This window comes from Pagrus major, chromosome 13 (genome assembly GCF_040436345.1).
Source record: "Pagrus major chromosome 13, Pma_NU_1.0".
In the NCBI taxonomy this organism is placed as follows: domain Eukaryota; kingdom Metazoa; phylum Chordata; class Actinopteri; order Spariformes; family Sparidae; genus Pagrus; species Pagrus major.
The window spans coordinates 19,992,487-20,053,434 of record NC_133227.1 but is presented as its reverse complement, the minus strand read 5'-3'; the positions used below and the strand labels follow the sequence as shown (position 1 = coordinate 20,053,434).

Here is a 60,948-nt window from a genome sequence, read left to right as displayed (position 1 = left end):
TCTCCTGTAGCCTCCCTACGCCATACATTCCCCTAATACGCCGTATACTGTACCATGCTCTGCTCTGTCCCTAGCACAACCCTGGGTTTGATTACAAAAATAAGGAGGTGATGAAGCAAGTGAGTACAAAACTGTGCCAGTCACATCACACTCTGCCTGTTGCATCACTTCCCTTTGATTATACTTCTAAGGAAAGGAGAACACCAGCGGGTGACAATGTTTTCTTTCTTGCTTTCTTTCTTTTTTTTTTTTTTAACTGTATTCGGCACATTAGCAGCTGAGTTTGAGGTATTAGTTTTTGCATGTCAAAATGGAGATCAAAACCCAAATATGTGTGTTGCTATAATTTCGTCGTGGTTTTTCAAGTAACATCAAAATATTTGTATGATCTTGGAAATCATAAAAAGGAAAGGTTCAAACATTTTGATCTGGGAGGGAAAAGTATCCATGTCGTTCTGCAGTGGGCCCTCTCTGTTCTTTAAAGTTAATTAAGATTCAGCTTTGGTTAACTACTAAGGGTCTCATATACTGGATCTGCACTCTTTAAATTGGAAATAAGTGCACTCTTCTTTAGCAACACCTTTTTCAATTCACATTTGCTCTGGAGCCTCTTGTGTCAATAGATTACTCGAATCGCAGCTCTCAAAAAAACAAATAGCCAATCGTAACTTGTTTGCTCTGGAGACTCGGTACAACACAAAACGCAATAGCTCTGCTACAAAAGAAAGTCAATCAAATGTCAAATGAAGTGTATTTGTTTTGGGGGGTCTCGCATCGAAGTTAAAATTAAATACATTGTTTGGAAAAAATATGCCAATTGAATAGCAGAGTACCATATCACACCTCAAACGTTCTAATATATGTATTTTTTGAGAACTCATAAAAATATTTCAAAAATCAAACGCATAAATAAAATTATGTTACACATCTTTTTCCTTGCTGGACATATTTGGATATAATTCCAGTTTTCTTTTCTATCTTCAAAATATAGATATATATTAACTTAGAAAAAAAAAATGAGAAAAAGGTTCAGTGAAATTAGAGCAAAAAGGAACCAGCAACAGAAAAGTGCATTTATTTGTACAATGATTTGCGACTCCTGCACTACCTGCCCTCCTGCTCCCCTGTTGCCTCTCCCTCTCCGTCCTCCGCTCAGTTCCAGCGGAAGGAGATGTGACGGGGTCGGTCGCCTCCCTCCTTCACCAGGGGTTTGTGAAACTCTCGTCCGGCGCGCGAGTGGATGGCCGCCCAGCAGTACTCGCAGTAGTACTGCAGACAGGTGACGTTGGCGCAGAAGAACGGTGCAAACTTCCCGCCGCAGCGAGTTCCCTGGCACTCATCGCACAGCTGGTCATCCAGCACGTATGGCTTCACTTCCACCTGCAATCAGAGATGGGAGTCATTTGAATTTGATTCGATTTTTCCTTTACAACTTTGTTTCTGTATACTAAAGATTCTTAAAACTTGCTTGAAACTTGATACAGTTCATGGTCTGCTTATCTGCGATAGTCAATGTATATATGTTCTGTAATCTCTTTTCTAAAATAGTTGTTTTTCATTGTTGTCAGACTTTGCCATTCCTTCCCTGGATTCAGACCGCACAGGATTCACAGGAAATAGTGCATGCCTGTAATACAGCTTGCTGTTACTGCTTTTAATCTTATCTTACTTTATCAGTCTCAGGGTTAACTGTTCACTCTCCTAACACCGTATCAAACCTTGGCCTGCCACTAACAATACTTTTCGTTATCAATTAATCCGCAGATTATTTTCAAAATCAATCAAGTCATCATTAAGTCTGTAAAATGTTAAAAATTGTAAAAAAAAAAAAAAAAAAAAAATGCTATAATATAATGCTATGCTATATAACTATAAGTAATCGAGCAAATGTGTCATTTTGTTTTCTTGAAATCGACTCATCGATTAACTGACTAATTTTTGCAGCTCCAGTAAGAGCAAGTTGATGCAAGTTCAGCATTTCCTTATGTTGATAGGTCATTAAAAGGTGCAAAATGTAAGACGTTTTTGTTTGAAACATGTCAGTTAACAAAAATTGTCAGCAGAACGCAAAGAAATAACAGTTTTGACGTTATGACAAAGACACCTCTGTATTGTGTAGCAGAGATATCTGGTTGGGACTGCTAGCTGCATGGCTAAGCTAACTTGTGAATTGCATTTCCAGTTAATGGTTACTCTGGAGATATGCTGCACCGCTACCTGTTCAGAGTATGAATTTGACAGGTGGCCAATTCTAACATACTGCACCCTTTAAAGATTTCAACCAGGGAACGCCGGATGACTCTTATTATGAAGCAGTCACATGAAATGCGTCAGCAAAACAAAACATGGCAGTTTTTGCCAGCAGACTGGTTTGAAATATTGCAGAGAGTAGTGGAACAAAGACCAGCCACAGTGAGCTGTTACATGAAGAAGAATTGCATGTGACTGGCTCCAAATGTTGAAATTTGTGGATCTGAAACTCCCTTTCCAGACCATACTGTACACCACTCGCTGTCTTTTCCGACTGCTCAGTGATGAGGGACTGTGCTATTAGCAAGTGAATGTCACTGAGGCACTCTCTCTAAAATCTACACACCAATTATGCAAATGAGAAAGCAGCGTACTATTATTTCAGCATTTTATATTATGATGTTAACTCGATGTTTCTGCTCTATCTTGTTCACTCACCTCTACTGTGCAAATGTGAATAACATTGGAGTCAATTACAGGTCGCCTTAAGCTGTGATACTGTAATTCCTCCGCTGCTGGAAACAGTCAATGATAGCAAATCTAAACACTTAGACCTCTCTCTTACTTCAACACTGTGCTCAATAGCTGGCCTCCACCTGCCTGTAACTGATAGAGCTGAATCTGCACTTTATCACTCTATTCTACTAATGACTGTTCCTGTTCTTTTACTTCCTACTGTAACTGTCTTTTTGATGCTCTCACTCGATGGTAGACATTTTGAGTCCAGTTTGAATTTGAGAAAAATTCTCTTCTTGATGTTTGAAGTCAGGACAAGCACAAAGGAGCTTAAACTAAAGTTTGTTTTGCGACCAGGTTTGAAGAAATTAACTTTGTAACCTAGTAAACAAATTCTGTATAAAGTACGAAATGTTTCACTCCTAAAAAAAACAAACAAGAGCTTCCGTCTTTTAGCACAACTCAGAAATGGGGCAAAGGTGAGGAAAGTTAGAGAGAAACACGACAGGAAGTGAGACGTGGGGGTGACAAATGAAGAAAGAAGGGGGCCGAGAGGGGAGGACGAAAAACACTGAGCTCTCTTTTCTTTCCACTCACCCGTTTATCGATTTCTCCATGCTGCAGCTGTACAAAGCGAGCACTGATAGCAGCAATGTAGCTCTGCTGATTAGAGAAGGCGACCCGCCCCGCTCCCTTGGGGTACTTCAGCTCAGGGTCTGTGTCGATGCCAGCGTAGCAAACGCCGCCGTACAGGCGGTCCATGATCATGGCCAGCTCCACTGCAAGACACATAGAACTATCTGAGCAAAGTATTCACCGAGACAAGTTTCACGCACAGAAGCAAAAGACATAAACATATAAAAGAAACTTCATACGATGACAATGCGCACACACAGGATTAAAGGTGCAATATGTAGTTTTGGGGAAGGAATTTTACTCGGAAGATCTTCATTGACTCATTTCTTTTGTCTAAACAAACTCAATAAACAAACTCTTTGTTTTTATGACTGAATAAACTGAATAAGCAAACTGACACAATTTCATACTGTTTTACTTTGTTTATATTTGGCGGACCCTGCCACATTTCTACCTTCAAACAGTATTCTGGGGACCTTACTTTCCTCTGAGAACAGCTTGTTTATTCAGTTACGGAAAAAATAAATCATTCTCAGTTTGTATTATCACCTCATTAATATTGTAAATGTTAAAATTCTGAGTTTGAATTTCTTCCCAAAACTACATAGTGCCCCTTTAATAGATGAAGCCAGTGAACGCAATCACTGAGAGTTGTTGATCTGGCAGCTTAAAGCCGTCGGCACAGGATGGATTTAAGTTCAGCAGTGTTTGATGGGGCCAATATGAGAGGAGTGTCAGCTTCTAAAATGGCTGCAATAAATAGATTAAAGTTATTTAAAATCTGTATCGTGTTTTTCTTAATAGCAGTTAACAAATATGCAAATTGGGGGGAGATAGCCCTGCAAATTTACGATGCAGCTTTACTTGTTAAAACATGAAAAAAGTCAAATGGCAGTTTTTTCAATATGCAGATTTTGCACATGTAAATTTAGACACAGTCTCATAAAACATTTAATGCACTGCAGGGTCCTGTGACCTTGGTCATTACCACAACTACGATGCGGTGCAGACAACATGAACACACAGCACAAATAACATTGCTATCAGGATAAAAAGGAATTTAATATTCTGCACAGCACAGCGTGCCACAGAGACTACTTCCTGATGGGACCAGTGTAGGTCAAAGCCGATTTTCACTGGCACAGTGCTTCTTTTAGCTCTGCCCTCTAGCAAGTCTAATGTTTATTATGAACACAAGCTGATCACGTTGCAGTGTCTCACAGAAAGGAGAATTTTGCTAAAAGCTGGTACTTCAAAGATTGGGATGAAGCATGAGAAGCATGGTAAGTGAAGGACTAGTACTTAGAGTTGTTTATTTGTGATGAACAGTATAAACATTTGCAAAAGAGTTACATACTGATTTACTGAAAAGATAAGAACAACAAAAACATCGACACTGAGAAGTCCTTTAACAAATGAATAAATAATAAATAAATAAAATAAGGGAATGACACAATAATAAACACGCAGGATTCAACCCACATGCGTAGTTTACTCTCTAAATGTTAGTTTTTTCATCGCAAACTCTCATTTGTTGTTAATTTACTTAAGTAGATAGAAAGATAAACATAAAAATGAGGGATACCTGCACGGAGCGGACGAGGGACACCTCCCACAAAGATGGTTTTCCTCGGGTCCAGAGGCTGAGATCCATCCATCACAAAATCACTGTCGTTCAGGTTCCACGGGCGGATCTGGACCTGTCACACACAAAACCAACAGGTTTCAGCTCTAGAAATAAACTGCACTGCGCACAGTAACAAACTTTACTTGTAAAGTCAAGTAAAAGTCATAACAAAATAGTTCCACTGAGCTCAGAGGACACAGCCAGAGCAGATGGGTGCGTTTGTGTGTGTTCCCACTGACCGGCTTGTCTTTGATGGTGGGGCTGGACACACAGAGGTACAGCTTGCCGTCCTCTTCAATGCAGGCATCGATCAAAGCCTGCACTGAGCTCTCATCCTGGAACAGCAGGAAGGCGTAGCCTATACAGAATACAGCGGGGTTATTCATGCTGCAGGGGACGCAATGTAATGACAAAGAGTCACATTGGAATTTAGTGCAGTGATTACTGCGACTGTCAGTCTGATCACAACACACTGCATTCACCACAGGAGGGTATAAACAGGAAAAGGGTCCAAACACGGTCACAAAATGCTTCACGTAAAAAGCAAAAGACTGCACAGATGCACACGTATTAACAGTGGAAGTATACTGATACAAGGCTAACACACAGTGCTGTAACAACGACTCAGACTTCAATCTTTTGTAGTAAAAAATTAAACGGTAAGCAATGACAAGAGAAAGCAGCACAGACTGAAGATGCAGACATCTTAACATACCTTTAGGGGGAAAATAAGATTTGCTCTCCGCTTTGTGAGGCCAGTCCACAAACAGATGTCCAAAACGCCGGAAACTGGCTGTAATCTCATCTGAAATAAAGCAGACAGAACGCATACTCACCGTCAGTCCTCAGGTGTAATTATCTGATGGCATCTTATGGTATAACTTTCCCTCAAGTTACATCTATTTTCAACCACCAGAGATGAAAGAATCAGTTTAGATCTTAATGCGACTGCTTTACCTTCATCTATGTCCGGGGGCAGTCCTCCCACAAAGACCTTGCGCGAGTAGCGCTCGACGCGCTCTCCGTTCTGGTGCGGGAAGCAGTGTGGCGAGCCGAGGCCGGCGAGACCCTGATCGCCACGCTCGTCGTCAGGGAAACCATCCTCCATTGGGAAGAGAGAGGAGTGGCCTGAGAGAGAGAAGAGCAGGAAAGGTTTATTTCCTGGAGAGAGAACTACAAGGAAAGGTTGTCATGGTGACAACACTGAGGTAGTGATGACAACTGTAGGTTAGCAGGTTTATCTCATAAGGCTGCTCATTCACTTTTGACCACAAAGAGTCATCCACCTGTCTTTCATTTTTCTTGACCTGACATCACTTGCCACATCATCAAGACATGTAATGCACCTTATTAGGGATGCATTCAAACATATTTCTATTTCCTTGGACAATATGTGGCTTTAATACTCTCTGGTGAGCTGAACCTCTTTCCAGACCCTTTAAAATATTTAATGGGGCACTATGTAGTTCGGGAGAAGAAACTCAAGCTCAGAATTTTACAATATTAATGAGGTGATAATACAAACTTTGATTTTTCCATAACTGAATAAACAAGCTGTTCTCAGAGGAAAATAAAGTCCCCAGAACACTGTTTAAAGCTAGACAGGTGGCAGGGTCCGCCAAAAATTAATTAAAACAATTAAAACAGTATGAAATGGTGTTTTCCTTCAAGGTCAGTTTGTTTATTCAGTCAGGAAAACAAATGAAGATCTTTCTTTCTTCCCCAAAACTACACAGACTAATTACATAAAAAAAAACTGCTGTCTGACAGAAAAAACACCAGTAGGAGTGAAGCGTAACATGCAGAATACAAACGTTAAAAGGGTATCGTAATCTAAAAATCATAATAATACTGTCTATTTAAAATTAGGAGAAAAAATGAAGACACAATCAAGAAAGTCAAGTGGTTATGAGCATGGAGATATTGCAAAAAATCCGGACTGAACGATAAACTAAAAATAAGAAATGGACAGACTGTCATGCGCACACACAGCCAGCAACTGTGATGTCAATAGAGGACTGAACATGCATGCAGGTTGTCTCAAATAAGCACAGTAGTCCTCTCAGTAAGCAAGTCTAAATAGTGGACTGTGCATGTTTGTGCAAGTGTGTGTGTGTGTGTGTGTGTGTGTGTGTGTGTGTGTGTGTGTGTGTGTGTGTGTGTGTGTGTGTGTGTGTGTGTGTGTGTGTGTGTGTGTGTGTGTGTGTGTGTGTGTGTGTGTGTGTGTGTGTGTGTGTGTGTGTGTGTGTGTGTGTGTGTGTGTAGAGGTTAAGCCCTCCCTAACCTATCCCTGCTCCTATACAGCATGCCCTGAGCTGCTTTATACAGATTTATGCAAGGGAGTTAGCCTGAGCTTACAGTATGTACTGTGTGCGAGGTACTATGTGTGTGCGAGTGTGTCCGACCAAGTGCCTGACCGTGCACTGAGGTTTTTGTAGCAGTGTGTGTGTGTGTTTTTTGCAGCTATTGTGAGATGTAAGAATCTTGCAAAGTGTGTGTGGAAAGAAAGGCAGCAAAGCAAGAAAAACACACAATAAAAGGATGAAAGATGCAGAAAATCACGTCACAAGCTCATGGCAAGGCTCGACACTGAAGACAATCATGCAGACAAACATCTCACTGTTTGCACAGGCAACAACCAACGCCCCATAACCAATAAAATCATTAAAGAACGGCTTCACATCGCAAAATACGTCAAAATATTGAGACCTGCAGTTGAACTTCAACTGGAAAAGGGACATAATATATCCATGATTATATTTTACCTCGTCTCCTGCTATAATTCCTGGCTGCATGTGGAATAAGGACAAATCAAAGAGAGGGTGATTATAAATGATGCATAATACACTGTACCAATAAATGTGCCAGGTGGTTCATGAAAATAGAGCGATGATTCATTGTCTTCCTGCCTCTGTTTTATAAACCATCTGTGAATCATAGCCAGCCAGTGAAAACTTCACCACACTACTTCATCGATACAAGTTTACACCCAGTTTACATTTTATTTATAGTTTAAAGGTCTGTGGAAACTGGCTAAACAGTAGTGCAACTTCTCCAGTTCAGCTTAAATGAAGGTCAACTGTATAATATCATGTGCAACAGCAGAGTAAGATATCCTGCCCTTTAATTATGACCCAGAGTCATATAAAAGCCAAAACGAAAGGGGAGAGATAAAATTGTCCAAGAAGTGGACCCTGAGGCACGCCACAGTTAATCAGGAATAGCGTAAGATAGTGAGATAGTGGAGTACACACACTGCTTCAGTCAGTAAACCAAGACACAAATCCACTCAAAGACTTCATTACACTCAAGCAGCACTAACATATTCATTAGTATTGAAAAGATTGATAAATCACAGGGTTCATACTGATATTATGAGTAAAAATTCATCACTTCAGACTCTTGAAGCTTTTATCATCACTACTAAACTGTCAGAGTAAATGCAACTGCAAAAAAGTTTACAGAATTCCTTTATAACTACAGCAAACAATTCATAATGTCATTTGTATATTTTACCAGGTATTCATATTAACGTTGATGTTTGTATGTTTGGATCAGGAAGATTTAATGCTCAACAATTTGGACAAACGTATATGACAACAGAACCGTTATATTTTAAATAATACAACATTTTTACATAAGTGATTGTGAAGCACAATTATGCTGAAAATCAAGCTTTTTTCGCTGAGTATATATGAATTTAACCTTGAAAACATAATGGTTAAAATTAAGCACTTTGAAGACTTTGTACAAATCCTGAAAACAGCAGATTGAGTGTGCTCTCACTGACTGAAACAAGACTGAAATTCAACACTATGATGTAAGCTTTCCCAGTGGCAGCAGTTTCGTTTGTTTGTTTGCTCCTGTTGCTGATACCAGAGCAGAATAGGCACTACTGTGGTTAACTATAGGGGGGTGAACTGTCTTACACAAAAACGAAATAAGGCTACAAGAGGTAATTGCAAAGCAGTTACCAAGTGTTTCATGCTCTCCTACGATCATGCTTTAGACCTTTCAAACAAAGCGCATCTATGACAGCGAGCGGTTACCGTTGCGACCTCTATTGTTTCCAATATAAACACGATAGCAGCACTGCGGTCAAGGAAGGCAGCCTTCCACTCTTACGAACATAGGTAGACACGAGGCCATCTGCCTTTGTTGAACTCTTCCAGGTAGCCACTATGTGCTCGCTGTGTAAACGTGGCAGGAGGCACACCGAAGTAAACAAAGCCTCTTTTCACTATTTGAAAGCAAAGTAGTATCTTCTAAAATCTGATAGTGTTCAATCTAAGAGCGATTGAGAGAGTGATGTTTCACCTTTTTAATAATTCTGTTGAGAAGGTATGAAGATGGTCTTACAAACCTCTACATCACCTTCCAATTTTTGTGAATGTGAAATTACCCTGATGAGCAGCACACTCATTTCTTTTTGTTTAATTCATTCCACGGAAATCTAATTTCCTGTTCTGCCATAAAACATGTCTGTAACCCATCTAACAGGTTCATCAGCCCACAATGCAGTTCACGGTCACATGTGTACACAAGACGATGCTCTTTTCACTCATTCCATTTAATACGCTCACTGGGAAATAATGTTTCTTTGCGCAGAGCTGTAGTGAAACAAATTAAAATGTGGACACTGGGGAGATTGAAGCAACGACCCCGTCTAAAACTGTAAGAACACGGAGAGGATGAAGAAGTGGCCAGAACACACAAGCAATAATCCTCAGCTCCCTCAGTGGACTTTCCAACCCAGATGGACATTAACTCTGGAGGGGGGGGGGGCGGGGGGTCAGAGAGAAGTAGAAAGGGAGAGGGAGAGGGAGAGGGAGAGGGAGAGGGAGAGGGAGAGGGAGAGGGAGAGAGAGAGAGAGAGAGAGAGAGAGACAGAGAGAGAGAAACAGAGAACAGGAAAGCAGATTGAAAGAGAGCGGAGAGTGCTATAAAAAGAAATGTGTGTGAGAGAAAAATAGATTGGAAGAGATGGAGAAACAAGCAGATAAAAAAGCTGTGTGGGGGTGAGAGAAAATGAGAGTGAGCGCGAGCGATCAAGAGAATGAGGAATGCAATCTGTGTACGCTTAGGAGAGAGAGAGACAGACAGACAGAGAGAGACAGACAGAGAGAGAGAGAGAGAGAGAGAGAGAGAGAGATGGTGAGCAACCTCTGAATCCTGCCTATCCGCTGGCACCATCTGTCTCAGGGCTTGATGACAGCTCCTGATCATGTGATCTCACCATGTGACCTAGCGATCTTGTGAAAGGACTACTGGCCCTCTCCCGTTTTACATGCTGGCCCCAGGATCAGAAGGCAAAAGCCACAACTACACGATTATAAGGGAGTGAGGCAAAGTAGAGGTAGTGCAGTATTAAACTGCTGTTGTGGAAACTGCAGCATGTTTGAGAGATTCACCAGATTTTTATTTAGTCATCTGAGAGAGGAACTGTCATCTGATACAGGCTTTCCATCTTGTGTGTACCAGGAACATATGAGGAACTTGAAATTAATTTTACTATACATATATTCATAGTAGTTTTTAGAAACACAAGCAACACAGGAAGAATATATTATAGAGTCAAAAACAAAAAGCTACAAAAGTGCCTCATTTTTTAAATCAAAAAACCCTTATGTCAGTGGCGTCATGGCGTCCTATACTGACCTTAGAAGAATACCACATAATGGCAACATCCCTGTTTTGAATCCTTTGTTGCATGTCACCAACCAACTATTTATTGTCTGTGTATCTAACAAATAATAATAATAACCTTTAGCTCCTGTCTATTTAATATATATATACACAATATGTAAATATAAAACACTGAAGGAAAAGAAATAAAGGAAAAAGCATAAGAGTAATCCACCAAACATAAAGCCATATACTCAGAAAGAACAATAGCACTAATAATACTAGTTGAGCTAAGTTACATAGCTATTCCGATCCTAATGTCATTTTTTTTCTCATTCACATTCATCCATATCTCATTCTATCCCTCTATGTGTCCATTAGTTTTCACTGGTGTCAGAAACCTCTCCATCCACTCATTCCCCTCCTCATCCATCTATTCATTTGAGGGACCGTTGTGAAAGGTCATCAACAGAAATGCTTGTTTGGTTAAAACTGCTTTTAAGAGAACAAACGTGGAAATGTCAATGTTTATTTCATGGTGGCATTTACGAAGCAGAAGGGTGCTGGGGAGACACACAACGTTTTGGTTGGATTCAATCCCGGGCGGGCTTGAGCACACAAAGCTCCGAAGTCACCAGACACAAACAATCAAGGTTAACTCATACCGTCCAGCTATCTGTGAATTGTACTTAATATATGTCCACTTAACTGGGGAAAAACTGGCATAGTACACCTGAGGGAGCATGTTTTTAGTACAGGGTAGTTTTTGTTTGGTAATTTTAAAAATGAATGAGCGATTTTAATTTAGATTCAAGGAAAACACAATTTTAAAAAGGGTTATCTGCTCAAATAAAGATTGACATTTAATTCAACTATGTTTTTAAGGATATCCAATCATTTTTTCATTTGACAAGATAATCATCTATTAAATTTTGCACACAAGCTCCTTATAATTTGATGTTAGTGGGCCATGGAAAACCTGAGTAGGTTGCTGTACGTACCATTAAGAGGCAGAGGGTTGTCCCCTCCTGGATGGGGGAACCCCAGACGACCTGCATAGGGAGACACAGAACAGAAATATTTAACATTTTGACACACAGAGGGAGAGTTTTTACATTATTTTAAAATCCAGCCGATATACCTTTCTGTCTGAATATATCAAACCAATGTTTTATGCTGGGATTCGTTATTCTAAACCAAAATCTGTATGTTTCAAGAGGAATGAGAAGATGAAAATATTATGGGATTTTGCAGACAATACCCCCCCTCTCCATATGGCTTTGTGAATGAATGTGGTGATAGTAATTACATTTTCATTTCAGCCTCATTTTTAGATTTAACAGAAATGGCAACCACAGAAATTATAGATTAAAAATGTGGAGAACGATGGCACTATTATCAGTTACGCTTTTCGTGGTTTGTCAAGAGGCTTCGACCATGACGATGGTCTTGATTACTGCCAAGCTCACATTAAGGTTTTGGTTTGAAAAAGCTGATTTGTACAGAAGTGTATATTATTATTAAAGGGTAATTCGACCAATTTTACGTATCAAAGTGTGTTTACATGTCTTGGGGAGTACTACTGTGAGAAAAAAAATAGTATAAAGCCTTTTGTGGCTCCAGAGGAAGCTGCATGTGTTTTTCAGGTTTTAACTTTCTTTTCAAAACCTGGTGCCTATGTTACCCACAATGCAATTTAGCCATGAGTGGCGGCAATTTATCAGATTATATGCAGATTCCCCTTGAGCCACCAAATACTTTATACTACTTTTTTCCACACATGCAGTAGTACTCCCTGTAAACATGTGTAATATTGGTGGAGCTACCCTTTAAGTGCATCATCAGTGTACACAGAGGCTGCGTCTATAACAGGTATGAGCAAACCCGAGTGTTGCTTCCACATCAATCTTATTAGAGCCTACATCTCTGGGACATTAACCATCTCTCTTCCTCCCATCGACCTCCATTTCCCAATGTGTGCCTCTTTCTCTGAGCCTCATATCATACATTTTACATTGAGCCACTTGCCAGGCCTCATCTCGCTCGCACACGCGCACACACACACACACACGTACACACACACCCGCACCCACACAAATACATGTTATGATGCCAAACAAGCTTCAAAGTTATTCAAGGCCCGCTCGCTGCAGAGGGGATAATGAGATGAAAGAGCTGAAATAGTACAACCATTGTTGTACGGGTACGGACCGCCCTGTGATTGGTGCATTCCGATGCCTCGGTCACATGGAAATCTGCTGGCCCCTCCCCCACACCCCGCCTATTGAGCCCCACAGTGCTCGGTAGATGTGGTGCATAAAACTAGACCACAGAAACCAGGACGGACCACCCGTGGCTTCGTGAACTACTATAGCACACTGTGCTGTAGGTTTCCATACAATCAAGCCCGTTTATCACAGTGTGGACGTTATTGGCATCAAAGTTCACTCTGTTACTAAAACACTCTTAATTAATTAAAATAAAATCAGAGGTGCCAACAAAAAACAGGTCACACAGTCGAGCTCATTTTATCTAGGCTGTACTGCAGAATCAACAGTTTAACTCCCTCTGTAATTTCACTTTGTAATACATGAGCCGGTAGGCGCACCACCCAAAATCAAAGTCCATCTGAGCACAACCCATCATATTGGATTTTAAGAGCCTTTAATAGTCTCTGAGGAGCAAGTGTGCAAGCACGTAATCACGCCACATCCCTGTGTGTCTGCGGGCTCGTGTGTGCCCGCTCTGTGAACCTTATTTGCAATCTGCTGGCTGCCTACATGTACATCACAGTAGCAGTTAAAGCACATGCATGCACGAGCACACACAAGGCAGTGCTGTGTGTGTGAGTTTGACTGTGTGTGTTGTGGCTGAACAGAGAGATCCTTTCTGTCAGTCAGGACAATGCTGGAAGCGATTCAAAGCCACTTCTACAGTAGACATTTTGCCTCGCCTGTTCTCTGGCTTCATGGCTTGCACTTTGTTCAATATCTTCTGCCGCAATGAGGAATTTGCGCTCCGATTACGTGCATCTAAATGTGCTTGTGCACGCAAGCTGTCTGTGTTTATTAGATTTGTGTGTACATGTGCATGTATGTGGGTGACAGGGAGCAGGAGGGAGCAAGAGACAGTTGGCCTGGAGAGGAGTCAGCGCTCGAGGAAAATCTGCTGTAATTATGTTTTTTTCTTTTTACTTTGCTGCGAGGAGAAAGGAAGGGACTCGCTTTAGTCCCTGCTACACTTGGCACGATGCTGTACAAGCCTAAAATATAATTATGAAAACAAGGAATAAATAGAATAATATTTAGCAGCATGCCAAGGGATACAAGACAAAAAAAGATAAGGGATATGGTGTGATGCATCATGTGAAAACAGTAAAGAATGGGGTACTGTAATGTGAAGGGAATGGCTGAGAAAAGATGGAGAAAAATGAGGTCAAATTAAAGACGTGAGAGGAAAGACAAACATGCTTTGATATGGAACTGGACAAAGAGAAGAATGATTTGCGAATATAGGACATTCATTTGCTGTATCACATATAAACACTGCCAGACAGGCGAAGATAAACAGCTGTAACAGGAAGTTGGTGCCAAAATACTTCTGCAAAACTTGTTCAATTCGAACATAATTTCAAAACCCTACATGGTTTGATTTCTAATGAAGCAGAAGCTTGTGGTCTTCAATTTAGAAGAAGAACCTGTTTTGTTGCTGGTGCCAAGCTCCTGGATCTAACAGACGCAGGAATGTGTGCCAGCATGGCTGCTTCTAAGACACCAAAACGTGGCTAATGAGCTAACCTTTCAGACTTATTCTCTTAATATTGAGGGAAGATTTACTTTGGCTTGACAGCAGAACATTAGATCACAGCTGGATGTGGCTGAGCACTGTGGGTGTGAGGCAGAAATAAATACGAGGTGATGGTGAAGTGTCTGCAGCTCAGAGTTTTCACTCACCTTGTTATTCTGGTAGTGAAATTGTGCGTTTTGTGTTGAACACAACAGGATATACCGTATGTATCCATATGATTAAATCAGGAATAAACAGAAATGCAGCGACTATGGTTGATTTTCATTTTTTGCATTGTAAGAAATGTAACAGCTAAAACTGTAGTCTATGACCCATCAATCAGGGTTCCTTTCAAACGGTGATCACTACCTGCACCACTCCTACAAGCTATTCCCCCCTTGACCAATAGCCAATATTGGCCACAGTCCTTTTTGTTAACTTAGCTCTCCCTATCTATAATTACTGTCAGTTACTCCCCCCAAAACAGTAAACAACACTGGCTACCTGCTGTATTCAACAACCTATGTCTGGGTTACCATTGACCAATGTTACCTAACAACATTCAGCCAATGACGGACATTGAGTAGTCTCTATTAATCAATAACGAAAGTCAGTTAGAGTCCAGTTTCCAATGCATGATTTTGTTTTTTAGCTAATACAAGTGTTCCCCCAGAGGGATTGACCTATATGAATTTTCAGGGCTGATACACATTTTGTTCCACAAGATAATCTTCATAGACGAACACCACTTTAATGTTTTTTGCAGCGTAAATTCAATCACCAGAAATAAAAAGTTAATGTTGGGCTATAAACAAACTACATCCAGTTGCATGACTTCAGTGTCACCCCCACTAAGCTTCTTACTAAACTATACTTTATACACTTTGACATATTTTATGTCGTAGAACAACCGTGAAAATATCTTAAGCATGTGTTAACCACAGACCTTAATTCAGGCATCTAACTGAGAACCGAGTGTAATACATGGTAAAATGCAGAGCATCCGGGCTGACAGTCGGCCAGGCCAACAATTGATCGATCTCTCGAGGATAGGTTAAATACACCGGTCAATAGAACACAATATGTACCAAAAATCAACATTATAACCTTCATGAAGGAAGGATTATTTGAAGGGCTGTTGTATTAGACTGCGTTAGTTTTAGCGAGGTGAACCTAATAAATGGGCAACTGAGCTCATACACGTGAGCAACCGCAATTATCAAATCAGTGGAGAGGTTTAAAGAGCAGGAATACTGCTGTACCACTGTCAATATCTCTTGAAAAATGTTCATTCTGATTTGTCTTGATCTGAACAGATAAGCAACAGAAACCTCACACTACTGACAACAGCAACTTGTATTTGTGTTGACAGAAACAACCTTGCGTCATCGTGTTGTGAAAAATTGTCATCATCCTTTAGAATGGGAGGCTCCATAGCCGTGATTATTAGAAACGAACAATGGCCAACAACCTCACTTCAGATCAGTGGGAGTCCTTCCCTCTCTCTCAAATCCCCTCTTAAACACAGAGCCTAAGCTTCTATCAGACGCGTACTCTCTTTGCGTCTCCTCTTCAAAATGCACAAGAAAGAGGTCATACTCACAGCACCGCACTCAGGCACATAAAAAAAAAACTCTTTTGTTTCTAATTCAAAGTGGGAAGAAGAGAGAAGGAGGAGGAAGAGAGGTGTGAGCTGACTGCTACGCAGGCTAACCTTTCTTATTATTGTTCATCATAACACCAAAAGAAGACACAATGTCTCGTTGTCTGACCTGTGGAGGAAGTGAAACTTCTCCGCTAAGAATTGAGGCGTTAAATTGTGAATAAGTGTGAGTGTGTATCAGCTCTACCTTCAAGTGTAACGCTGCCTTTGGCTGCTTGGCCAATGAGATACAGTCATGTTACACACTTATCTTTATCACGTAGGTTTGATGTGAATTTATGAAAGAGTAGTGTCTGTTTACTTTTAATTCTATTATGGTCTATATGTTGTCATTACATAGATGGTTTTTGGAGGCTTGATTGTTATTTTGCAGATTTCAAATTACATTTTGAAAACAGGGCTGTGTGGTGTGGCCTAATTCTCACATCCTATTATAGGTCCTTTCATATCAAGATAGCTACAATATAGCACATTTTCTGTCAATTCGGTGGCTAAATAGTTTTTATAGAAGGACCACACGAAAAGGCCTTTCACATTTTGACTTGTATACACTAAAAATAAAAGGTATTTACTTCAATTTAATTATTTGTTTCCTTTGATTTTGAATATTTCTGCAAGTTCTCAATTAGGTATGTGACAGAATGGAAAAATATTAATGTATAAACTCTAAAAAGGTGCCACTGGCAAAAGCCTCTTGCAACGTCTGGTTTGTTTTGGGCACTCGACTGCACTCTTGTGGCTCTCATCCATAGACTCTCTCAGTACCGTTTGACATAATTCTTGCGTAGCCTCATATCATTTTCTGTCCCTCCTGTGTGTTGATTGAGGGTGCTTCAGTGTGTGTGTGACGATTATTGTTTTTGTTCACTGCTGGCTGAAAAACGAATTGGCCCTGGGAGATAACAAAGTTTATCTTATCTTATTTGAAAGAGATTAGTAGGTTCGAGTCTTTTGTGGGGACCAGTCTGCAAGATAATTTACAAAGTACTATTTTCTCAATCCAAGTCCAACCGGGAGTAGTCGCCCTTTAAGGTTCAGAATTACCCCGTTTTGTGTCATGTTCACGCTCCTCCACATCCATTTGTCTTGCCTTCATGCTAGTGTCAGGCAGAAGAACATAAAGCTTTGTCCAAATGACAAAAGATATTGTTGTAAAGAGTACAAAATGAAATATACGATAGAATATTGTTGTCAAATATATTGATGATTTTAAACATATTGATTTTGAATATTTGAAACTGTTTCAATACTTGATTTCTGCAGCATCGATACACTCTCTTCTCTCCGACAACGATTTGACTCACTCACACTATTTTTATAGAGAAAAAAAATAAATGCTTCCATAAAAAAAAAACCTGTTCTATCAAATGTTCACTACAGTCATCCTGCTGTTCTCTTCTGCAAGCCAAGAAAAGAAGAGTCGCAACTTAATGTCATTTTAGAGACTCGTTATATTTATCTTTTGAAAAGATCTCAAGTTGTATGCCCTCAATGTTGTGTCAATTTCTCTGTGTGGTCCCGAAAATGGTATTGAATATCAGTTTTTCAAGGTAATGTATCATAGTTACAAATTCCACTATCAATTCCAGAGCATGCTTTGAAACAAGAGACGATTTTCTATAATCATATGATGTATATCGTCATATTGCACAGGCCTATTCTGAACTCATTTTAAGTGAGCTGACGCATACTATGGATGAAGACTGGGCGCTAAACAATAAGTGCACCCTTAGTGTTAATAATCATGCATTACTCATGTATGGGAATATGTCATAACTTTAAGCATGCGAGTGGTGACAATTACTTCCACCTGTGCATCCCACCTGTGCTAAAAATACCCTGTAACAGAGTGTAAAATGATAACGGCAGCACTTCTACTTGTCTGGTGAGTGTTTTGTGTGATTGAGTGACAGGTGACATCATCACCTTTCAGGGTGTCCTGCTCAGCCCTCATGATGTCGATCAGGGAGCTCTCCAGCGTGTTCATGTTGAAGCTGTCGAATGACCTGGTGCGTTCCTAAAGAGAGGAGAAAAAACAAGAGAAACACTGTTTACTTCTCTTCACCTCCTCCGAGCCTCTTTGAACAGTTGACCAGCAGGTCCACAGGAGCAAAAGGAGCAATTAGATTTATCTACATCTTTTAATGTAGCATTGCCTCAATTAACCTAAGATGGCCAAAGAGCACGAGCACACACACACACACACACACACACACACACACACACACACACGAGGAGGAGACAGCATTGAAGTTCATTTACACAAGAAAATATACTGCTTTGCAATTCTGGCTGCTACACACTCTACTAAACATAGCCTGAACATTCAGCAGATGAATAAAGGAGGAGCAGATACTTTCTCTGTTATTTATGATGGATTTCTCTTCATTCTCTTCTTTTCAGAGAAAAATACAAAAGACATGACAGGTCACTTCATTTGTATCAATAGGTGAAATACTTTCTTCCTTGCTTCCATAAAAGGGGATATAAATGCAGGCTGGTCTCCTACTTTAAGATTCTGACACTTCTGGCATTGGCCTAAATAGCAGCAGTGACAAACAAAACAAATTAGAAGAGGGCCCTAGTTTCCCATAAGCATCACTGGAATCTCAAGTGATTCGCTAATATATTCTCCAAGCAAATACTGAGATAAAAAGGAAGTTGGATCAACCTTATTAAAAAGATTTTATTTCAGGGCCAGTGTTTGTTTTTCAGTCTCCTGTTTTGGTTTTCTAGCCACCAAACAGGAGCTCAAACAACCCTCTCAATGGCACAGGTGTTTGAAATGTTAGAGTAACACAAGGATTTTTTATAAGACAAACTCTTGTTATTTAAATCTCATTTTTGTTGTCAGCATACATTTCTCTTTCTCTTAGAGCCTCGACTCCAGTTTGTTTAGGCATTAAAAAAAAAAAATCAGTCTATGAGGATCTTTCTCTTCTGATTAAATTTCTTTCCCAAAACTACATAGTGCACCTTTAAACGACTAACTAACTAAGCTGTAAACTCTCAGCAAAATAGAAGACAACAATACAACAAGCAGTAGATCTGAGCAGGGGCCGAGCCTTTTCTTGACAGACAGCTTTGTTGCCTAAAACAAGAGCGTCCTTGGCATACCAGCCATACTGGAAATATTTCTATGTGTGTAAACACCCATAAATTGTGTACACAAAAAATATGCGCACACATCAGAAAAACACGTGCCCACGCAAACACACACTCACACACACACACCAAGTGTCATGCTGATAAGGCTTCTGTCTCGACTCCACCTCAACCAAACAAAATATGCAGCCGCTGACAACAACTTGTTGACAAACTGATCAACTCTTCTGGGTCTCTTCTATGCAAAATAACCACAAGACAACGCTGCTGAAGAACACAATATGAAATCCGTCTTGTTTACTTTTCAAAGTTGGCACTGAAGGTCTCATGTGCCCCTAACATCACGGGATTGTCTCATTCCTTCCTCTGTCTCTTCCCCATTTTTCCCAGTCAGAACTCCATATGCGTGCCACCTTAAAAGCAGAAATACCTTAAAAAAAGATTTCTATTCCTCTTTTATGCGTCAGCGATCTCACACCACACAGAGCCGGTGACTCTTCTGGCTACAAGTTGTTGTCCAGTACGGTGTGCATCATGACTAAAATGTTTAGTCACGATGCGTTCTTTTTTTTGTCTGGTCACGACTCAAATAAAGTTTTTTTTCCTTTGTGCATCATATTTATTGTATCAACCGCTACAGCTGTAACAAAAAAGAAAAAAGACAAAACAATGAAATATCAAGTGTAGAAACCATTGCTTGACTATTTGCAGAGATACTGTCAAAACAGAACTCTAAGCAGCAATTTTTTTAAACACAAACAAGCAATTTAACACCAGTAAAAACCTCCCTATCGAGAAAGAGAGCTAGCTGAAGTATCAGAACATCTCTTCAGGCTCAGTTCTTGCGATCAGATTTAAGTCTGAAAATCACCCCCTTTAGAGTTGACTGAGCATGACTTGACGCCGACCGACCAATCAGGAAGGCTTTAGTTGGTGACATGGCACACAACCTCTTGAAGCTTACTAATCTTGTGAACAATAGGGTGTTAAAAAGCTGCAACAGCTTCTAACCTTTATTTAGCAACTTAATTGGGTGCATGTGAAGAGCTGCCATGTTTATACAAGTTTGAAAACCAGAAGCAAAAACCGGCGTCAGCCAAGCCAGTGGTGCGTTCATCCAGTCACGTGTGGTAACAGCTGACAATGAGGTCTGATTGATAAAGAGTTGTAATTTGTCTATTGGGCAGACTTGAAGTCACTAATCCTCAAGCAAAAATAAAGTGAAAGGTGACAATTGTGGGCTGATGTTGCCGGGTTAAAAATGACACATTTACATTAAACAATTGGAATAAAGTGCTGATGATGAATGTGCCATTTTTATGTTGAATTCACCTCTCCTGAAAAGCCTGAAAAACCTCCTGACACCAACAGCGTGTGAGCAGCTCTGGCCTCAGCTTGACTGATAATGAGCCGGCCTTGCACAACAAGAATTAGCCAATGTGTCTGTCAACCTGTAAGTAACCTATTTGTACAGCCATTCACCACTTTGTCCTCCAAACAAATGCAGCCATGCCTTACCTTTCCAGTATTTATCCACTAACCAGGTCAAACTGCGGGCTAATGTCTGCGGAGAACAGTCTGAAAGAAAAACCTCCTGAGGGGAAGAGAAGCTTATAGTATACTACATTACACCATGAACTCCGCAGGGGTCAAATGCTAACGGGTTCAGAAAAACAGACATGCCGCGTCAGTGAGGCACATGACCAAGGGTCGGTCGGACGGGAAACTCACTTTTCTATCTACTGTCTGGTGTCTGCTGTGGCTCCCAAAAATCCAATAGCTACTTTTACTATCTGATCAGCCAAAGAGCCTGGTTGGACGTCAGCCACACTGGCTGGTGGTAACAGCCAAACTTCCCAGCTGTAGCCAAAATCTTACCAGCAATCCTGGCTGGTGCAGATTTCCCACACTGACTGAAGGAGCATGCTAAAACAGACATGACATGGTAAGAAGAACACACCCAGTGCACACGCTCTCCCTCAAAACAAATATCAACACAGGGATGGAGGCCAGACTGTGTCGGCTATTTTCTCATATCCGCCTCAGTATCTTATGTGGACTTAGGGTATTGCTTTAGGTCAGTTAAACCAAACATTCAAAGACAAGAAAGCGGGACAAAGTGAAGGACTGGTTACTGTGGGAAGTATACACCACTGGTGAGTATATCCTAGCATAGGCAAGCACACAAACAAATATAGGTAGCAGAAAGGTGCAGTATTTTTACTGTATCATCTCCTTGTTTTATTTTAGCAGCTGTGGTATCGCATTGTAATCCTATTAAATTGTTTCAAGAGAATGGGAGTTCATTTTGTGGCTGAGATGGACATGACGCCTGGTCGGTGCTCTGCAGTTGCTAAGCATTAGCCAGGAGCGGTGCAGGCGGTGATTAATCATCAGATTCGTGCGTCCTCTCTCAACAACTGGCCAGCTGACCAGCAAAGTACTCATCCCTGACAGATTGTGGGGCGTGCACAGATAAACGCTGATACACACAGACACACACACACACACACACACACACACACACACACACACACACACACAGTGTCACGGTTGCTTGTCACCTCCAGAGACAGAGACACACACACACACACACACACACACACACACACACACACACACACACACACACTAGCTGCAGGCGAGACACACACAATTTATAGTGCAGTCCACATCCTGTGTATCTATGAAAGCTTGCCCACGCTGACCCAAGGCCAGAGGTATAAACATAGAAGACACAGCACGACACTATTATTTGCAGGCAACAGTGAAGTGTAGCTCAGTGTATAAACAGTTAAAATATAATAAGCACGATGCAGTCTGGTTAAAACTAAAAGGATTTAAAAAGCGAGACACACCCCTTTTCTATCATGACCGTCGATACCAGCATGATGGATTGATCCGTTCTACCGAGGCTTGTCGCCATTTCTGAACTTTTGACTCTGAATAAACAAATGTGTACTGAACTGACCTACATGTACCAGGATTTTGCTGGTAGTGTGAAAGCATCATCAAATTTGAAATCATCAAAAGGACACGTGCGCTCACGGGATCAGAGGCTGTGCACACATCAAATAAATCAGATGATGGAATCATCCCCATTGCTGTTGTTGAAGGCGTGGAACTCCGATTTGGGCACATTAGATTAGATAAGCATGGCCTGTAAATTCATTTAGTTTTGTTTCTTGGAATTGTTTCTCCTTATGAGGGGAATGACCTTTAGCATAGTTTCTTAGCATGGTTTATCAGCTGATGTCGATACTGAGCAAAAACCGCTGTGAATAACCAGCAGAATTTCATTGTCATAGAAGCATAAGAATCTGAAATTAGTAGAGCTGCAACGATTAATTGATTAATCGATTAGCAGTCAACTATTAAAATAATCAACAACGAAAGGTGTGATTCCAGCTTCTTAATTGTGAATATTTCCCTGTTTCTTTACTCTCCCATGGCAGGGAACTCTTTTGGTAAGACATTTGAGGATTGTCATCTTTGGCGTTGGACATTTTATAGACCAAACAACTAATCTATTAATCTAGAAAATACATAACAGATTAATCAACGATGAAATAATCCAATAAACCTGATTTGTTTATTTCACATAACCAACATTCCCAAAATTAAACCTTTGAGGGCTGCATCTGATTAACTGTTAAGTGAAAAGGCTGAAATAACAAAATGGACTAGATTGTTTGCAACAGCCTCTTAACTCTAAACAGGGTTGAATCTAAAGCATCACACACCAGACCAGGCAGGGCAACCTCCTTCATATTTTGATGGCATGTATGGATGTAAAGAATGATTAAATACAGCATGCTGTGGGTGATTAATTCAAACATTAATCTTCCATGTCACCTGCCCCTTAATGAAAATTGGAAGTTGAGGGAGGGTGAAAGAGAGGAGAAAGTGACAGGGTGGTAAGAAAGGTAAAGATCTATACAGTAGGTGCAAGGTTTCTTTTTACAGATTGGAGATTATTTCGACATCAACCTCCGACTCATTGGTGGGATTGTTGCCGTTCTTTCCTGATTTTGTGTGCCTCTAATCACATCTGCGAGACATCAGGCAGAGAGAGGAAGCTCAGAGCAAAGAAGGGAAGGGGAAAATGGCAGATGAAAGACGGGGGGGATGATGGAGAGTGGGAAGGCGAACTCGCAGTGAGGTAAGGCGAAATACAAAAAGAAGAAAGGAGGACAGGAAAGGGAAGCAGGTTGAGCTTTTGATGCTTGCGATTATGTTTCTTCCTGGTCAAAATATTTCAAAGACCTGCTATGACATTAAATACCCCCTACTGTCAAAAACAACCTATTACCCAGTGTTGGCTGAATGGTGTGTGTATGTGTGCATTTGGGGCGTAACAGGAGTGACAGAGGCAGGGGTTCCGGACAGTATTTGCACTGCTTAGGGGATTAGACTGCACCGACTCCTTTATTGCATGCAATGAGCTAGACTAAATACAATATGACACTTCCACATAGACTCTGCTTTGTCTTCTTCCTTTGTTAAGACACATGTGCAGAAGACACAGTCCAGGGACTAATTAGGGCTCGTGCACACATGGGTATGTGCACATACACACACATGCACGCAAGCTCTCTTTCTTCCTGTTTCAGAGCGTCTGTCAAGGGTGTGAGAAGGGCACAATGAGGCTGTATGAGCAGCAGAGTTATGTGCTTGCCAGCGCAGCTCAGGCCACTCATTAGTCTAAAAAAACCTTTCTCTCATTTAACACCAGTGTCACAAGGACCAGGGGTAATGGCTGAAACGTCAGGCTTTATGGGCTTAAGGGCTCAGAGTGTTTGTTTGTAGACATTCATGCACACATCATGAATATGGGGAGGAAAGCTACCTGAAAAGAACAAGGCTTGCTCACTATGGAAGTCTCCTGCCAAACCATGCACCATAACTGTATCAATCCTTAAGTTTTCCAGAGCCAAAATACTCAAGTATGACAACAGGTGCTCAACATTTGTTTCCACTGAAGGTGGTTTAATAACCTACCTTCATATAACAGCACTGTTATAGGCTCCAGCGTATCTAAGCTACACAAACAGTAAGGAGGGAGCTGTGACCAACAGTTACCCAAGTAGCTTACTGAGACAATATCCTGTCCTGGCTTACCCGCCTACAGGTCCTGCAGGTTCACTGGCCAAATTTACCAATCCCAAGCTGCCCAGTACACCTGACACAACAGCAGGCCTCTGACCTTGGATTTCACAGTCAAGGAATTAGAGAACAAGGAAAAGGTTTCCTCCCACAGTCCAAAGAAGTACAGGTTAGGTTTAACTGGCAACTCTAAATTAGCTGAACAGTTGGTGTGACTGTAAGCATGAAATGGTGTCTGCCTCTCTGATTGACTGTCAACATATTTATGGTGTTTGCCTCTCAGCTGGGATAGAGAGGCAAAATCCCTCCCCTTCCAATGGACAACCATGGGACCTTATTTCAGAGAAATATGTATGGTACTGAATGGTGAGAGACACATCATTTTTTATTTGATTTTAATTGTTCCATGATTTACACACATGATGTTTGTCAATTTAAAAGACAATTTTAAATGTTGAGAAAGTCGCAGTTGTCATAAAATTTGTTGAGGAATAAGACTTTAGAAATATGTAATAAGAAAGACTATACATCCAGCAGTCATGTATGTGACGTCGTACATAAATACGTTGTAGAGCCAGTTTTGTATACTAGCTAGCTGAAAAACCGGCTAACTCACCTTTCAGCTAACTGCAGCAGCAGCCAGATTTGTTGTGATTGTTCATACTTTTTCTGCGCCAATGTGACAGTCATGTTGGTGTTGGTGACGTATATTATGCAAGATGATGTGTTCACTAGCGGTGTCACAGAAAACTAAATACTCGCCATCTTTACAACAAACTGGCCTTCTTGACTTTCATTCTTGACATCATATATGTAATTGTGTACTGCGTAATGAGTGCATGGGCTCAAAAAATCATGTATCTCTCGACATTAACCACCATACATATCTTTGCCAAAATAAGGTACCACGAAGGACACCGGAAGGGCAGGGACTGCATCTCTCTACTGGGGGCAGTCCCCCCCACAATCCTCCATTTCAAGTTTGTGTAGCTAATCGGTGGAAGGATAGAAAGAATGAAAAGGGGATGTATTTTCTGGCATCTCAGTAAAAATTTCTGGTTACTAGCTTGCCAGTGTACTACGTAGCAGTTAGCAGCAGTGCGCCTGGCCTGAAGCCCATCCCCAATACTAAAGCTGCTCTTATACAGCAGTGCCCCTGCCTGCTGCAGCAACAGCCAAAGTACTGGAACATTTTCTCCCTCTGTGTGCCATGCTGCTGTACACCACTTTGAATAGAATATCCAGCAAATGGCACGCAACCTTGTTCTTAAATTGTATCTCCACATTTGCTCATGTACACACAAATGAACGCGATGGCCTGAGGCGATCACAAGACCACGACGTCCATGTAAATGGGCAGAAAAGTGTGTTCCTATCCGCCGAAGAGCATCTAACTGCAAATGTTATACACGTGCTACTTTATGGGAGTCAACTACTCGTCTATGTAGAGTCATGTGGTACAATCACATCTCATCCAAAAGGATACAAAGAAAGTAACAGTGTGACGAACTAACTGATTGTACAAGAACAATGGGAGGGCGAGAGCAAAAGCCACTGATCCTTCATCTGTTGTGTCAGTGTTAAAATGTAAACTATGTGAGGCAGCTGGAGTAGGCTCAGAGTGAAACATTGTGACAACAGTTCCTCATGGGGTATGTTTAGTTCAGAGTTACAGGAGCTACAGTATTGCACTTACCAAACCTGGGGGCGCCTTGTGTAAGTCAGCATGTGTCATCAGTCATCTGAACAGTGCATGATCTCGACAAGCACCTTTTTTGAGTTTTTCTTTAAGCCATTGTTCTATTGGTTTTGGCTACAGCAATTCTTCAGCAAAGTCAATAAAATGGGACTGAATGAAAAGACAACAACCTAACAGCCAACAGATCTTAAAGATTGAACTACACTGAGTCGATCTCTGACGAGTAAACTTGACACTTGGTTGGCTGTGTAATAATTCAACAGCGGTTTCTACAGTGACAGCTCCGACGCTGCAACGTGATCTATATGCTCGCACCAAAATGACACATTTTCCAATTCAATTACAGAGGGTGGAACAATACTGTCAGCTTGCAGTTCAGAAAAACAAAGATATATGGTTCATAAGCAGGAAACAAACACCTTAGTTAGGTCAAACCCTAGTTTCCAAAGCAAACAGACTAAATGCTTCCTGGAAGTTGCTTTATACATGAAGCAATATTTAGAAGCCAAATTAATTCAGATGTCATTGGAACTTGTGAAAATGGGCAAAACGATGCAGATCCACATTTAGCAGCTCGAAGTGAGGCAAAAAAGGAATCTGCTTAAGCAAACATTTGCATTCACGCCAAGTCTCACTTCTCCCTACATGCATAGATTCGGGAGCAGAGAGCAGATATTCTAGAGGAGAAGCAGAGGTCTTAGTAGAGATATTTGCTGTGACAACAAGTATTGTATGGTTTAAAAACCTACTGATAGTCGGGGAGCTCATCCAGCAGTTCTAAAAATATCAATTACAAGTCAAATAGTTTAAGGGTTAACTGTCAACGTAGGCTACATCTTAATTTCTTAACAGCCATCTTAACATTTTTTCTAATCTAGGCCTTTATAACCAAGTCATTGTTCTTTGTAAATGGTTTATACGTAGATAATCAGTCTCACACACACACACACACACACACACACACAGTAAGGCCATTCTGCGCCCATCCTCCATCTGCCCTTGCAGTATCAAGAGGGCAGGAGGACAATGCTACTTTGGCTGATCTGGCAACATACAGCAGCTACAGTAATGCTAGCTTTAGCTTAAATCTGTAACAGAAGGGCCTCTCTACTGCTCAAAATGGACGCAGAGTCACAATTCAGATGAAAGAGACTGCGCTAACAGAGCTAAGTGCTAGTTTCATCTACAGCCTTTTTATTTATCTGTACCCATTCACTGTTGCTAAGTAAGTTGGGCAGTTTTAATGATATATGCTGCTCGTAGGGGTTGATTTGACCACAATACGACTCCAAAATATTAACAAGTTTGAGGCCTTAATCATTTAGAACAGGTCTGATATGAACCTGATCCCACGACTATCAACAGCAATTAGGCTCTTAGCTAATGATAAATAGCTGCTCAGAGCTAAGCTTTGCTACTTACTCAGCAAAAAAATGCTCAAGACATGTCAGGACATGTCAGAACAACGTCCTTACTGTGTGGTACTGTTTGGCCTGTGGTGCAATGCGAGTCATTAATTGCACGTGCAGATAAGGAAATACCTGAAAAGGTCAGGGCAAGCATCACTTTCTAACTTTGAAATTGGGGTAATTTGCTCTTTTGGAGGAAGCAAATGCGTTAAGGAAAATAGAGATGATGACTTTGACTCGCCCCATGGATGGGCATGGCCAGGCAATGAAGTAGCCCCTCACTCAGTGGTGGTCTCTAAGGCCGATTAGTAATGCTGTTAGGCTATTGACAGACTGCTGAAACTACAAAGGCGAGCAATCACTCAGACAATTTAATACTATCTGCTGCTCCATTGAAGATGACATTGGGAACCGATGGTAACCAAGTACTTACTGTATGACTGACCAGGAGTTGATTTAACAGAGCAGAAGGAACACTGTCCACAGGTAAGAGGGCTAAGGATATGCACAGCACTTAAAGAAACCTTTCATCAGATCATCAGGACTAGCTGGGCCTCTAGTAACCTTCCTCTCTTCAACCGAACGACTATCAATCAAGAGCCAGATCAATAAAATGAATTTATCTCCATGCTCCCTTTAGCTCTTTCCATCAATCCTATCGGCTGTTTCCTACGTGTGATAATGCAATTATTTGAGCTATCTTCATTGTGTGTGGACTCAAAATTAGACTACAAATAGGTTGGCATTTTGAAAACGAGTTGCTAGGCTATGGCAGCCATGACCTGGGTGATTAATAAAGCCGTAATCCTGAAAAATCATTAGGCATTAGGCCCGGGCCATCAATCTACAGTACTACCTCTGTTGGTTCTTTTGGTTTGTTTCTGGCCAGAGTAAAAATAAATCTCATGGTGATGTCTTCTTGATCACCAGTGAATCAACATTTTTCTTTACGTCTCAGACTGTCAATCTCAGTCGCTCATTCCCGCGATCGCTTTCCCCATTTATAACCTCCGTCTCCGATTACCATATCCTTCGCCCCGTCTTTTTCTCTCCATCCACGATGCCTCCCCCACTCCTCCCTCCAGCACCCCCAGCCCATATATGTGGCACACACCACTGCAGTGACAGAGCCACATTAGTCATCATCAGGGACATACAGCTGTGGAAATACAGCACCCAACGACTGATTTCTAAGTTAATACGGTAATAAATGCATCATGTAAATCCATGCCCTTCCCCCCGTCTAAAAATAGCAGATATAAAACATACTGTAATAAAATTAACAGCTAACATAAATGAACCACAGATGTTTAATCATTCAGACAGCATATGTCCACACAAATGTGCATATAGAATAAACAGCACAATGTGTTAATAAAAGGAATAGTATTCCAGCATAATTGCTAAATCATACAGTGAGACTATAATAGGCAAACTGACCTGAAAGGGGAAGATGTTATCACTGCGGCCGACTCCATCATCCATCCAGGATTTGGGGTTGAAGCCTGCAGGACTGTTTCGAGGGTACTTCTGGGATGCCACGTGGTTGTTAGGGAAGGTCTTCTTCAATGGAGAAATAGAGTTGATGGGGGTCATCCCGCCGTTCAGCCCTCGGCGATAATCTCTGCCCTGAGACCCTCCCCAGCCACCGCCACCACTACCATAGCCTCCTCCGGGACTCCAGGAGGTGGAGGAGCCGGGGGAGGGAGAGGGGCTCTGGTAGCTGGCTGGACCCCAGGGGGACGGGGGCTTGTTCAGGCTATTAGACAAATGCGGCAACTGGCTGAAAGCCGGATTCCTGTGCGGAAAGGGCGGCGGAGGGTGTGGAGAGGCCGGTGAGCGTCGATGCTGCTGGTGTTGGTTGTGGGGGTGTTGGAAGTGGGGGTGTGGCGGGGGAGCGGGGTGGTGCTGGGACAAGGCTGCCGCTGGTCCAATCTGGGGAGAGAAGTTCCCACCAAAACCTGGACTGACGTGGTGTGAGAAGTTCTGGAACAGCAGGGGCCCATTGTTGGCAGACGCCGGGTTGAAGAAGCTGACGTCCTCATTGATGATGGTTGATGGCGCCGGCGGGATGGCAGCTGACCAGTTGTTGAAGCCAGTAAGCGATGACGAGGTTGTACTGGACTGGACTGGGCCAGTCCCACCAAGACCAGATGTCTCCTGGTAATCAAAGCCTGTCAGGACAGGAGACTCAAGACGTAGCTGCTTCTCCTTTCCGTTACTTCCTTCTGACACGCTGCTGTCTGTCTTGGCTTCCTCTGACCGGGCTTTTTCCAGTTCTGAAATGATCCCACCACCACCTCCACCCTCCTGGTGACTCCCAGGGGACAACTGCTGCTGCTTTTCTTGCGTTTCTTGCATTTCCTGTTGCTGCTGTGCTTTGGGCTTCTCTGGGCCCCCCAGGATTTCGTCTTGCACGCTGTTGTGGGTGGCAGAGGCAGGGAAGAGCCAGGGAGAGCCTCCCGTGGTGCCATTCCCTGCGGCTGTGGTGCTGTTTATGAAAGCAGCAGGGCTCTGCGACACATTTTGGTGGTGGTGTGGGGGCTGCAGATGCGGGTGGATTCGGACCGGGAATGCAGACTTGTTGCCAGTGTTGTTTTGAACTAGGACTCCAAACCCGTAATCCCCCATTTGTTTTCTCCCCCCACACACAAATGCTATCCCGTGATCGTTTGGTCCTATTGAGAGAAGAGCACACAGGATGGCATGCACTGAGTTAGCAGTCAGCCTCTCTCATTCCAATATAGATCAAGGGATTTAGAAACAACTAGGTGATGGCTATTGACATTTTCTAATGACAGAACAGATCTTGCTTTTCTGCTGGGTCTGTTTCACTCTTAGACATATAATATTCACATGAAATTGTCACGAATGAGCTCATTCTTCCACTGAAAAATGTACCCTTATAAGTCTGGACAGTTGAGAAAAGCCAACCAGTTAACGTTACATCTTTAGCTAATTATAACCCCGTGACGTTGCCAGCTTGTAAGTCTACAGCTGAGCTGCTGGCAGTCACCAATATAGCTGGAAACACTGCTGTGTCGAGCCGACACATTCTCCATTTGGAGACAGTTTCCTAACGCAGACCAACTGACAGACAATTAATCACCCGTAGTGTAACCTTAAAGACAACACAGCAGCACGAAACACTAATGAGTGTTGAGTATATTAACAATAAACCAACATAATGTTCAGAAGAAAAACCCTCGACCTTCTTTGACAGCTGTCAGGAGTCTATAGAGAGTCCAACCTCCAAATTTATCAGATATAAGTCAAACACTTACTCACTTTGGTCGAAGAGTATCACACATTATTGTTCATTATTACACTTGAGCTAACAGTCGACAGCCGAGCGGTTTAAATCGTTAGCTGGCCAGCTAACATTTCTCATCCGTTGCTAACGTTAGCTAGCTAGCTAGCTATTTAACCGTTAGCAGAAATGCTAGCTAGCTGGACAGCTTGAACACAGGCGAGTAAAATTTCTTTTCACCTTCTGATCACCACCTTCGACCTCGGCGATGTCTTTGTCGAGATCCTTCCCTCGGGTTGAGAACAAGGTGGTGTCCTTGAAGAAAAATATAGTACGTCAGGCAAAGCTTTTCAGCGGCGATTTGATAGCTGACTCGTACAGTGCAGTCGGTCAGCTTTTTTTTTTTTCTCTCTCTCTCTCTCCCTTCTCCTGACGTGTCCTGCCTGCTCAATGACACAGCTCTCTATCCCGCTGCCTCTAATCTGGACCGTATAATCAAAGAGCTTTGTTAACGTGGCAATGTGTGAAATACACTCGGCCGCGGTTCTTTCACAAGCCTTATTCGATCGGTTTCATTGTTCGTTTGACTTCAGTATATTTTTCCTTCGCTAACTGTCTTTCCTACAGAGCCAGCCGATTCCTGTGTGCTTCTTGGCTGCCCCTCTCTCCTGTAAACCGACCGTGGCCGAATGACAGCGAGAGATCAGCCGAGACACACTTCCGCTTCTAGCGCCGCCCCCTGCGCCGCGGCCACGCCCCTCGGAGCCACACCTCGGTTTGCGATTGGTCGGCTGACCGGCAGCCTCGCTGAATTTCTACAACAGTGAGCGGCCATGCACCAATAACACACCCATGCCGTCGTTAAGCACGGCCCACTGAGGTCGGGGATGATGGAAAAAATAAAAAAAGAGAAATCCTCCCAGCACGGTCCTGTCCTTTCACGATGCAGCCGGTATCAGGTCGTGAGAAAACTGAGATACCCAACCCCCCTCCCCCTCCTCCTCCTCCTCCTCCTCCCTAGAAAGGATGGGAATGCATCAGAAAAAGAGCATCCTCGGCCTAAGCTCTTTGATCACATGCTCCTCCATTGTAAAAGTGGAAGTGAAACAGGAAGGGATGGTATCATTTCAATATTTTGTTCTTGGTATTCCTATAATTTAGGTCAACCCTATTTCTATATATAGGCCGTATGGATTCCCTGTGCCATCAGTTCTATTTTTATGCCTATAATGTTATTCAAATTATATTTATTAGCATTGCGGACATAGTGATTGTGTTGTACTGGACGGCATTAGTCAGTAAAACACAACCTGTCCTTTAACGTTACTGATATCAATAATAAACATATAAATTAACACATTTCCAACACTGTCAATAACAAAAAATAGCCTACATATACATTCAGTATTTACTAGGGCTGGGCGGTAAGGCCTGAAAATAATATCACAGTATTTTTAGGCGGTATCGCAAGACACAATGTATACCTCAAAATTTTTAAATGTCCTCAAAAGCACCTCATAAATGCTAGGATTAAGTGTCAAGTCACGATATTTATGACCAAATACCTCAAAGTCTGGGGCGGGTCATGAGGTACAATTGGTTGTCCAGTAATTGGAAGGTCGCTGGTTCGATTCCCCGGTTCCCCCGGCTGCACGTAGAAGCATCCTGATGAGCAGGCGGGCACCTTGCATGGCAGCCTCTACCATCAGTGTATGAATGTGTGTGTGATTGGATGAATGTGACAAGTGTTGTGTTGTTGGTCAGTAGACTGGAAAAGCGCTATGGAAATGCAAGCCCATTTACCATATTAATAGTGTGACAATATCGCATGGACGACCATTAGTACTCTCACAAAACATTCGCACATAAATAATCATCAGTCATGTGGATAAAATGACTCCGACAAGGGTAAAGACAAGTATTAGAACAAGTACAACAGGCTGTTAAGTTCAGAAAATTACACCACTTTACTGTAATGCCGCCTTTAAAACCAGGAAAAGACAGCACCTATTCCATATCGTGATATAACAGTATCCATAATCTCAGACAGTATATAGTCTCTTATCACGATTGCAATATATATTGTATATATTGCCCAGCCCCAGTATATATACAGTATCTTATATATTATAAATTACATAGATTATGTGTTAAATAATGTATTCCTGTTTTTTTCCCTAAAATATACACATAACCTACACAAATATATATACACGTATGCTGTGTATGTATATAGTAGTGTAGGCCATATTGCTGAAAGTTTCTGTACAAAAAAAGCACAATTGTTCAATTATATATTTATATATGTTTGATTATATACAGTATGTGAAAAATGTGAAAACTTCATTATATCATGTAAATTTATCACATTCCTATGTGTAGTTTTTTTTTTTTTCATATTTTGGACAGCCTAGAGCCGGGCTAGCTGTTTCACATTATGCTAAGCTAACTGCCTACTGGTTGTAGCTTCATATTCAACTGACAGATATGAGACCTCTCATCTAACATCCTGCAAGAAAGCAATAAACAAATTTCCCAAAATGTCGAACTGTTCCTTTAAATAATCCTCCTCTTTTATTTCAAACCTATAAGCAATGCCACAGTTCCCTGCACGCACAGCATTCTGTCTGACATAATAGTTTTAATCTCTTCCGGTTTCTGTAGAGTATATCACACTATTTTCAGCTATAACCAATTTAAGAGTCTGTAGCTCTCTACTATCAGATGTCTGAACGTCCAACCATCTTTGCTTCACCCGCCCACACCATTCCCCATGTCTCTTTATCTCCCCCTCTGTCCTCCTCTGTGTCCTTCTCTCTGGTACGGTCATTATCACCTCGAGGTCATCAAACAGCTTTGACTCTGTCAGTCTCACCGACCCTCAACTGGCAGCATTACATGCAGCCCGCAAATGGCTATCTAATAAATCTGTCACTTCAAGTCCAGCTGGGAGAGAGTGATAAATTAGGGAATGCGTTGTGCTCTGAATTATTAAGTGTGTACAGACAGGATGAACAGGCGATGGGGAGGTGGATGGCAGGTATTGGCAGGGTTAGGGAGCGACCGGCTTAAAGTAATCCGATTTAAAAAAAAATAGATTACAGATGTCTGATAGGAACACTATTCACATTTAGCCTGCAAAATGGAGCGAGCTGTGCAAATACCCTCACATGTGATAGAATTTGGAGGCCTCCACAGTGGATTTGAGCCATTTAGTTTAAATTTTGATGCTTTAAATAAATGCAAGCTCTCCATACCTTATTTTCACTGTTCCCCTTAAAGTTTGGGTGAGTAAAACTGTAGAATCCAGCAAGAGAAAACAGCATTTCTAATGCATCCAACTGAAAAAAATCCCATCGCCTCCGCCCAAATCACGTGAACTGACAACACGGACTGCCTCGTAGGCCAGCTGTGAGACAGATATGGCCCCGTGTCCCTCCAGATTTCCACCATCTTTTCAGTTGCTTGTCAATCAGGAAGTGGTAAAATGCTAACAATTTGTCAGATTCTCTATACAAAGTGCAAGCTAGAAAACAGCAGCTAACACTATCCAAGCATTCGAGCTTCCCACTCTGTCAGAGCAATACAGCCACCGTGTGAATATGGACTATTGTTAGTTCTCACCACTCCCAAAGCAAGTATGTTAGTTGTGGGAAATACTGGCTGCATTTTCTCTTCCATTCTCGTGCAACTAGCTCGCTAATAGCTTTAGCTATATATATCCGCCTAGCCTTGTGGAACACTCCAGTCATGCACAATGAGTATAACTTACCGACCCTGGCTTTAACCACGGTGCTGTTAACTGTAAGAAATTCCAACCTCTGTACATCTTTCCACCACAGTAGGGAACAAAACTGATTTTTTTATTGGAGATTAATCCCATTTTTAGAATGGAACAGAGCTAAAGTTCAATCATTTCCAGATAAAACAAAAGACTTCCAGATAGCCGAAATTTGTCAGTTCCCTTTAAATGTAACATGAGGCACTTGTCATTAACGTCATAAAACATGACTCTGTCTGAATTTAGAGTGGCCTCGATCCTCTCTGGAATAATATGATCAGTCTTTTAATTGTCTAATGACAATGATGTAGCCTAATAATGCAAGTCATTTTATCTGCATTGCTTTTTAATCACTGTAATAGGCGCTACGGCGGCAGCAGCAGCAGCTCCAGCCTAACGCTTTCTGTGTTGCGATTTCTGTTTGTGACCTCCATTTCCTTTTTCCCTCGTTTACTGATATACTCTGTTCCGCAAACATAAGTGTTCAAGTGAAATCTTAATCATACACCTGAGGGCGAGAATCAGCAGGAGGAAGGAGTCATGTTTGATAGTCCGGGTGTGTTCCAGCTTTACGGTATCTCCTCCTGCGTAGGACAGAGTATTCCTCTCACAGTGGGGTGGATGATTAGGCAGAGTGCTCCGTACAGTAAATGGATTTCTAGGACAGAATAACCGGTCTTACTGGCCTCACTCAGGAGACAACACCCTCTCGTCCTCTTGTCCCTTTCTCTGTCTGTCTTTCACTCTCTGTCACTGTCTGACACACACAAAGGTCTTATCGAATCCCTCATGTCCAAAGCACAGAGCAGAGGGGAAATGGCACACATACTTATTAAATAATTAATGGCATCTATATGTGTACAGTTTCAGCGCTCAGAGCTACTGAGATGTATTATTCGTCTACTGTATGAAACAGCTAATAGCCACTTTTACCATGTGTTCTCTTTCTGGCAACGGTTTTGTGTGTACTCTGCCGTATCCAAGACTCGATAGGTGCTATGAATAAAACATTGAATCCATTAAAAAATTAATCGCCTTTTTACCTTAGGCATAATTATGGTGCAATTCCTCCCAGAGTGAATGTGTGTGTGTGTGTGTGTGAGTGTGTGAGTGCGAGTGTGCATTTGTGTCCGTGCTCAGAGGGTGCCTAAGTGCATATGTGCACATGCTAAGCTCATAACTCCAATATTGATGATTTGTATGTTAAAACCTCAACATTTTGAACATTTTTCCCTGCTGCTCCGTTGGTAGAGAAAAACGCCACAGCTTTTTGGCTCGGCTCACTCGCCTGATTGGACGAGCTCAAAAGAGCGTCGTGATCCATCAAAAAACATGGCTGTTTTCCAAGTTGACATTCAGCAAATACGAGGTTTTGACCTGATAGCGATCGTATTTGTGTAAATTATGTAGATGTTTGCATGCATGGTGTCTGAGAGAAAGATGGACGGGTTTGAACGATGTAACAAAGCGTCACATTGTGCTGTTGTGGGGTCGTGTTTGTGTCCCATGAAATATTCAGAGAGTGTACATGTTGCAAACAAAACGGTGTGGATGCACTCGTGGGTGAATTAGATGATGCAAAAAGCAAATATGACAGAGGAAGATAAAAGAACTGCGGTAGATAAGGAACAGGGATAGATGCAAAAACAAATAACCATGTACGTGTGTGTAGAGGCTCCTATCTGACAGATTTTATTAAGAAACGATGTTAGATGTTCAGTTAAAACATTTTCCTTCCTAATACTGATTCCAAGGCCTGAACTGTGCGAATCAAACGATACCAAGAACCGATCCGACACCAGTGCGTCAAAGATTTCTGCCTGAGTCACATCACATAGATTTACATCAGCAATCATGGGTTGTTTAACAATAAAGACAACGCTCATCATCCCACGTTACTTCACCTCATCAAACTCCGTCTTTTGTTTCACTGTTTTGATTGAGAGAAATAACATACTGTGCATTTAAACGCCTCATTCCAGGATTTGAATTGTGTTACATTCATTTCCTACACGATCATTTATAATCTTCACACACAAAGAAGACTTGATTGATGTGGCAGAGCCTCAGTCAGTTCTCCGATATTTCTCCCATAGTCTTATTGATCTGTCTTGATCAATCATTTATGACTATTGAGAACCTCATTTGAAATATAAATAAAAACCATCAGCGTCCTTCACTTTTTATATCAGAAAGCAACTCCTCTCCTCAGTGTGTTTTTTCTTCTTCTGACATTGTGAGATGTTTCACATCCTTCATCTGTCCAGTGGATTTTGCCCTCATGTGCTCTCCCTGGGGACTCTATACTAATTAAGCCAAAGAGGTCTCTGCTGGGTAGCGAGCCAGGATGACTGTTTGAAAAAGGACTCATGGACTGTGTGTGTGTGTGTGTGTGTGTGTGTGTGTGTGTGTGTGTGTGTGTGCGTGGGTGTGTGTGTGTGTGTGCGTGGGTGTGTGTGTGTATGTGTGTGTCAAGAAGGCCAGGCTGATTTCACGACTCCACTGGGTACAGAAGGGATAATAAATTACAACAGAGCAGCAGCTGGGGGTCTGTGAAGTGAGGGTCAGTGTGTGTATGTGAGTGTGTGTGTGTGTGTGTGTGTGTGTGTGTGTTTGTGTGTGTGTGTGTGTGTGTGTGTGTGTGTGTGTGTGTGTGTGTGTGTCTTTGCAAACACTAGATTGAGCAAATATACAGTTAAGTGAGTTAACACATATTTCAAAATTCAGTATTTTGCACCGTAGCAAAAATGGTAAAATCTGATGTTTGACTCAGTTCTCATTCTCATTTTCTCTTTTTTTTTCCTGCTGGAAAATATGACACATGATTAAAAAAAATTAGTCTTTTAAAATTGTATTTAAGAGACACCAACTTCAGGGATAATTACGGGAAAAATTTGCATAATTACTATAACTGCCGTAGAAAATGAGTACTGGTGGATTACCCGTTATTGCCCATGGTGGCAGTCACGATAATCAGATGTGAACTGCGCACATTAACCCCAAAAAGTTTCACAGAGAACTATGTAAGAGGAGATTTAACCCTCTACTCAAACCAAAACATCATTGATTCCTTTCTGTGGGGAAACTGGGTCAATGATGTACAAAATAGCTGTATTTGTCTATCTTTATATCGTTCACTGTGTCCCTGTGTCTTGAGTGATTCTTGTACTATATACGGCAGTCTGCAGTGTGTGAATTTGTTGTTGCCATGGCAATGTCAAATTTGGGCTACTTATTCATTCATTCACTCTTGGTGACATATAAAAGGGATTCTGATTGTGTGTATTTTCATCTATTTGCATTTTTATTTTACTTATGAATCAACCCAAGAAAAACATTTGGAAACAGGTATTGATTTGCCAAATGGTCGTGTGTGTGTGTGTGTGTGTGTGTGTGTGTGTGTGTGTGTGTGTGTGTGTGTGTGTGTGTGTGTGTGTGTGTGTGTGTGTGTGTGCGTGCGTGTGTGTGTGTGTGTGTGTGTGTGTAATTCAACAATGTGCACAGATGTGTGAGTGAAATCAATTGAGAAACTGTGCCTCCGAAGCAGGAGTGGTTTCATTTACCTTCTGGGCACTTCTCCATGGCTGATGAGTTTGGCTGGGTGACAGGCTCAAACGAGCCAGGACAACAGCGGCTGGATGTGGTGGCCAGCTTCAAACGAAAATCCACCATTTTGATCTTTTTTCAGGTGTAACGACATGATGTTCAGGTCACAGATCAAGTGAGGTCACATCTGAGTTACTTATTTTCTCAAGAAGTGTTGAAATATGGAGGATGTCATGTAAATGTCACAGTGCAATCAAATGTCTTCATGTGCCTCATCCAGTTCTGTATCATTTAGTCATTTCCTTTGTCTCCCACAATGACTTTTAGCCTCGCTAGCAGCAAGGTGGTGAACATGTTAAATATGCCTGCTAAACATTAGCATGTTAGCATTTTCTTTGTAAGCATTCTGACATTAGCATGTAGTTCGATGCACAGCCTTGCCCAAGTACAGTCATGGATGGTGAATTGAATGAACTTATTTGGGATGAATGGGAATTAACAAACACAGCAGCCATTTTCCTCTGACATCATGCCCAGCGTGGGAAGCTTGAATGCTGGGATAATGTTACACGTCATATAAATGTAGATAATATGACAAATCGTTATCATTTCACCCTTTCTCGATTGATCAGCCACTGAAAAGAAAGATGGATTGTGAAAAAGGGACATTGGGCCATACTTCAAGGAAAAACATCATTCAGAGTAACTGCTAACTGCAGCTAACTGTATTCTTATGATACATCCACGACTGTAGCTACTTTCAGCTTGTTAGCTTATTTAGCAGTGCAACTAGCCAGACTAAAAGGGGAGTGATGGTGTCCCCACAGGAGCTTTGGACCGCTGGCAGAAAGGTGCTTTCAGGTCCAGGGCTAGCTGGTAGCATGCTAACTTCATTAGACATTGACATCTTTGACATAACATCAAAACTGTTATTTCTCCATTCATTTTTGAATGTTTTGAACTTAAATTCTTACTTATTGTACCTTTAACATTGGTTGAGTCTAACTGCCTGTGGTTGTTTATTGCAGCCATTTTGTTTTTTGACACCAAGCAGGAGATGTTGTAGCTCTCAGAAATTCCCTAAATCTTCAACCCAAAAATAATAACGAGGAGGCTGACAATCCTACTATGGCGCTAGCAAACTTGTACAAGTCTGTTTGTTGCCCGCTGACCTGCTGGTTGTACATCGACTCGGGCTGTGTCTCCTGTAAGATCTGTCTGCGTGGGGTTCATTGTCTGTGTTTGTCTTTCTCTTGTTTTCTCTTTCCAGTGTGTCTGTACACACACACACACACACACACACACACACACACACACACACACACACACACAGTGCTGACTGAGGCTAAAAGAAAGAGCCATGGACAGAGGAATGCTGAGTCAAGCAGAACTGAGCTACCCCCTGCCCCAATAAAGGTACAGAGCATGTGGCCTCATCAATAATGGAAAGTCCTCCTTAAAGCAGCCAAAGTCACTGATATATGTGAGTCTGTGTGTTTGTGTGAAGAAAAATAATGTGTGCGTTAAGTCAGTCTGTTTATTAAGACGTCAGACTAAGCACAGGGCGTGTGTGTGTCACAAAAAAGAGATGGTTAAGCTTATGGGATATCCAGATCACTTGAACTGCGAGGTGGAGCTCCAAATGTTTCTTATCAGTCGACACAGATGTACCTCCGAGGACACTGCGATGTACTGTGATGTGCGTGTCAGCCGGCAGACGTGGTGAAAGCCAGTCTGAATGATGTGCAAACTGTGACTACCAGCCGGAGGTTGCCAGACATGACTACACATTACCCCCTCCAGCAACTCTGTAATCCCCCAAATCTTAGTTTCGTCAAGTGTGAGCTGAGAATTAGCTCCTACAGGCTGAACCTCACACCACATGCATGTAAAGTGCAACCATTTGACTTTGCATTGCTTTGATCCAACAGTCATCACTTGTGGACATTAATGAGTGCACACCAAATATCTGGGCCAGTTCTTGAGCTTATTGACCGTGTGTGTTTCAGGGAAACATATTTTTATTGTAATATTCTCATAATTTTAATTTGTCAAAACATGATCTAAATTATTTAAAAAAAATAAGGGAATTCAAATTATATTCTGTATAAAATTACATACATACATATATATATATATATATATATATATATATATATATATATATATATATATATATATATATATATATATATATATACATATACATATATATATATATATATATATATATATTTATTTATATATATACATATATATATACATATACATACGTACATATATATTTGTATTCTCCCTCCTACTGTACCCATAGCATGTCTCAGTGCCTTGACTTCGACTTTTCATAATTTTCATAATTTTAAAATGTTTGTCCGGTCCAAATTGATTGTTTTGTTTATGACTGTGTAAGAACTTTGTCATAAACAAAAACAAAACAATCATTTTGGACCGGACAAACATTTTAAAATTATGAATTTTTATGTTTTATGAAAAGAGGAAAAATAAATAATTTTATAAAATAATAATTTGTCTACATTACAGGGTTGTCAATATGAACTTTAAGGAATAGTTTGACAATTTAGAGAATACACTGAATGCCTTCTCACTGAGAGTTTGATGAAGAGATTGATACCATTCTCATATCTTTACAGTAAAAACCCGAGCAGTTGGTTAGCTTAGCTTCGCAAAAAGACTGAAAACAGGAGGAAACAGCTAGCCTGGCTCTCATCCAAAGGTAATAAAATATATCTACTATATATCTTGCTTGTTTAATCCACTATGGAAACCAAACTGTAAATACATTTGATGCATGTCATGTCACAACTCTTGTCTACTATTATCAGTATATTGTCAGACCGACGTGTTTCAGCTCGTAGCCTTGCTGGGTCATCATGACAAACATTACAAAAACATTTAAATAAGATTAAAAAACATTAATAGAAATTAATCCTATATATATATTTACATACACACTATATCAGCCAATGGGGCATCCATATTCACGGATGGGCTGGGTATATGATCACATTGCTACGGCTAATCACAAACTGGCAGAGACACAAGGGCGTGCCCAGTAACCCACTAACCCTTCAGAGATTTACAGATAAGAGATTTGGAAAGAACACAAAAAACACCACTATAAAAACTCATTACTTCTTCTTCTTTCTTTTATCTAAGAAAATTGGCATTTCCACCTCTCTGGCTGGGTTTTATCACCTCTATGATTGCAACAGGACTGGAGAGATCATTTCTCTTGCTGGAGCTCCTCTGTTCACTGAACAGCTTGTCTCACCTGTGCATATTTTACGTGGTTATTGTAGCATGTGTGTTTCTTCCTCTTGGAAAAGTGACCATAATGTAGGTAGATCTTTAAAGGCTTCATTCAGTGATTGGCTGTTTTGGAGAATATCATGTCCTTGATGTTCTTAGTCTTAGGGGTGAATGTAGTAAATAAGAGCAGCTCATATTTAGGGCCTTACATCTCTTTGAATCTACATACAAGCCATTCTTCTTTGTAAATTACATTTGGCATCTCTTCTTAACGTTTCGTATTCCTCTGGATCACCATATTTTCTTTTCAGTGAAAAGAATGGTGATTTGACTTACCGGTGACCTTCTTTTAAGAGGGTTTGGATGAAAGAAAGCTTTGAGCATTAAGGGGTGTCTTCTGATCTGTAGGTTAGGTGTAAAGAGACTTTTTTTTGTTACATTCATTAGAAGTAAATTATTTATTTTTTCTCAAGGCTGTAGTGTGACTCATGCCTGCAAAGTTACCACTTAAAAACTCTTATAGAGCGGGGACTGTTCTTTTCTGAAGTAAAAGGAGAGAACAGTTGTTTTGTGGTAGATAAAGCTTTTTCTTCAAGGTGACCAACAATAGACATGGAACACTGAGTGCTATTTTCGTGTTCATTGCAGCGCCAGAGATCTGGAGGTACTTTACGTAATGTGTAAAGAAGCATTTTCTCTTAAGGTTGAAGGAGGCCAAATTAACAAAGAAGGTGGTCGAGAGTGTTGTCACTGGTCTGGTGTTTGGCGGTTTTGATGTATTTCTGGTTATGCTTGGGAAAGGACAAATAAATATGAACCAAAAACAATTTTCTTGGTGTGTCATGGTCAGCGCCATGAACGAGCCAGAAAACAGGGAACAGTGACAATGTTACAGTGGTTACGCTTTTATATCTTTTACCTCAGTCTCTCTTTCAACCTCAATGCCGACAGAGTTATGCTTTAGCGCTTTCTGAGCGGATGTAACTTGCGGTCCCTGGCGCCAACTTATCGCCAAGGGGTGAAATTAGCATCCAGGTATCGTCTTTCCATCACTGCCACTCTGAGCTGCAGCTGATAAATATTGTGACTACTGCAGAGTCAGATGAACCTGGAGGGAATGTCAATTGGACTATTTCCCAGCTAGATGCAAGTGGGTGTTAGCAGGTTTTTGTCCAGTGTGAAAGGCATGGCGCGAGTTATAATCTGAGCTTCATGGGGGGTCTCTAAAATAACTTACATTAGGGACGGAGATGAATCAATAAATAATAGCCTAACACACGCTTTGTATGAGAGAGCACATCCTGCTCTTCTTCTGAACTGTCCAAGTGTGTGGTGGTCCCACATTCTGCAGCATCAGGTCTGAAAACATGCTTATTAAGGCATTATTTGTGATCAACGTCCGTACCTCAAACCCCGGTGAAAGGGTTTAACTTGTTTCATTCAATAAAGCAAACCACCCTCCTCCCTCCTGCGGCACAAGGAAATCCCTCAGACTGTATATCAATTCAAGTTTTAATGAACCATACATTTAAACAATGCACCATCCATCACACCAAAGCTGAAAAATTCACAAACACATATTGTCGTTGTTGCAAGCCTGCTGAGAAATTTTAATGCGATGGGTTTTATCAGGTTCATTTGGCAGGTCTTCTATATCAGGAATCAGTGGGAGTTGGGAGCCTTGGAAGGAATAAGTGATTCCTCCCTGTCAACAATTTATATGCCGAGAGCCAGATTGTTGTATCATAATTACTCCTCCAGATGTTTCTGTCTTCGCTGTGGTCCCGTTAGACCTCAAAGGTCCGCCAGCCAAACGCTAACTGGGGCTAACTCTCTGTGTCGTAATCTTCTCTTTACCTCAATTTTCCCTCAAAATCAAACTATTTAAAGCACAATTCAAGCTTGTTTGTCCAACCCCTCAGTCCTGTGGCCCGTTTTTTCATTGGATGGGAAGACAGTACTACTGAAGCCTGCGACTGCACCAAAAAGGGCAGCGCTCGCTCAGACTTTGTTGGTTGCATAACACAATACGCCACGTGATTTCTCAATCTGCAATCAAAATGCTGATCTCAGAAAATAGCTCAAGACTTAGCATTTTCAAATAGATCAGAGGAAGGGCTACTGTAAAGGGAAGGCCACAAATGCGCATGAGGTCACAGGAGTTTACAAGATTTCATTAATCCTATTTGATGTCTGGGAGGGTGATGATTGCTGTACGAGCTGCGTTAGCATTATTATCAAGCAGAAAGACTTTGTGACCTTTCCAGTGAGCGACAGTGCGAGGCGGAGGCCTTTAGTAAAGAGATTGATCCCCCCTCCACCCCCGCCCCTCAGGGCCCCCCAGGATCTGTTGTGTTTATTGACCTCAGTTTGCAGAGTTCACAATCTGGCCCATTGGTAGTTAGAGCCATTGATTGGAGTATAACACATAGATGATCAATCTGTTAAAATCGCACTGGCTGGGAGCTCAGCCAGTCACCAGCCTCTGGGGTCACAGAAGCTGCACACAGCAACGTGACTGTTGAGGGCTGGGGCGTGGGGAGGGCGATGATCCTGGATGCATGCATGCAAACAAAAGAGCATTTTGTGCGCATTCATGCAGATCTGTACATCATACATTCATCACACACAGAACAGCGAATGCACTCTGTAAACATAGCTTAATCATGAACAAGCCACATACACTCTCTACGCACACAAATGTCACGGCACCCAACAATCAATACCTCACAAAATCCATAATGAACTGTTTAGCATATTCTTTGATCATCTGCAGTGTTGCCCCCAGAAAAACCTTTCAGAGCGGATAAATGAGCAGCAAATGTCATGAGCATTCTTTCTTCTCTTTCAGTATTTAGATTTTAAGCCATCCTAGCGGCAAGGCTATGGAAATGGCCATGTCTGTCTGTCTGTCGTCGTACGATCTGACATATCTTCACAGCGGCTGGATGGATCGCCATGAATTCTTCGTGGACGGGAGGCGTTCGTCAGACAGAAGAGAGCCAATTACGACGGGCTTATGCATCTAAAAGAGTTCGGAGAATCTGACTTGGGAGTTACATCTTTTAGATAACACACATATTTTGTTGGTTCTTAGTTGCTATTTTGGGTCGTTGTTCTAAATTGTTGGTCTTAGTCATTGTTACAATCACTGACAGTAGTGGCTGCTTGTCCGTGTTGTTTTATTGCTAGTTTTTACATCTATTATAGAGCATTGGAACTGAAAAAAGGGACTGAAAATTAGCCATGGCTATAAGTGCTATATACATTGCATCGGCTGCATTTTAATTTGATGTAACAAAGCCTCGTATTGTCCCTGTCGAATGAGGCCCTTTGTGTCTCCACAGGGGTGATCCCTTGACTTTCCATACAGCACTACCATCAGATCAAAAACTGTATTTGTTCCTGCAAAAGTAATTATTTGCAATTATTTTTTTTACAATATTTGTTCAGATGTAGCATGGCTTGTGTAGGCCAAACATAAGAGCAACATAAAGAGCTGTTAAATGACATGTGGCAGAACAAAGGCCAGCAGTTTGTATTGAGGAAGAAGCTATAGCCGGATCATTCAGCGAACGTAAAGCATAAATCAGCAGCTTCACATGAAAAATACATCTTTGTCAAACATAAGCAGAGAGAAGCCTTTCAGATACTGTATGTACATCAGACGGTATAGAAGGTCGTCTGAGTGAGGATTTTTCTTTGACTTCTTCTGATTACTTGTGTGGCCTACTTACTTCTTGCTGCGTCTCATCATTCAAGGTTCAAAATTCAACTTTATTGTCAATCTTCAATGCTGGATTGCACAATGAGATGTAGCTGTAGCCTCCTCCACACAACACACAGAGAACATTTACAAAAAGAAAATGTCATATATTTCAATTAAATAGAACAAACTACATAAAAGCAGCAGTAAAGGAGGGGATATAAAGGAGAACTAAATGATGTTTATAAGGAAGACATGCAGTTACACAGATTATGTTGACTGATATTCACCATTATTTGTAAGTCAGTATACTTGTTTGCTACCAGTGGCTGCAGCATCAGCCCAGTCATTGACATTTATACAAAATGTGTCACATCATGTTCACATTACACGTTTATGACCAGACTTTCTTATTGAAGGAAAGCGAGTAGAGTTAGAGGCACCAAGCCAGTGACTGCAACTTCATTTCAACATTTATAAATGTGAAACCGCTGGATATTTTTGACGAGGCAAAGCCCAATTGCCAGGATATAATGTTATCAGTTAACGTTTCTGTAAACCACAGATACGTCCAAGGTTGTTACCAAACGTGGCATATCACATTCACATTATCTGCTTATCGGCTGACTTTCACATCAGGAGGTGGAGGGGACAGGGTGGCGTTATTACAGCCGACATGGCTGCCGAACGGCGGACGCAGTTCGAGTCACACCGGTCGATATTTTCAAGGACACCTGGTGACATTTCCATCTGTTTTTGTTGCAGCAAAAGCAGTTTATTTTATTTTATTTTTTTAAGGAAACTATGGACATTTCCGGTGGTTTTTGTGATGACCACAGGAAGTCAGACCATCTCCATCCTTGATTGTGGCAAACAAAACAGGTACTTTAAGCCAAACCACTATGTTTTCCGAATACTAACCAAGTCTTTTTTGCGCCTAAACCTAAAAAGACGTAAAGTTGCAACATAAAGAAACGTTCAGTTTGAACTTATTTGTGGTTTTGCGGAAACGTTAACCAGCGGTAATTAAGAGTTATATGGTAAACAGAGCTGAGTAAGTGTGACTAATTAAATTAGTACATGATATTGATATTCTGTGGTGTATAGTAAGTGTGATAGGCACATTTTCTATATCTATTCTGCCACTAAACTACCACTATTTATGTAGCACTTTACCAAATGGCTTTATGTCTGTGATATATGCAAAACTAGATTATACATTTCCCATATGTCATGCAAACATTCCACATAAAGGCCTGCCATCCTAAATCTTCATTTAATCACACATTCAAGGATGAGTCCTTGGTAATGCTGCTCACACGATACCATCCAAACATTTCCATCGTCCTGTTTTATCACTGTGAGTGTTGGCGCTGTCTATTTTAACCCAGTCTCTCTCTCTGCTGCTCTCTTCCTCTTAGCCAGCAGTAGTGGACAGATGGTAGGATCAAACCCCATCAAACATTTACAACCTCACTGACACAGCCTCATCACATTCACTCCCTGACATCAGAGAGGTCTGTCCATACCACCCCCACACATACATACACACAATCGTGCACGCACCTGCACTTACTGCAAGCTCAGAAATTTTTCAAATTAAGAGTTTGACGGCAGAAGTCCGAATGATACATAGCTCTTCTTCCATTATGAACTCAGTTTTTAAGCAAAACGGATTCTATATGCTCGGCTGTACGTGATCACACTTAATGGTATTTCTATTATATTGTTGAAATTTTGGTCAAGGACTTTTTAATCAGGACATATTGAATTAATCAGACTTGTTTTACTGCAGCCTTGAGTCCCCAGGGTCCTGTATCTCAAACAAAAGGAGAAGGACGATACAGAGGAAGGGAGGACAAGGATGATGAGTCAAGGGAGAGAGAGAAAAAGAGTGAGTGGCGGAGGAGGAGGAGGAGGAGGAGGATGACGGTGTTGAGGAGGATGGGAAGACAGAAACACAGATGATTAGCAGGCGGGGGAGAGAGAGGAGGAGGTGGAGGAGGAGGAGGAGGAGGCGCAGGAACTAAAATGGATAGCTGCATTGCTGTCATGCTACAATGTCCTTCAGGCTTTCACTGAAAGAACAAGCACCCACTGAAAGATGACGATAACGTGCAGCAAACTCTTTTCACACAGAACAAAACTACGGTAAGAAACCCACAAACTCCTGTATATAAATCGTAGTGCGTATAGTCCTTACAGAGACACACAATACAGTGCATTGAGACATGGGTTAAAAAAATCTTAATAATGATCAGTCTGTTTCTATCCCAACAACCCCACAGAGATTTGGTTGCCAAGTCAACCACGGCCACCTCGATGACAACCATGCAGTAGTCAGCTTGTCTTCACCTCTATTCTATATTCAAATGAATCATGCTCGCTGCATTTCTCATCATTTATTTGTATTCTGATTCTCTTCTTGGCTAGGTTGGCATGTTTAAGGTACTGGTGTTGATCATTAGATTGTTAAGTCTATATTGTACCTTCTATGACAGGGAGTTAAATGAGAGACAGCTATGATATATATTCTTCTATAAACAATGGATCACATAAGTACTTGTTTGTGAAATAGGTTGCAAGTAGCGATTAATAAATATAGAATTATGCATTTAACATCTCACGTCTCATCTCTTTTTATGATCTGGTCAATCTCCCCGCTCTCATAGTGTTGCTTTCAGATGTCTGTCTTCAGTGAAAAAGCTGATAAACCAACTGTGTGCTACCTGTTCAGCACTGAACGACAGAAAAGCCAAGTAAGCAACCAGCTGGTGAACATAGTGAAACATTTAGCAGCCAAAATAACAGATTTTCCCCTCATGCACTGGTGGAGACCAAAAACCGAGCTAAAATAAAAGTTAATGATGATGAAAACTGTGAGTTGAAACTCATAGGCTTTTTATTTTTTGCAGAGTGGTGTGCCCTGGTATTATTCAGTTATGACTGACAAGTCTAACCTCTCTCTTTATTAGTTTCATGGTTTGCCCTTGGAGCCAAAGAGCACTTGTTTTTTGATAGCTGCATTTGTGAAGCGGCACTCCTGAGCCAATATGCATTTGCTCTTTTTACAACAGTAAATACCTGACTTACATTCATCAGAGGGACGTAACCAAAACTCCAAACAAATGCCAATGTTGTTTCATTTTTCTTGGATGTATGTATAGGGAAAAAGTGATCATATGTTAGTGTTCAGAGCTTTTTTCCACTGCCCCGATACAATCTGTTGTTGTCAGTTAAAAACAATAAAGAATGAGCATCACACGCTATCAGACAGTTCTCTTTGTCTTGTCACATTTTAAGCAATTAGTTTAATCTAAAAGCCATCAAGAACTAGAAGATTCAACACGTTCTCACTCCCAACTCGTCAAGTACCATACTGACATTTCTACAAAATGGGTTGTATCATGTTCACGTTACATGTTTCAGATGTGACTTTCATATAGAAAGTGGAGGGGATTGTGTGGAGTTAGAGGTGAGAAGGCTGTCAAAACAGTGGCCGCAGTTCGAGACTGTATTTTAACATTTGCTAGTGTGACGCAACAAGATATTTTTAAGGACATTTATTCTGGCCATTGGGTTGGTGCAGGAATATGAGTGGAGATAGCAAGTTTACTGTTTGAGAAAGTAGCCTTTCAGTATCCGGGAATCATTGATGTGATGTCAGAAAATGGCTCACAGCCTACTCATGTTTCAACTCCTAGCTTATATTTCACTTCTAACTTTTGATTTGTTACATAATCTTGGTGAAGGAGTGCATGTAACCAAGACATCAGTTCTCATTCTGGTAAATGATGTGCCCTGGAGTCTCCAGAAGTTTACTATTATGAGTCATAAAAGGTTTTCACTGGGAGTAACAAACACTGGTACTAAACCGGCTGTCATGATCTGCAACCCAAACAGAGACGTAACGTGACTGTTGTTATACATCATCCTGTGTGAGCAGGCTGTAAGTGTTTGAAGAGCTTTAGAAGAGCACGATGAATGCCACGTACATACCCAAAACGTATGCCTGCTCACGTGCATGGATTTACTCACTCGCCCTCCCACTGACACTTTCGCTCTCCATGCTGCTTATTGTCACGGCTTGGCCTATAATAAGCCTTGTGAGTCATCGAGCCTTTTTTTTTTCAGACAGGCAATTACCCAAAACGACACTGGGTATGCAGGTCACCAGGACGGCACAGGTGGAGAAGAAAACAGAGGTCACAGTAACACAGTATCTTCTCTTTTACGGCCGTCAGTGAGTCTGTTAGCAAAACACAGACTGTTAGACACACTGTACATTAAAAGTCCATCTTTTATTTGATATAGAAACGATAGACTCTCTCTCTCTCTCTCTTACTCTACCACTCACACACACAGATCCAAACACACACACCGGCACACACGCACCTTAGCATGCAGGCACTCGATCTCAGAGCCAGTGATGAGTCTGAATGCTCTCCCAGTGTTGACAGTGCTTGACTCATTCTGCAGTGTGCCTGCTGTCATTAAGATGCATAGCAAGGTCTAAACAGAGTTCTGCCAAGTTGTAGGCAGCCATTTAAAACCCACCAACACACACACACGCGCACACACACACACACACACATATATATGCATGCAGACTCTGATGCAAAGAAAGGCAGAGACACAGAGACAAGGATGATGTGATAAGGCAAATTACTTGAACCATTTGCTGCTGTGGTGTCAGTTCAGAAAATAGTGTAGTTCGTGTATTTGTAGTGTTGATACCTTTCGAGAGAAAATTAGTCCAGCATACAAAGAGTTGAGTGTTGCAGAAGTGGTGCATTTTATCTTTAGTTGTTTAGCTGTCAGGATGTTGTACTGGATTGTGGGTAATGTAGGTTTTGAAGAGGAGGAATCTGTAGAAAAAAGGTGATATCTCCGGTTCTGCTGTATCGATTTTGATCATTTGTTTTTAAACTGTTCATTATGAATCCAACTGTGTAATAGGAGTGCAATGCTAGACCAGTGGACTGCTTTCCATAGAGCTTCCTCTGGAGCCACAAAAGGCTTTATATGACTTTTTTTCACATTGTCTGTAGTACTCCCGGAGACCTGCAAACACACTTCAGTGTGTAATATTGGTGGAGTTACCCTTTAGTGGCATCATCCTTTGTTGGCGCAAAGAATACAGTCAAGCATTACCCGTTGGCTTGTGTTTGTTTCTCCTACCTCTCTGCCACAGTAAACAAAAAAAAAAATAAAAAAAAAAATAAACAAATATTAGCACTATAAAGCAACATTTGGAACTGTTTTCCTCTGCTGCTCCTTTGAAAAGATAAATGGCGCAGCTGCTCATGCAAGAAGAGCATCGCTCGATATTCCTGCTTGGGATGACGAAACAATGCAGAAACACTTCAACACCCCTCTTAGAAGTACAGGTTACATAGGGGCAAGAGGTGATGTATGTCATCTGGCATCCAGGTTGGTGCCTCAAACAGCCTCACATTTGTTCATTTTGGTAAATAATCATGACATTTTTTTTTTGTTTCGCTCTTTAGCTGTAAATGGTACCCAACTTACCCCATCTTTACGTCTAAAATGACACTGTGGTGTGCCTCTAAGGGTGGTAATGTTCAACAGTCCATCCACCAGACTGAAATATTTCAACTATTGGATAGATTGCAAGGAAATTTTGTTGAAACATTCATGGTTCTCCAACGATGTATCCTAATGAGTTTGGGGATGCCCTGACTTTTCCCTGAGCGCAATCAGCAGGTTGACATTTTGGGCACGGACATTAAAGGTCCAATTTGTAAAAAAGTTTATTTTTGAGTCTCTCACAACTCTGCAAATATTGACGCTTTGGGATGGTGTTCGACCCGACCTGCAATCCCAAAGCATCAGTATTTGATGAGGAATGCTAAACATGCTAAACTAAAATGGCAAATCTGGTCATTACTACCAGCTTAACATCAGCATGTTAGCGTTGTCACTGTGTAGTGTACATGTTAGCATACTGATGTTCATATTTAGCTCAAATCCTCACAGAGCTGCTAGCGTGGCTGTATATTAGTCGTATGGTCATGTTTTTGCTGTGGAAGTCCTGCTCAAACAACTCTAAAAATGAATACCTCAATTAAATTATTAAATTATTATTATTCATGTATTCATTAATAATACCCCTTCCTTATGATCGCCAGGTGTGGAGCCAATTAGTTTGATATCACACCTCAGGAAAGCTGTTGTTGAACTCTCAGTGTGGCACATGCAGTGGACTCAAACACATGTTTAGCTTGCAAGCAGGTGAATTCCAAAGAAAAGCACAAAGCAACAACATGATCTATAATCTGTGAGGAGCGTCCTGTGGAACAGAGGTCATGAGGCAGCAGGTTTATCTGTGTATATGTAGGGGGAAGGGTTATCACGATGAAGGGAAGCTCAGTCTGCCAGCGCAGCACTCAAAGCTGATAATTTAGCATATTTTCATGTCCATCTCGACTCCATCAGCAGTGAATGCTTTCATCATGTTCGAGCTTCCTCCCTCTGTGATTATAAGTTGCAGGTTTAGAGGTAATATGATGTCAGTGTGAATGTGTGTTGTAGTACCATAATTGATGTGTCATTCAGTCAGATGGCTCACCATTTGCTTCAATGCATGCAAAAGCTACCGGTCAGACTACCATGAAATGTGGTGTGGATATGCATGGTCCCCAGAGGATGGTTATTCATTATTATGGTGAATTTCTGGCCTTTTCTAATGCGCCAACATCAGGTCACATTTTACCTTGATCCTTGGTCCTTGATGATGATTGTTTTTGGTGACCCGTCCCCCCTGATCTTTGTTTTTTGTCCTGTTTTAGTAAACAAAAAGGTGAGGACCCAAATGGAGACATGAGGCAGGCAGGTAAGAAATAAAAAGCAAGCTTTAAAGGAGCTTTATATAAGAGTTTTAGTTTAAAACAATTAGTTGTGAGTTTGAAGTGTTGTCAAAGACGTCTATGTGTTGTGTTGCAGAGAGAAGCATTAGTGAATTACTGTAGTGTCTAGTTTGCCCTCAGCCCAACATGAGAGGATGAAGAAGTAGCGCCTCGAAGGCGAGAGAAAAAGTTAGCCTAACTCAAAAAGATCAAAAATTCAAAATGCAATTTTGAGCGTGAAAAAAAGGCAACGATGTGAATCCAAAAAAAACCTGAAGAGTTATACAAAAACAGACAGACCATAAAGGGATGTGGAACATGGAAACACACGAGGACTGGTGGGGGACAGACGCAGGGACGCAGGATGAAAACAGATGAACTGGCAGAAAACGCAGGACAAAGACTTAAAAACACAGAAAATGGTGGAAAAAGACAAAGAGAGGAAGTGAAAAGTCACAAATGACACATGAGGATATAATCTACAAAATGTGAAGGGAAAAGCTCTTCTTATTTACAAGACCCTATGCCTTTCACTTAGCATCAGTCTTTGGACCTACCATGACTTGTTTCATCCATTTACCCAACATAGCGTGTGAGTGCGAGTGTCATTACAGCCTCTAGCAGAGCCCAACAGTGAATGAAACTGTATATTATATGAATATATTTGCAATAACATATATATAGTATGTATACTTATACTGTATTACACACATAAGCATTCTAAAAACACTTAACCGCCTAAAAAGGGATCATTCAGTCGAAAAAATCCCCTTCTGTCTCCGTCCAATTACTTTTTTGTGTAAAGCTTATTTTTAAAGTTTAATTTGCTTGAAATGAGCTGCCAGTAAAAGAAAAACATTTGGTGTCAAGTGTCAAACACAAGGACATTTCAGACACTGCTGCATCAGTGTGAAATAATTTGCCATTTTGTTTTCATTACTATTCAGTCAGCTAATATTCCTCTTTGCCTGCTGCCCTCGCAGCAGAGTAGACTTCTGACTCTTTCTTTTCTATTTTTCTTTTTTATGAGAAAAATGATAATCACCTGATCCTGCTGTTATAATTGGGGTCAAGGAGAACTCATCACTTATGAAGAAATATCCCCCTTCTCATCCCCTTTTCTCTCCCTCTCCCTCTTCCTCTCCATTTTATCATCTTCTGGGGAGGGTGTCATGGCACCCGGAAAAAAAACTGTGACCTTGCTGTTCCACTCCAATTCATATCCATCTGTGTGTGTGTGTGGTCATCTAAAAAGGGCCCATTGGTGGTTTTTGTCCCACATAGGCTACCTGACAGAAATGTCTCTAAGGCCCATAACAACCAGACCGCAGACTCTAGTGTGCACACACTCACATACACTCACACTTGAAAATGAATATACGCACCTGGAGGCAGAAACAAAGGAAGGAGGAGCAGGACAGAACAAAGGAGAGAGGACCATGCTGTCAGTTTGCATCCTGCATCATCTTCAAGGGAGCTCCTCAGGAATGAAAAGAGGAACTGCATCGTCACTCCTAGCAGGGACTCCATTTTGTTTCAGAGGCAGTGAACAACTAGACTGACTTACCATGTGTATGCTGTTGGTATAATGCAGCCATGGGGCTGTATTTCAAGTGGTGCCTTCCTCCCTTCTGCTATTACTGTTGTCAAAATCCCCGTCGCCATGGAAAACAACAACCTCTGAGCTTTTAACCTACAGGCTAAAAAAACGGAAAGTTACCCTGACCTGGTCGTTAACGGTACCAACCTAAACAAGCTAGCGAGGATTTAGCCATTTTAAAAGAACAGTTCACCCAAATATGAAAATTCAATCTTTATCTACTCATCTCCATGCCGATGGAGAGTCAGGTGAAGTTTCGTAGTCCACAAAACATTTCTGGAGCTTCACAGCGAAACAACTGAAGCAGATGCGATTTTTAAAATGGGAAGGAAAACAACAAAAAGAAACATAAAAAGGCTTCATACAGGTCGTCACAGGTAATCCAAGTCTCCTGAAGCCCCACGATCACAAATTGATTTGAAGAGACATAATTAACACGATTTGAAAGCAGAAATCTTCACTGTAGCTGCTAAGCTAAAAGCATTAGCACATTTCCCATCTAAAGTGGGTGCACAAGCTTGAACGTGCATCAAGGGTGTAAATAAAAAATTAATTGTACAGTTTGAAAACAAGTCAGGTGTTTAGGAGAATGCTGCAACGCTGTTTTGCTGTGAAGCTCAAGAAATGTTTTCTCCAGCACTGACACAGCTGTGGCTATGCGAAACAGGTGCACCGCTAGATTATCAAGGTTAGGACTGAGTTACCCATGAGGTCACGAGTCTGCATCTCATTCATGATTCCACTGAATTTCACTCAGACAGTTTGTCCTGAAGTGTGTCAGTAGATGTATTCTCTTTATATCTTTGAGTCAAACATGAATTTTTCAGTCACACCCGCTTTTATCTTCCCCACACTCTCTTCTTCTTCTTCTTCTTCTTCTTCTTCTCTCCTTTTTTTTGTGATGTCTCGATGCCTCCCATTGCCACGGGTAGCAAAAATAAGATGATGAGATTACCATGACAACATGAGGGAGTGACGTGGGGGTTATTTCTGAGGCCGCACAGTCGGCGGAGCAAACTCAGCGACACTGATGATGAATCATCTAGAGAAAAAAGGGCCAGTGCGCTCTTCCCCCCTCCTCCTCTGCCTAACATGCTTATTCAGCGTGCATTTACAGTATGTATACATGTGTACTGTAGTGTCGACTGTGGCAGTTTAGCTAGCGCAGTATCATGACTTTTTTAACGTAAATCGTCAGAGGATGGTTTGTCGAGTATTCATGGTGTTTTTCAGCGTTGCCGTCATTCACATTAACGCTGACACACCATCACACTCAGTGGGCTTTGCTCAAGGGCACCTTGTCAGCAGTGGTCAGGGGAGGAGAGCGCGCTACTCATTGAGTTTCCTCTCACAGGCTGAATTGTCATCTCTAACCTCCACAATCGCAGACTTGTTTCGCACACCTTCCTCATTTTTTGCACCTCATACCTGACCTGTTTTTCTTTCTCTTCCTCGTTGTATTTCTCACCTCCTGCCGTCTCAGACTTGTCCCATTTTGCTTTTGCCTTCCCCTTCCTGTTCATCACCATCATCATCACTGTTATCGTAGCCCCTCGCCTGTCTGTCTTCTGCAGTCGTGTCCTCCATTTTTTCGCACCCACAGCCTCGCCTTAGCAACAGAAGTGACTGCGCGACAGCCTGCACATCGAGGAGGGGAAAGAGGAGAGGAGAGGAGAGGCAAAAGAGAGGGATGTGAAGGCAGGGAAGAGGGAAAACAGAGAGCTGAGGGATGGAGGGAGGGGTGGCAGAAACAGTCGTCTGCTTGAGGAAAGATAGTGAGGGGAAACGCCAAGCTTTGGTATCCGAAAAGATAAGTAGGTCAGTCCTAATCTGGGGTTGAGTTTAGCACATAAATAAATAATGAAGTCTGCCTCACAGTAAAAACACCATCTAGGTGGAAAAGCCTCTAAAGATGGAAGCCCACAATACTGCGCTATGACATATGCACAGGTAAGGTCCTCTAATCTCCATGTATGACACTGGTTCACTATCGCCGTGAAGCATCACGGTGATGTATGGCCCGAAGAGGCTGAATGTACGACAGCCGAGATACAGTAGATAGTGAGGAGGTAATCAGGAGCAAATTTTGTCGCTGTGTGTGTTGTGGTGTGTGTGAGAGAGGGAAAGAAAGCCTGGATTTTGTTAGGGAGATGGCACTCTTGGAGATATGAGGTGCATTAGACAGATGGGGCATGTGATAGGTCACATCTGGTAATGGGTGGGAGAGGAGAGGAGAGGAGAGGAGAGGAGAGGAGAGGAGAGGAGAGGAGAGGAGAGGAGAGGAGAGGAGAGGAGAGGAGAGGAGAGGAGAGGAGAGGAGAGGAGAGGAGAGGAGAGGAGAGGAGAGGAGACAAAGGACAGTTAGATTTTTTGCATCTCTCAGTTTTATGAATATTTCTTTACCTTTCATGGAAACTACATTGAAAAATAAAATGATATTCAGTGCAGTCACCAGAATAAAATGGTAGCAGTTAACATTTCTGCAAACCACAGATACAACCCAGGTTTGACATTTACAGCTAACATGGCACATCACATTCACATTACATCCTTTGACATCAGGAGGTGGAGTGGCTGGTGGTGGCGTTATTACAAACTTGTGACGAGAGAGAAATAGAAAATTCGACCTTAATAAACTTGCAACGTTAAGAAACGTTCAGTTGTAACTTGTTATCTGTTATCGGCATCACATAGTTGAGAATTTTGCTTCCTTTTTTATGAGAATAATTCACACGTCAATATTATATTATAATATCAAAACAATTATTTTTGTCTCGAGTACATTCACACAGAGATATAACGTGGCCAAAACACATCATGATTAGATTTTTTCTGCGATGGAAGGCATCAATCAATCATGTTGGACAAAACGGAGGTCACGTCACGACTCATGTCGATGGTGGACCTGTTGATTGTTTATGTTAGTCGTCATCCTGTAATTTATGACAGAATTATAAAGACAATGTTGGGATGACTAACCTTGATTGCTTCCTGCACAGACAGACTGCTATATACTATGTGGGATTTGTGGATGGGAAGCTGAAGTTGATATATCCATCTGTGCTCTCTTCAATCCACCAGACCTCTTTGACAGAAACAGTCATTTTACCTCGCAGGATATGGGAAGTGCTGGTCTACCACTGCCTCGATTGGTCTGTCGGTCTGGTCTGTAATGTTGTTTTAACATATTAATACATCTTAACAGAGCCCTGTAGAGTCAGTTATATCTCACTCTCAGAGATAGTTAATTGTGCATAATGTTGAACTATTCATTTAATTAATAATATACAGTCTCCCGTCTCTTGCAGTTGGGAAACCAGCCAAAACAGACCTTGGAGAAGAGGATGGTGCAGTCCCCGCTATTCACTGCCTTAGTCCATCTACCGTCCCTGCATGATGCCAACAATTTCCTCAGCTTTATCAGGCTTTTTTTTGTCAGTTTCTAATCAAAAAACCTTTCTACTTATCCTGTTGTGCACAAACCACCTACAGTGGTTCCAACGGGACACGTTTCTTATTCACATGTGACTGCGAAACAAAATAAATGTGGTCAGGGTGAAATGTACGGGTCAGGATAAGTGCCTAGGGAAAAAAATTACCTTGAAAATTATATTTTTCTTTCCCAGACACTTGTCCTGACCCGGGTGTCAACACACAGCTCCCTTTAATAACCTGGTTCCATAACATATATCTTAACACCTGTACTTAACCCCGGCGCTGATATCTGGGACACCGCGGTGCTGCCTGACACACTTCTTTGTCACCATCAGCCTCTTCTGATTGGATCTATTTTTCCTTTGCCCTAATAGGGTATTACAAAGCAACCTTTCATTTCCCTTTGAGCTGAAAGAGACGAAGTGAACAAAGGCTGCAGTGGACCCAGCCAACACCTTCCCTACTGGCATCAGGCTTTAGTTTCCTAATCTCACCTCACAGTTGCTCTGTCATTTTGTTAACCCCATTCACAGCGCTGAAATCTCAAGGGACTTATAGATCACCATGTAAATGGGGGTGATATAACTGAGTATATAGGTTGTCTCCTGGAGCATTATGGTGTCTGCTGTGGTCTTGTAAGGCACATTATGGAATGATACTGCCATCGTCCTCAATATTAAAGGTGATTGTGCTTTTACATGCAATTGTCCTTCACCATGACCGAATGCATTTCAGTCACAAGAAAGTGCTCAATGCTGTTATTTGTCTTTTAACCTCCTCCGCCAAAACTTCAAATGTGTCACGTTGTGTAAATTGACTTCTGCCGCTTGTGGTCACATCACAGCTGGAGGGAAATGAGAGACTGATTTACATCGTGACAGTCCTGCACAGAGCCGGTCATCATGATCATTTTTCTGTTGGCATCGTCATGGTGACAGGGCAGAATGTGTCGGGGTTTGCGTTTTATTATGCGCCTATAACAATATAATAATCAGCATTTCTACAATACGTTCAAATTACATGTATGTGAGCTAATTTTCTAATCAGGATGGGGAGGGGATCGAAGCGAGAGACCACTGATTGAGACCATTTCAAAACCGACGTTTACTTCCCCTTTCAGTCGACAAAACCCAGTAATTTTAGCAACCATCAGAACATTTTGCAGCTGTCTTTGTAGCTTTGTTTCCTAAAACTAAACCCATTGTCACAACATAAAACTGAAACGTAAAGACATGTAAAGTTTCAGCATTTCAGTCGTTTGCAGTAGCGTACAATGCCAACAGTTATCCTGGCAGTCGGGTTGCCATGAAATGGGCTTATTGTGCAACAAGCTAATTATTCCAGTTTTCTACGTATCTTTGTAATTAAAACAGAACGGCAACTTCAGTGTGACATCTTATGTGTGACTGAAAAAACTGAATAAGGAACACCTTCATAGTGGAAGCATTAAAAGTGCAGCATGCATCTTTTACTGTGCCTCGTCCTTTTAGCCTCATTCAGAACTGCGACTTTGCACTCAGTATTAACTGCAGCCACTAGAAGTTGGAAGTTAAAGGGAAAGTTCGGGTCTTTTGATGTGGGGTTGTATGAGGAACTAAGATACGTCTTGCTGCTGGTTCGGTTTACAGCAGCACAATGCTCTGCTTACTGTCGGCGCTCACTGCTTCTCCACACAGGGGGAGAGCTGACGGTCATCTACTGCAGGTAACAGACTGACTCGGGATACGTACCTCATACAACCCCACATCAAAAGACCCAAACTATCACTTCAAGAGAGATGAAACAAACAAGAAAAGGTGGGGTGAACTAATTTAATAATTTGGTGACTTTAAAAAACGATCCAACTAAAATAAAGTGTGTTTTTTCAACTTTCACTTTCCTCAAATTTACTGAAGAACACATTTCAAGGTCTGGTTCTACATTATAATACCACTGAGAAACTGTAAACCAGTTTGATGTCTAAATGTACCAGTTCGCAGAGTGCTGGCTGTAATGGGTGATCTGATTCCCCAGGACACTGAGTGACCTCACCGTGTGTTGATCATGACAGCCTGGTTTGGACAGTTAATCCCACCCTATCAGCAGAATCTTTCCGTTTTTTTTTTGTTTTTTTTTTGCTTTCCATTAACTCTCCCAACCCCCTCACCCTCCTCTCTTTATCCATTTCTAACCCTTTAGTACTCTTTTTTTCCCATCACTCTCTTCTTAAAAGAGCAAATACTCCACAGTAATATTGCCTTTTCCAGCCAGGCTTATTGAAATATGCTCAAAGATTAAACAAAACAAATACTGAACACATTTCTGTGTGCCAGCATTTTTACTGCCAGTACCAGCGGGGTGATGAGGCTAGTTTTATCATCTCTTCTGATTTCTCCCATGGGCTGATTAGGAAAAAATTAAGAAAACACAATCTTGCATTGAGCAAAACTGCAATACAGTAAGTCACACATGCCTAAGGAGGGAGGTTTTATTTCAACATTGGGACAAATGTTAAATAGCAGTTCTGGGGCCCCTAAAACACTTAATTACCTGCATTCTGGTGATTTTTTATCCACTGATTTGTGACTTTTCTGCATCAATCTATGGTGGAAATGTCTATTTGTATAAAGATAAACAACTACATGTCAATTTCAACTGATGAAATTCAAATTCACGTTTTATGCCAGATCATAGCCGTTGCTTTTGAGGTTGCAAAATGCTAACAATTCCTCCTACTTTACCAAGGCCATAGACCATAATCACATGGCGGCCATTTTCCTCTGACATCACGCTCAGGTTGGGAAGCTTAAACATTGTACTGTTGTGTTCAAGATAGCAAGTCCTATAAATAAGGAACATCTGACAAATCATTATCATTTCACTGCATCCTGATTGATCAGCAACTGGAAAGACAATGGACGGTAAAAATCTGGAAGGACATCGGGCCATTTTGCACGTGTACCATGTTGGAGTAGTTGTATGTCTGTTAGCATGTTAGCATGTGTTGTGTTGTTGTATGTTGCTGTACCCTAATTACAGCAATGTACCCCTTTGACTTTTTTACAGTTGCTACAGAATGCAGCTGAAATTCAAATGAAGATTGAAGATGACCTTTTATTAGTCACACAACAGGGGGAATTTGCATTATTACAGCAGCAAAGTGGATAGCAAAAACAGAGATCAGTTAAAACAGTCATAATAAATAAGAAAAAACATTGAGATGCTTCAATTGCCCATCAGAATATTGATATTAAATTGCTGTGAATTTAAATAAATTCACAGCATCTTACTGTAATATTCCACATAATTACATATCAGACTTTGAAAAAGCATAATCACATGGTTTCATTGTGAGAATTTACTGTGAGAACCTCGTGTTTGTTAACAGTCAACCGTTTGATGAAAATACAGTAAATCTATTGTATCGTAACAAAGCAACTCGCAGCTCTGTCCAGCTGTACTTTGGCACGGCAGTGATTTGAGCTGAATGATAATGTTATCATGTTGATGCTACTGTCCAGTCGGTGTTTCACATCAGTTATTACAATTCATCCTGGAGGGAGATGGACATTTCATAAAAATTCATCCAATAGTTGTTGATCCTCTAACAAAATGTCAATCTTCTGGTGGCAGTTGATGAAAAAACGGGCTTCATCACCTGGTCGTCGTGAATATCTCAAACAAATCCGAAGCCTAGTAGATATTAAGATATTCCACAGGGTAGGTGAAAACTAACCTGCTGGTGGTAGATCGGGAAAAGTGCAGGGATCACCAAAATCATTAGGATTCATCCTCTGAGGACCACTGAAATTTCATTTTCAGTCCAACTCCATGTTTGTAGAGAAATTTCAGTCTGGACTGAGAGACGTTGCCTCCTCTATGGATCACTGCTGCTCGTGTGGCTAAAACTAAAACCCGTGAAATGCATGTATATAAAACACACTCCGGTTGCTTTCATCACTTTCCACGTCTTTCCCTGCTGCACTCTGTCACCTGAGAGTGGGTTTTTATAAGATCAGTGCGCTGGTAGACTGCACTGTGTGGTCTGACCGGGCACAGCTGCTGTTTATGATCTCCTGTTGTTATTCCAGCCCCATTAGGACACCACAGAGCAGCTGAGGGACTCAACAAAGGCACACTCACAGACACA

General features: G+C 41.4%; 1 protein-coding gene across 1 annotated transcript; it reads right to left on the bottom strand.

Annotated features, from left to right (window-relative positions):
* Positions 1–256: 256 nt before the first annotated feature.
* cpeb4b (cytoplasmic polyadenylation element binding protein 4b) lies at positions 257–31,303 on the bottom strand. Its single transcript, XM_073479079.1, has 10 exons — positions 30,853–31,303; positions 28,803–30,040; positions 17,970–18,060; positions 11,596–11,646; positions 5,927–6,097; positions 5,685–5,774; positions 5,209–5,327; positions 4,928–5,042; positions 3,304–3,485; positions 257–1,380 (listed from the first exon to the last, which is right to left on the bottom strand). The coding sequence occupies exons 2-10, from the start codon at positions 29,991–29,993 to the stop codon at positions 1,153–1,155; spliced, it is 2,238 nt and encodes a 745-aa protein (XP_073335180.1). The 5' UTR covers positions 29,994–30,040; positions 30,853–31,303; the 3' UTR covers positions 257–1,152.
* Between the last annotated feature and the right edge of the window lie 29,645 nt (positions 31,304–60,948).

Coding starts and splice junctions, on each gene's coding strand:
- cpeb4b (XM_073479079.1), bottom strand. CDS start 29,993: ATGGGGGATTACGGGTTTGGAGTCCTAGTTCAAAACAACACTGGCAAC. Junction 5,775..5,926: donor GCCCCCGGACATAGATGAAG/GTAAAGCAGTCG, acceptor GCTTTATTTCAG/ATGAGATTACAGCCAGTTTC. Junction 5,043..5,208: donor CCACCATCAAAGACAAGCCG/GTCAGTGGGAAC, acceptor TGTGTGTGACAG/GTCCAGATCCGCCCGTGGAA.